Source organism: Haliotis rubra, unplaced genomic scaffold, assembly GCF_003918875.1.
Source record: "Haliotis rubra isolate DU_JTF1 unplaced genomic scaffold, ASM391887v1 Scf578, whole genome shotgun sequence".
Lineage (NCBI taxonomy): Eukaryota > Metazoa > Mollusca > Gastropoda > Lepetellida > Haliotidae > Haliotis > Haliotis rubra.
The window spans coordinates 129,745-201,833 of record NW_025767277.1 but is presented as its reverse complement, the minus strand read 5'-3'; the positions used below and the strand labels follow the sequence as shown (position 1 = coordinate 201,833).

At 41.4% G+C, this 72,089-nt stretch overlaps 5 protein-coding genes and 2 long non-coding RNA genes across 11 annotated transcripts in view; 5 read left to right on the top strand and 2 right to left on the bottom strand.

The window, feature by feature from the left end:
* Nucleotides 1-7,576, bottom strand: part of LOC124254627 — a 14,554-nt gene extending 6,978 nt beyond the window's left edge. The window contains exons 1-4 of one of the 4 annotated variants that reach the window (XR_006892501.1): nucleotides 7,374-7,576; nucleotides 6,975-7,121; nucleotides 2,470-2,545; nucleotides 1,682-1,759 (exon numbers count right to left, since the gene is read on the bottom strand). Coding sequence is in view for 3 of the 4 variants with exons in the window: in XM_046688466.1 (XP_046544422.1) it covers nucleotides 1,682-1,759; nucleotides 2,470-2,545 (154 nt within the window). In the remaining variant the exon portion in view is untranslated. The other 3 variants (XM_046688466.1, XM_046688468.1, XM_046688467.1) reach the window with 3 other exon arrangements.
* Nucleotides 7,577-7,773: 197 nt separating this feature from the next.
* On the top strand, nucleotides 7,774-8,642 carry LOC124254629. The gene is made up of 3 exons (XR_006892503.1): nucleotides 7,774-7,877; nucleotides 8,130-8,201; nucleotides 8,583-8,642. It is a non-coding gene; the product is annotated as an uncharacterized LOC124254629 (long non-coding RNA).
* Nucleotides 8,643-12,089: 3,447 nt separating this feature from the next.
* On the top strand, nucleotides 12,090-22,116 carry LOC124254630. The gene is made up of 3 exons (XR_006892504.1): nucleotides 12,090-12,239; nucleotides 21,100-21,106; nucleotides 22,106-22,116. It is a non-coding gene; the product is annotated as an uncharacterized LOC124254630 (long non-coding RNA).
* A 3,604-nt stretch (nucleotides 22,117-25,720) lies between these two features.
* On the top strand, nucleotides 25,721-31,271 carry LOC124254625 (immunoglobulin superfamily member 22-like). Its single transcript, XM_046688461.1, has 5 exons — nucleotides 25,721-25,833; nucleotides 27,381-27,645; nucleotides 27,946-28,008; nucleotides 29,083-29,335; nucleotides 30,793-31,271. Exons 2-4 carry the CDS (start codon nucleotides 27,393-27,395, stop codon nucleotides 29,268-29,270), a joined length of 504 nt encoding a protein of 167 aa, XP_046544417.1. The 5' UTR covers nucleotides 25,721-25,833; nucleotides 27,381-27,392; the 3' UTR covers nucleotides 29,271-29,335; nucleotides 30,793-31,271.
* Nucleotides 31,272-36,451: 5,180 nt separating this feature from the next.
* LOC124254623 (heat shock factor 2-binding protein-like) lies at nucleotides 36,452-46,744 on the top strand. Its single transcript, XM_046688459.1, has 10 exons — nucleotides 36,452-36,574; nucleotides 36,869-36,955; nucleotides 38,176-38,317; nucleotides 39,515-39,618; nucleotides 40,887-41,036; nucleotides 41,654-41,786; nucleotides 42,659-42,782; nucleotides 43,703-43,806; nucleotides 44,414-44,514; nucleotides 45,337-46,744. Exons 1-10 carry the CDS (start codon nucleotides 36,503-36,505, stop codon nucleotides 45,442-45,444), a joined length of 1,125 nt encoding a protein of 374 aa, XP_046544415.1. The 5' UTR covers nucleotides 36,452-36,502; the 3' UTR covers nucleotides 45,445-46,744.
* Nucleotides 46,745-50,909: 4,165 nt separating this feature from the next.
* On the top strand, nucleotides 50,910-53,671 carry LOC124254621. 2 transcript variants are annotated; one of them, XM_046688458.1, is made up of 2 exons: nucleotides 50,910-53,018; nucleotides 53,082-53,671. In XM_046688458.1, the coding sequence occupies exons 1-2, from the start codon at nucleotides 52,428-52,430 to the stop codon at nucleotides 53,667-53,669; spliced, it is 1,179 nt and encodes a 392-aa protein (XP_046544414.1). In that variant the 5' UTR covers nucleotides 50,910-52,427; the 3' UTR covers nucleotides 53,670-53,671. The 2 variants fall into 2 exon arrangements, with proteins under 2 accessions (XP_046544414.1, XP_046544413.1); XM_046688457.1 differs by having other exon boundaries at nucleotides 50,910-53,144; nucleotides 53,187-53,671.
* Nucleotides 53,672-54,024: 353 nt separating this feature from the next.
* LOC124254618 (beta-1,3-galactosyl-O-glycosyl-glycoprotein beta-1,6-N-acetylglucosaminyltransferase 3-like) lies at nucleotides 54,025-71,585 on the bottom strand. The gene is made up of 4 exons (XM_046688453.1): nucleotides 71,297-71,585; nucleotides 61,506-62,235; nucleotides 54,948-55,180; nucleotides 54,025-54,376 (listed from the first exon to the last, which is right to left on the bottom strand). The coding sequence occupies exons 2-4, from the start codon at nucleotides 62,222-62,224 to the stop codon at nucleotides 54,027-54,029; spliced, it is 1,302 nt and encodes a 433-aa protein (XP_046544409.1). The 5' UTR covers nucleotides 62,225-62,235; nucleotides 71,297-71,585; the 3' UTR covers nucleotides 54,025-54,026.
* Between the last annotated feature and the right edge of the window lie 504 nt (nucleotides 71,586-72,089).

Genomic DNA, 72,089 nt, shown 5'->3' with positions numbered 1-72,089 from the left:
ACCAAAACTAATCCCCCTTTAGAAATTCCAATTAAGAGTTTAGTCTCACTCTGTTACACAATCTAGTTTGGAGCTGTCTGAGATCAAACCGTTATGGTGACTTACCTGACAACATGGTGCATTCCGCCAAGGCGTGTTGAGGGGATCAATGGAAGGATGGAGCCTTCATCATCTGGATAATAGAAAGCAACGTATCTACAACATCTGCACCTTCACACAGGTTGTCACGGTTCTTGCCGTCACTTTCCAGGTTCTCTTTTCACTGACCATTGCCTAAAATGAACTCAGTGATTGCGATCCCTACTGGCATGACGAGTTTACACCAAGACTTCCTCTGATTGGGATTTGTGAATAATTACTCAATTTATGAGACGTCTTTGATTAAAACCAATCAATGGAGCTATAAAAAAGACTGGCAGCTTCTTTTAACATGACAAAATGGCAAACGTCAATGTTCAGATAGAGTTCTTTCCAACATCTAATGGTGGTCGAATATTATACGTGTTTGTTTTCAATATACCAAAAAGAACAGTTACAAAGATACTATTGGCGATGTAAGGAGCATACACAGGGTTGTCCAGCAACATAAAGCACTCATAAATTTGACTTACTCAAACTAATGTGGCCATAACATTTCCATCCAGCTCCTGTCAATCTATATACTGTATACCCTCATATGTACATACAATTATGTTTAATACATTGATGATATTAACTGCCAACACATATCACTTTTCTGCCTGTACGGGCAACTTCAAATGGAATACAAAAGATTTAAAAATCCAAAACTAATCCCCCTTTAGAAATTCCAATTATGAGTTTAGTCTCACTCTGTTACACAATCTAGTTTGGAGCTGTCTGAGATCAAACCGTTATGGTGACTTACCTGACAACATGAAGTAATGACATTCGGGTGCCATGGAGAGTAGAGGGAGATGATTGGAATGATACTCGATGCATTCATCATCTGGATAATAGAAAGCAACGTATCTACAACATCTGCACCTTCACACAGGTTGTCACGGTTCTTGCCGTCACTTTCCAGGTTCTCTTTTCACTCATCATTGCCTAAAATTAACTCAGTGATTGCGATCCCTACTGGCATGACGAGTTTACACCAAGACTTCCTCTGATTAGGATTTGTGAATAATTACTCAATTTATGAGACGTCTTTGATAAAAACCAATCAATGGAGCTATAAAAAAGACTGGCAGCTTCTTTTAACATGACAAAATGGCAAACGTCAATGTTCAGATAGAGTTCTTTCCAACATCTAATGGTGGTCGAATATTATACATGTTTGTTTTCAATATACCAAAAAGAACAGTTACAAAGATACTATTGGTGATCTAAGCAGCATACACAGGGTTGTCCAGCAACATAAAGCACTCATATATTTGACTTACTCAAACTACTGTGGCCATAACATTTTCATCCAGCTCCTGTCAATCTACATACTGTATACCCTCATATGTATATACAATTATGTTTAATACATTGATGATATTAACTGCCAACACATGTCACTTTTCTGCCTGTACGGGCAACTTCAAATGGAATACAAAAGATTTACAAAACCAAAACAAATTCCCCTTTAGAAATTCCAATTATGAGTTTAGTCCCACTCTGTTTTACAATTCAGTTTTGAGCTGGCTGAGATCAAACCATTATGGTGACTTACCTGAGTACACGGTGCCATGCATGGATTCCAAGGCGTGTTGAGGGGGATCAATGGAAGGATGCTCGCTGCATTCATCATCTGGATAATAGAAAGCAACGTATCTACAACATCTGCACCTTCACACAGGTTGTCACGGTTCTTGCTGTCACTTTCCAGGTTCTATTTTCACTGATCATTGCCTAAAATTAACTCAGTGATTGCAATCCCTACTGGCATGACGAGTTTACACCAAGACTTCCTCTGATTGGGATTTGTGAATAATTACTCAATTTATGAGACGTCTTTGATTAAAACCAATCAATGGAGCTATAAAAAGACTGGCAGCTTCTTTTAACATGACAAAATGGCAAACGTCAATGTTCAGATAGAGTTCTTTCCAACATCTAATGGTGGTCGAATATTATACATGTTTGTTTTCAATATACCAAAAGAACAGTTACAATGATACTATTGGCGATGTAAGCAGCATACACAGGGTTGTCCAGCAACATAAAGCACTCATAAATTTGACTTACTCAAACTAATGTGCCCATAACATTTCCATCCAGCTCCTGTCAATCTATATACTGTATACCCTCATATGTATATACAATTATGTTTAATACATTGATGATATTAACTGCCAACACATGTCACTTTTCTGCCTGTACGGGCAACTTCAAATTGAATACAAAAGATTTAAAAACCAAAACTAATCCCCTTTAGAAATTCCAATTATGAGTTTAGTCCGACTCTGTTACACAATCTAGTTTGGAGCTGTCTGAGATCAAACCATTATGGTGACTTACCCGAGTACACGGTGCCATTCACGGATTCCAAGGAAACGAGGGGGATCAATGGAATGATGCTCGATGCATTCATCATCTGGATAATAGAAAGCAACGTATCTACAACATCTGCACCTTCACACAGGTTGTCACGGTTCTTGCCGTCACTTTCCAGGTTCTCTTTTCACTGATCATTGCCTAAAATTAACTCAGTGATTGCAATCCCTACTGGCATGACTAGTTTACACCAAGACTTCCTCTGATTGGGATTTGTGAATAATTACTCAATTTATGAGACGTCTTGGATTAAAACCAATCAATGGAGCTATAAAAGACTGGCAGCTTCTTTTAACATGACAGAATGGCAAACGTCAATGTTCAGATAGAGTTCTTTCCAACATCTAATGGTGGTCGAATATTATACATGTTTGTTTTCAATATACCAAAAGAACAGTTACAAAGATACTATTGGTGATCTAAGCAGCATACACAGGGTTGTCCAGCAACATAAAGCACTCATATATTTGACTTACTCAAACTACTGTGGTCATAACATTTTCATCCAGCTCCTGTCAATCTACATACTGTATACCCTCATATGTATATACAATTATGTTTAATACATTGATGATATTAACTGCCAACACATGTCACTTTTCTGCCTGTACGGGCAACTTCAAATGGAATACAAAAGATTTACAAAACCAAAACAAATTCCCCTTTAGAAATTCCAATTAAGAGTTTAGTCCGACTATAAATCTTAAAATATGTTTTCCCAAGTTTGTTACTGTAAAGTGTAGAATTAACTGAGATGAATTGGTTACCTAAAGAAATTACTGTTTTATCGGAAGCAAACATATAACATAAATATGCACGAATTCTAAGAATGACTCATATATACTCGGCATTAATGATCGGTCAAGCGATTGGTAACACTATTTCTTAAAAGTTGTAAAATCTTCGTTTTTGTTTGAAATATACTGAACATCATTGAAAACGCACCAGTCTAAAATTGTCCATATTGTCATCAAAATGGATTTCAGCATGACAATCATCATTGAATATAACTAGCATGAAGTCGAAGGGCATGTCCAGTTGAAAAAATGCTTTACAAACAAATTCCTGTCCACAGTATGACTCTCCATTCTAAAATGCATCAACATGCAGCCACGCCATGAAAAAGCGCGAATTTCATTCTGAAATCATACTGACCGTGACATTAAAAGCAGGTGTATGAGAACAGATTCTCATTGCTTCACTAACGATTGTGACACGAGGACAGAGATGCCGAGGTTAACACCTCACGAAGGAAGGAAAACGTGCACTAGGCATGATTCAGGTACAATTGGCACCAGCAGCAGGGATATTGCTCGACAACTTGGACTTGGCCACTCCACCATCGTTAGGCTTCATAGACGACATCAATAGACAGGCAGCACCCGTGACCTTCAATGACCTTGGCAACAACGTGTTACGACGCTCCATCAGGATCGCCATATTGACCTTGTCCATATCAGTGATTGAACATTGCCGACTGCCAGAACTGCTGCACCGGTTCAAGGTTGACGTGGGGGTCATCAGCGCTGACTCTATGCGACGCCGTCTACACGCTACAGGGCTCCATGCTCGACGTCCTTACGTTGGACCAATTCTGACTGACAGACACCGTAATGAGCGTATACAATGGGCTAGCAGGCATTTTCAGTAAAGGTTACAACAATGGCATGGTGTGGTGGTCACTGACGAGTCACGTCTTCATCTACGTAATGCTGACGGCCGATTACGTCTTTGGCGTAGACGTGGTGAACGTTATGCTGATGAGTGTGTGGTTCAGACAGACCTTTGGGTGGTGGGAGTGTCATGGTCTGGGGTGGAATATATTACAATCACAGGACTGCCTTCATGTCTGTCAAGGGAGAGTTAATGCCCTTTATTACCGTGAGCAGATTCTTCAGAATCACATCGCATCTGTCTTCAATCACCACCCAGATGTCCATAGTTTTCAACAGAACAACGCACGGGCACACAAAACAAGACTTTCCATGCAGTATCTGGCCCAGCAACACATCCAGGTTATTCATTGGCCAGCACAGTCGCCAGATGTATCCCCATGAAGCACTTGTTGGACGAAATTGGTCATGGTCTTTCGCGGCGACAACAGATGAGAAACTTGAGGCTGCCTACTGCAGAAGTGGAACTCAAGAACTCTACGTGCTTATCGAATCAATGAGGAGACGTTGAACCTTTAATGCAAATGGCGGTGCGTTTTTGATCAATGATTATCCACTTCAGTAATATATTTATAAGTGGTGCGTTTTCAATGATGTTCAGTATATATACAACTGAATGTTTTACAAACTTTCTTAACAGTATGAAAAAATCACATCAGGCTGCTGAAGTACGCTCTTTAACGTCCGATACATTCTGTTACAACTGGCACACTTTTTATTCAAATGGTCAATATGGAAATCCACCTGCCACTCAATGTCAATGATTTGCACGTGCAAGTCGCTATATCCATGGAAAGTGAGGACAATATACATGCATTGATGCTTTTTCACTTTCGTTCACTGTTCAGGTACCTGTTTGAAATCGCAGCTTAAAATAAGACGTTTTTGACACTTGCTGAAAGGAGTCAGGCTATAGGCCTCTTTTAATCTGGTCAAACTCAGCTGCAGATTGCTGTCCGCTTTAATGTGAGTCAGAATGCTATTGGTAAACTGTGGCAGAGATTTCAAGCCAATGGGTCCGTGGAATATTCACGTGGACCAGGTCGACCCAGAGTCACAACAGTCCGAGATGATAGGCATATGATCTTCAGACAGGACACTTCAATGTTAAGGATATCCACGGGCACCGTTCGTCATCGTTTAAGGGCAGCCAATCTACGCTGTAGGCGACATGCAGTTCGTCCACCACTAACACCACGTCACAGGCGCGTTTGAGATGGAGTAGACATCATGGCTGCTGGAATAAACGTCAATGGTCTCGTGTGCTCTTCGCAGATGAAAGCAGATTCAATTTGACCTTCCATGATGGTCAGCAGAGAATTTATCTTCGCAATGGAGAGCGATTCACAGATGCAACTGTGGCCACGCTTAACTGATGGTCGGTCATGGTTTGGACAGGGAAACTGCCTACTGGACGTACTCCACTGCACGAGGTCGACGGTAATCTTACTGGACAGAGTTATCGGGACGAGCTTCTGACTCCTATAGCAGTACCATTCCTGCAAGTTATGCATGGCTTTCGTGGTCGACCTTCTTTACTGCAAGACGACAACGCTAGGCCCCATAGAGCCAGGATTGTTATGGAATGCCATAGACAGATTGAGTGGCCAGCATACTTATGCTCGCCAGACCTGAACCCAATTGAGCACGCCTGGGATGAACTCGGTCGACTTGTGTACAGACGTCACCCAGCACCAATGGACTTCCCAGGACTCCGCAGAGCTCTAGTAGAGGAATGGAATGCGATTCCGCAAGCTTTCTTTATGAACTTGATAAGGAGCATGAGAACAAGGTGCTCCTGTGTCTTGGGCGCATTCAATTGTGTTTTGATGTTTCTCCAAATACTTATGAAATAAATATTTTACTAGAACAGATGTGATGTCACACCTTCTAGACTATTCTTTACCAGCGCAATGAGGTCAATTTGGTCCAAAAGTAATGAGGTCAATTTGGACCCAAAGGCCCGTCGCGTGCTTAAATTAGGTCACACACCTGCAAATTGAGATCACACGCCTCCGACAAAAGGTAGGTCAATGTGGACCCAAAGTAACCCATGTACTACTGCCGTTCGTATGATGGTAAAACGTAATACAAGACAAATCTTATGGATAACAACTTCTTGGTATATTTTTCACAACGTTTCTTGGCAAGTTCTTGTCCCTTCTTCAGGTGAGTAATGGTGATAGTGAACAGTACAGTATATATATATAGATGTACAGGAAGCCGGATGTGTAAATCGAGTATATACAAGGGAAAAGGAGATGTACAAACAATGCAGTGAGATCAAAGGGCAGAATACAATGATAGGGTATGATTTGACAATAAGGGCAAGGGTGTGTTTACATAGCCGAGTGGTTAAAGCAGATTGAGTTTGAGAGTCTATGTTTTCTGGGTGATGAACCAGGCGCTGGGTAGGTAAATTCCTTGATCTCTGTTGATCTCATGCACTAATCTTCTTTTGTTGATTGACTCACAAAGTTTTCTTTTGCACCAATTGCTGATGTTGGAAGCCAGGATTTCGGTATGTTGCCAGTTGATAGAGTGGTTGGGATTGTTAACGATGTGTTCTGAGAGGGCAGATTTGTGATCAGACTTTCCAACTGAAGTTTTATGTTCTTTTCTCTTATGTTGAAGGGCCAACATGTTTCTCCAATATAGCTGCTCCCACAATCACAACTAATTTTGTAGATACATCCATAGTAAAACATGTTTCCCGTTGTGTTAGAAATATAGCTTGGAGAGATTATGTTATGTGGCTATTCAGAAGACATCATACAACATATAGTTAGTACTTACAAACAGTTCTCTTCCAACGTCTGTTTAACAGAAACACGACGACAACGACGATGATGATGATGACAACTACAGGCACACATACAGCTATGGCTATGACGTATTTCATGTCAATGTTTCCGGGTTTTTTTCCAGTGCAGGAGTCAACCTCTGCAAAGATTAAAAACAATATGCAGTCAATACTGTAGATACTGTTCAATACTCATACTCTACACCATATGAAACAATCAACCACTAAGCAATGTCAACCTCTACAGTTTACGCTCACTGACAGGTCCTTCTATAACGTAAACATTTTTACTGGGAAAAGTAAAAGAGTAAACATATAAAGAGCAAAACACAACCAGTGTCTTCTGTCAGATATACACAAAGCACCTGTATCACAATCGGTATGAGACTGACCTGGTTTTCTGGTCTGGCGAAATCTAAACATAGGCGGATCCACGGGTGGGATGCAGGGGTCAGTGAGTCAGAACTTAACAGGAGCAGGGTTAAACGTCTGCCATGAAAGACAAATAATTACTACATCATGTTCAGGAGACCAGTCCACATCTTGAGCATCGAACCATGGGATACGATGATGTAGTTTCTATATACATTTGTTTTGCCCTTGTTTTCACGTTGTAATCTTCTGCAGTTTCCGGAAGTTGTCGGAAACATGAATTTCAAATCACAAACAAATACAAAATTTTCGTAATTATAAATCTTTCTAATCTATTTATCATTAGAAATTATATGTTCCATTAACGTTAATCAAACTTTTAGGTGTTTGATGTAAAAAGATATAAAATCTTTTCCCATAGTGCAGTTCGCTGTTGTTCCATTTCGCGCCATCACCTCTCAGATGTAGCGCAGTTTTCAAGCAGACAGTCAATCATTTCTTCTGCTAGTCGCAACAGTTTCAATGTGAGTACATGCTCTTGGCTCGTAGTGTTTTGCTTGTATGTTCACAATCATGTTCATGTTCATGATCGCAAAGAGTTACCTGCCTTCCCTCTTTGTGCAGTGTTTTGTTTACAAATGTTTCTGATTCCCTCTCCTCAATTATATTCATAAACTATGCCATTTCTATGCACAGTTGTTGGAATTATATTGTATTTTACAGCATAATAACGTTTATTATTATTGTACTAAGTATAATTATTGTTTTGATATTAGGACTAGTTGGTCCGTGCCCTGGGTCATGTGACCACTGACCGCTGCTGAAAGGAGTGTTCTTGTCTCCTGGGGGTGAGTTAAAGGGGCAGTTCTGTACATCATCATTTTCATAATTATTAACATTAATTGCATTTTGTAATTCTCAGCCGTAAGCGTAACACGTCTCATAGGATATTTTGTATTGTAATAAGATTCATGTGTAGAGATGGGTTTGAATGTTACTGATATTTTCAGCCATGTTAATTAATCAACATCTGTCCATGTACATTTCATCTATTGTTCTTAAAGTCAAGAGTGATGTTATATTATTGATTGATCATATGTAATACTTTTGCTTGTCAACATCAATAAGTAGTAATTATCATGTCCATTGTATTTGAATTATAGTATGATTTGTTGATAAGATTATGTATCTCCGCATGTCCTGACAGACTGCCTTGTCCTTTGTTGTAGGTTTTTCATGGATTCACCCAATCCACAATGAACAATAAAGTCTATCAATAGAATATCCAACTCTTTGTATTCCTTCCCCGCTTACAGTTATAAACTTTGCACATAGCTAGGTATTCGGCCTCGATTGTCAGCTTTGTGGTATGCTATATAAGTGACCGACAGTGCTCCAAACCAGCCGATCCTGCTGCACGCACCCTATGACAATGAAAAAGAATTGTAACCCGGATCTTCACCGGGACTAACAATGTATGATAATCAGCAGGTCGAAAACTTCTTTTCCATAAGGACACAGAACCGGAAGAGTTTTTGTTGGTTTTTTTTTGGTTGGTTTTTGTTTTATTGTTCCCTTTGTGATGAGTACAAAAACATGATGAGTACAAGCAATGGAGGAATATGTGCACATAGCAGCTAGTGGGCTCAATAGCGATATAGTACACTAAGTACATTGAATATCAATGTTAGTGATATGTTTTTTGTTAAATAGTCATTCAGGGTTAAATTCAGGGATGAGAGCAAACCATTTGACTAAAAAGCTTTCAACATTATTATTTCTTCTGGAGATGAATGATTCAGTGGTAAATATGTCTTTCAATATCCTTAAGTAATTATCAACTTTTGGAATTGTTTTTGTCAAAGAGCAAGTGTAAATATAGTTGCAGGCAACGACGAGGTCTCCTTGGCTTTACTTTCTATCTATTGTATCTGAGGGCTAGATATCACCGTCCAAAACGGAGCCAGAACACGTGTTTTGACAGGTGAGCGGATCTTCCAAATACAGCCGGGGTCACGGGGGTGATGTACCTTTTAGGTAGTTCCGGAGAAGAAATAGTTCCCTCTTTAAAAGGCTGTATCTCAGTTGTTCTTGGGTCTACGTTCAAAACAATTAGTGTTCTGGAATCACTAGGACATCATCTACCATTTGCACATTTTTGGAGCAAACTACTAAGAAAAGTGCTGAAAAACATGGCCAAAAACTGAAAACAAAAATAACTGCCAAACGGTACGGTTTAGCGACTTGACCCGTCCGGGCAAAATTGTTGGGAATTCGATTGTGCATCTGTACAAGAAATTTGGAAGTGTTGGAACAATTAGTTCTTGAGATATTTGCTGTCCAACGTTGAAATTTTGTTGAAAATTTGAATTATCTCCCCTTTTACTTATGGGCCAAGAGCCTAGAGATGTTTAAGGGGAATATCTACACCTCGATGCGCATCTGATCGATTTTTTGTAAGTGATTCGGAGCATTGGTTTAGGAGTTATGTTTGGTACAAAAATCGGCGGAATAATAAATAATAATAATAATCCGAACGATTACAATAGGTCTCCTGCCTAGAGGCAAGGAGCTCTAAATATATCTCTTAGCAGATAAGATTATGTGGTTCAATAATGGGTTCTTACCTAAAAAGTCAAACCAAATCAAAGATTTTGTCAAATTAAGTGTTTGGATGCGTTTCGTAAACCACTGTTCAAGTTGCTTCCAGAAAGTATTGGTTTCATCATATTCCCAATATACATGGCATAAGGTTTCAACAGAATCATTACACAAAGAACATATTGTATTGTCCACCAGATTCATTCTAAAAAGTTCTTTTTTGGTATAAACAATTCCGTGCAGAAATTTATATTGAAAATCACATCTCTTAAATTCTTCCAACAAGTATGAAAAATCAAATGCCAATCAAAATCAATACAGTCAAATAATGTTTCCCATTTTTGGCACATGTGAGGTTTAACATTTTCAGATAACAATTTATCATAGAATAATCTTGAACCTTTTTTGGGGGATATGAAATCCCTTTGGAGTGATTTTATTGTGAGGTCATTAATGTTTATATATCTATATTCCTTTAAAGTCTTTTTCCAAGGTTCAGGTAAAATATATATAACATATCCAAATTGCAAGATCTAAATGAGTACCTTTTATATCAAATTTAAGCTTCAATTGATCAACCCATGTTCATCACAAAGATCTTTGATCGTCAAGATTCCACTTTTAGCCCAGTGACTAATGATGTGATATGAGTTTTTGAAATTGTTATTCAACCATAAAGGTTGGGCTAAGATTTCATTAATGTTCTTTGCATCTATGGTATTTCTTATGCAATATAATTTCCATGCTTTTAATACGTCTTTCCAAAAAGGATTATCAACTACAACTATATTCTGAAAATTTGCTCCATATTTTAGCATATCCTTAAAAGGAAAATTGCATGGGTTACCAGGATTTGGTTTTTTAAAGTATAGTTTGAGTGTAGATAATTTCATGGCATTAACAAAGGTTTTAATATCAATCATCCGTAGGCCCCCATTTTGTAATCTTTCTTTAAAGTGCTCCGTTTGATTTTGTCATTTTTGTCATTCCAGATGAATTTAAAAAATACTCTCTCAAGCGTGGTGAGAAAATCATCTGGAGGGTTAGGTAAAGTGTTAAAAATATGAACTAATTTTGAAAGAGCCAATGTCTTAATAACAGTAATTTTCCCTATCAGCGTCAAATGTCTTTTTCTCCAAGTTGCCAGTAATCTATTAATTTCTTCTAGTCTTTTCTTTGTGTTAATAACCCATAAATCATTCAAATCTGGAGTAAATTTAACTCCTTATACTTCAAATTGTTTTTTTTGCCATTTTATATTCAAATCTTGACATAGTATATCCCTGCTACCAGCTTTTGAGCCAATCCAGATTGCTTTAGTCTTATCTATGTTTATCTTTAGTCCTGACATGTTGTAAAATGTATTAAGTGTGTCTATAGAAGAATACAAGTTTTCATCTGAGCCATCCAAAAATAATTCAGTGTCATCTGCATATTGACCTAATTTGTATTCTTGATCATCAATTACAATACCCTTTATAGTTTGATGTTGCCTTATCATACATCCTAGGATTTCAGCAACAAAAAGAAATAGATATGGAGATATGGGATCCCCTTGCCTACAACCCCGTTGATTTTGGAAGAATAACACATGAAGTTGTGTCATATGTAAAGACGTTAATCCAACACCAAATTTTATTAGGACAGAATTGATAAAATCCTTAGAGACTGTGTCAAATGCTTTTTCGAAATCGATCAAAATTAATAAACCTGTCATGTCTCTTTTCTTAGTTTCAAACATAATATCATATAATAGTCTTGTGTTTTCACTTAATGTTCTGCCAGGTATAAATCCAGTCTGGTTGTTATGTATCAGGGAATCAAGGGTAGTTTTTAACGGATTTGAGATACATGCGCTTATTAATTTATACAGAGTAATAAAGTAATTGGTCTCCAGTTCTTCAATAAGTTCCAATTTCTATAAGCTTTAGGTATTCATGGTAAGAGACATCATATTTCGTTTTGATACATCTTTGATAAATCTGAAAATCCAGACCTTTAGTTCTTTCCAGAAGAATTTAAAGAAATCAATTGGAAATCCATCTATACCTGGGCTTTTGTTATTTTTCATACTTTTTATTGCCAATGATATTTAATTTATGTCTAATTCTTTTTCCAATTTGTTGGCAGAATAAGCTGCCATCTATCTTAAGTTTGATATCTGAGTCATTCACATTCTCAACATAAGAGTCAATATCTGAGTATTCTTTGGTCGTCTCCTTTAAGATTGATCTGACTAAATCAGCATTATCGGGATTTAAGAGTAAAGAAGTAATGAATTTCCAGTAACACCCTCCTCTTTTTTTGATTAATAGTGTTTGAGAAAGTAAAACTAATAGCTGAATGGTCTGTTTTATAGCCAGGTATGATGTCAGCATCAAGTGACTGATTAAACATGTCCTGCGAAATTAAAAACAAGTCCAATCTTGCTTGCTGTCTAGGTTTTTTTTTCCAACATGTATATTTTCTTAAATCGGGATTTAGTTCCCGCCAGATATCAATAAGATCTAAGGATTCAATTTTGTCTAAAACTATATCTCTGGCCTTGGGGTTGTTAATATTTTTGTAATTTTCCAAATCATTGGAAGGATCCAGAACCAGATTCCAGTCAGAAAACAATAGCCACGGATTCATTATCAAAATTACAGATGTTTTCAAATAATTTTAAATATAAATTGGGATCATCAATATAAGGTCCATATAAATTGGTAAGGGTAAATCGTTTATCATCTACGGTTACATCTGCAATAATATAATTACCGTTTTCATCCTCTAGTGTTCTATTTATAGTGAGATCGATGTCATTATTGAAGAGTATAGCTACTCCTCTAGAGTTAAATCTAAATGGTGCAATTATACTTTGCAATCCCCATTCATTTTTCACTCTGTTAATATCTTCTTTAGTGACATGGATGTCTTGTAAACAGATTACAGAATAAGCTTTTTTCTTAAATAAATTCATCACTTCCTTTCTTTTGCTTTTGTCAGCTCAGCCTCTACATTTAGCTGAAATCATTTTGATTTTCTTTGTCTTATCCACAGTGCTACAAGTGAAGGCGAGATTTGTACTGGAATGTTGGGAACAAAGTTTTTTTTAATAAGAAAAATAGCGAGGTGAGAGAAAGATACAATGCAATGAAAAAATTGGAATATTGTTACAGAAGAATGCAAAATTTGTACCGTATTGGAAACAAAAATTGTATGCATAGGAAAATAAAGAAGAAAGGGAGAGATAAAAACAATGAAAAGGACGACATAGATGCTTGTGTGTAGGAACAAAGTAAAAATAATTTTTTAAAAAAATGAAAAAAAGAAAAGAAATTTGAGTTAGAAACCAAGAAAAAGGGTGGACTTCTCCACCTCTCTTCCAAACCCAGCTATTATTCGTAATCATTGACATGCACATATATTGTTCATCATTCAATAAGGAAAAGAAGTTAGCGTAATGATAGGATAAAAATGTACCGGCTATGATAACCTCGTTCGTGCGGTATAAAAGCATAACAAATGGGATAATGTATAGATTACGGACAAAATTATTCAACTTAAATTAGATTCAGATGTAAATAGTAACTAACGTGAAGAGTCCTATCGACTGCAACATCCGGTATTGTGAGCGGATATGCGCACTGAACGTCAGCTAAAGATAGCAAAGCACGTGTATTTTGTGCATAGACATAACAATAGCTTTCACAAATCAGGGAAACAGATGGGAAGTTTCATAGATACAACACTCATTAACTCATAACAGTAAATAACTGTAGTAACTCACTTGGAGAGCCCTACCAACTACAGCACAGAGACTACGTAAACATCCGGCATTTTAGGCGGATATGCGCACGAGTATGTCAGCTAAAAATAGCAAAACACGTGTATCTTGTGTGTAAACATTGCCATAGATTTCGCCGAACTGGGAAGCAGACTGAGTTCAGTGTCATAGTTACAACCCGCATTAGCTGCTGATAACTATACATTTATACTCTCAAACGCCCGATAAGAGTTGGGGCAGTCCAATCCTCAAAGTAAACAAAAGTCAAACTCTCAAAGAATGTAGTAACACACGTGAAGAGCCCTACCGACTACAGCACAGAGACTACGTAAACATCCGGCATTGTGAGCGGATATGCGCACTGGATGTCCGCTAAAAAAACAACAACATCAAAGCATGTATCCAGGGTAGAATATCAGAAGCCCAGTGGCCCCCTCTCATTAAGCAAATTAAGAAATTGAACACTATCACTGGTCAGTGAGATGCCATTGTCTCTGGGCAATACTCATAATAGTGACAGCGGGAAGGAGGTCACTAAGAGATGAGCAGCCGTCCCACGCTAATCAGGCACACATGCTGTCCCCTAAATATAGTACTGGACAAGGGATCAAACAATAGCCCCTGATCAGCAGTACACTGGACAAAGGACACTTTGGCCAAGTCATCCCACATATAAACTAACACATCGAGCAAAGTGCATTTTGGCTAGTAATTTCCATGTCCAGATATAATGCCAAAGACTGTACCCGTCTCTGGGTGCCCAGATTTAAAAAGGAAATGATTATGCTCCCACCATCCACCACCACCCCCGCCCCGCGCATTCACCACTGCCAAACACCGTCTCCTCATCGACTGCCTGATGCTTGTGAACACGTGGTTGGGGATTCTGCACCATTGCTCTTGCAAGGCAGCGCCAAGTTCCTGCAAATTCTGAGGTTGGTTCCTAAGACCACGAAGCCCTTCTCCCAAGTGCATATCAAACGTGCTCTATTGGTTTAAGGTCAGGGTACCTCGATGGCCAGTCCATGACATTGATTCCAGCGTTTTGAAGGAAATTTCGTGTCAACATCGCGGTATGCAGCCGAGCATTATCATGCTGGAACTGTAGACCTGGGCCTTGAGCGGCCATGAAAGGAACGAGTTCAGGGGTGAGCACCTGGTCACGGTAAGCAGCAGCTGTGAGGTTTCCACGGATGACCAGAAGTCGAGAACGGTTGTTCTCACAGAAAGCACCTCACACCATGCAACTTCCGCCCCGGAATCTCTCGACTTCTTGTACACAACATTGGGCTTACCGTTCACGACGTCGTCTCCAGACTCTATGCCTGCCGTCCGCGAATCTGAGGGTAAACCTGGATTCATCGCTAAAGACGACTCGATTCCAGTCTCTCTGGGTCCATCTGAGGTGACGTTGGGCCCACAGCAGACGTTGACGTTGATGAAACGGCGTCAATATTGGCCCACGATATGGATGTCGAGAATGGAGATTGGCAGCCCGCAACCGATTTCGAATGGTCTGTGAGGACAGTCGACCTGTAAACATCTCAGCCCTGGTTCGTGTAGCCGGCAGAAATCTGTCACGTAGGTGACGTAGGACGATTTGATGGTCTTCTGCTCGTGACGTCACACGTCGACGACCCGACCTTGGGCGATCAGAGGTGGTGCCAGTTTATTGTAGACGACGTCGCAAGTCATACACAGTACGACGGCTGCATCCCATTGCTCTTGCGACGTCAGTAACTGATCTTCCCGCTTGCAACATGCCAACGGCACGTTCACGTTGCACATTTGACAATCGTGGCATTTCAAGTACCGTTAGAAATGGCCAATGCAAACACGTGCATATAAAGAAAACTTCGATGCGAAGATTACGTGATCGACTGCACGTGCAAAACCTGATTTGGCACTAATGTCATTTGCACGACGAATGGATGGGTTTGAGTGGGTTTTGCTAACGTTTTTCTAGAGTCGAAAGATAGGGATTCCATTTCAGACACATAGATGTATCATCAGAGAAAAATTATTCATTATTTTTCAAATTACATTTTGTGAAGTTTCTTTTTGACTCAGTATACATCATTGAATTCCGCAAACACTTTACACACCATCATATTTCTGTTAGGTCCCATTATATCTAAGTGGAATGTAATTGTAGCTGTAACACAGCTATACAGTGAAAATCTGTTACGAGGGTCAAGCTACTATGGGGATGGTCCCGTATACAGGAAACAGCGTGATTATTCGGACAGTCACGATCTAGGACGTCTAGGACGTTTAAAAAAGGTCGTACGAAAAATGGCAGAAGTTGTAGAAGCACTTTTTAACCATATAGCAGTACAATTAGGAAAGCTACCGGAAACCATAATGGCCGGTATAGGGCCACTGTCAGCAATGGTAGAATCACAAATGGGACAACTGGCACAGGCGATAACTTCGCAGGGTTTATCGCAATATGTCCAGCCATTTGAAGGAGATCCTAAGAAATTTAAAGAGTGGATAAAGTCCCTTGATAAGTATGTGAGCTTGGCGGGCATCCCAGTGGATAGGATAAGATTAGTGGCTTTTCAGAGTAGTTGGGGACCAGTAAGCGATTTCTTACAGAGATATATACAGGATAACCCAGGCTGTACATGGGCAGTGGTTAAGAAAGAACTAACGTCACGTTTCGCCGAGGTGACAGACCCTCAGTATGCATTTGCGCTATTACAAAAACTAAGGCAACGCCAAGATGAAACTGTTCAGGTGTTCGCCGAAAGGCTATTAGCCATAGCGGAAGAGGCTTATGTGGAACAAGGGCAAGCGAGTAATAGTGCAGTTGAACGCCAACTGATAGGATTTTTTGTTGAAGGCTTGAGACACGATTATTTAAAGATTAAAATTATGAGGGATAACCCGAATAGTTTTGCTGAGGCAGTTACTACTCGAATGAAAGAGCAGAATTTAAGGAAACGATTCGACTTAAGGCTAGGAAAAAGACATATTTTGATACCACCACTTTGTATGAAATTAAAGGAAATGGGGAAGACTATATCAATTCTGAGCCAGGTTTAATGCTAGGGAATTCTGTCGGCAAACTGAATAAGAAAGGAGAAATCCCGGTAATGATAGTAAATAACACAAATAAAACCTTTCGGCTAAACAAGAGATGTATCATGGGGAAAATGGAAGCACATGCAGGAAATTTGAGATTAGCTAAAATAGATCATTGGGAAATTCCACAATCAGGAAACACTAGGGCCCGTCGAAAAGCAACTTTGGTAGTATCCCCAGAAAGCAGTGAAACCGACAGTGGTGATGACAGTGACACACCTCTAGATAAGATAGCTAGGAGATACAGTAAAGAAAGAGATGACTCTTCCGACGGAGACGATATTCCCCTCATGGAATTATCTAGACGTATGAGGAGTCCGTTGCAACAAGCACATTCTGAAAGTAATGCTGAAATAACAAACAAAAGGGTAAGAATTGCTGGACCCACAAAACATGACCCTATTCTTAGCAATGATGAGTATAGTGATGAACTAGATGACGCAGACCCTGAATTGATGGAGATCAATGTTATTGAAGGTAATAGGCAACGCACAGAAACAGACGGTCACAAAGAACACAACGCAAAGACTAACGATTACTGGAGGCAATTGTAGGCCTTTTGTAATCTTGAATCATCCTGGGAATGGGATGTAGGAAACGAAAAGGAATGATAGGTTATTTTGTTGTTATCTCTGTTCACAGGAACATGACAGCAACAGTAATCTCCTTTCTCCTAGGGTTAACCATGGTTAATTCATTGCTAATCCGTGAAAATGTAGTATTCCAGAAAGTAAAGGACATTTCTATTATGAGGTCAAATTGGCTGGTGACGTTTGTCATAGACTTAGAACCCTATAAACAGCTTATTGACAAGCTAGAAACAGATATAGAGGGTGTTGAAAGAGTTACAAGTAGTATAATAACTCGCAGCTATAATCCCAAGAAGAAGGATATTTTTGTATTATTCAGTGGTTTAAGCAGTGATATTTCATCACTAAAAGCTACACAAGTAAAGCTGAAGGAAATGTTCCAGGACATTCAGACTTTAAGTAGAGGTAGATCTAAGCGATCCGTATTGCCATTTGTGGGGAAAGCATTGAGTTTTCTGTTCGGCACAGTCTCGAAAGAAGACCTGGAAGCAATACACAAAAATGTGGAAATTTTATTTAAGAATCACAAAGCTTTAACTGATGTTGTCGAAGAAAGTCTATCCATATTGAACACTTCTAGGGTTGAGATTTCAGAAAATAGGCATATGATCAATGAACTGGCAGTTGACCTACACCAAGTAGATATGAAGTTCCTTAATATCACGAGAACTTTGGAAGACAAAATGCTAAAGTTTGAGCATTACGTGATAGTGTATCTGGGATGTTCTCTGGTCGTGGGAGAAATTCGGGAAATTATTGAGAAAACGATTTTTTATCTACAACATCTTCAGTTACAGTTAAACATCCTGGCACTAGGAAGATTGACACCTAGTACTATCACCCCTTCTAATCTGAAGAAATTACTTCTTGACATGAGTACCCACGGTACAATTGCCAGGAGATCCGAGTAAAGAGTTATGGAGTTTTTATAGGACCCTACAAAGTTCTGAGCATAAAATCTTAGTGATCTTGAAAATTCCCTTATTAGATGTTAATGGGAAATATGAAATTTATAAGGTACATAATCTACCAGTACCGAGGTTTATAGAGAAACTACAGACTAACGAATTAGGTGACATGGTTGCACAATACCAGCTCGAAGCCGAGTCGCTTGCGGTAAATGTTGAGCAAACCAAATTCGTATTACCAACCTCAGAAGTATTAGAAATATGCACTAAGCCGGTAACTAGTTACTGTTCTATTAAAAGTCCTGTTTATCCTATAAACCTAAGTAAGCTGTGTATAACTACTTATTCGTGAACAGAAAAGTTTACTTTGAAAACAAATGCAAAGCCATTATCAGGTTAAATTCTGTCTTGCCTTTAGCAGAATATCTGTCAGATGGCGTATGGGTGGTAACAACAATGACAAAACTAACCTTCTCAGTAATTTGCCATGATAATGCAGCGGTAGCCTCGACGGTCATTGTTGAACCGCCATTGGGCATAGTCAGGCTTAATATGGGTTGTTACACCTCGAATGATCACATAACCTGAAGTGCCTTTGGGGAGTGATACGGGACAGGCGTCCTAACGTGTATATAAATTGGGGGTCTACCACAGTGCAATCAGTGAATGGCATGGATTCCCCAGTTGCACAGAGGAATATCGGCTGATATTCCCCCTTAAAGAAGTGGAGTGGGTCCACTGAAGTTAAAGAACTCTTGTTGACCTTTTAATCCTTGGAGAGAAAATGGTGTACATAATGGTCAAACATGGGTACATAAATCGGTGTGGTGAGCGGGACTGCTGATAAACCCCGTGGACCAACATAATCTCGATACAATAGATGCGAGGACACTGACTGTTGTGTACATATATTGTACAATCACTAGATCTATGGTTGTATTAATGATATGAATTGTTGTTAATAGATCTGTGATTGTATTGGTAACATAAATATGAATTTGTACTGATAATAGATCCATGATGGTATTTCATAATGTAGATGTGTTGATGCCTATATTATGCATATAAACAAACTGTGATTGGCTCGGAAGTGGTTATCAGCTCTGAAATTGGCTCAGATGGAACTTTCGGTTCTGAAGAAATCTCCTCCGGATATTTCTTATTAGGAGGGGGCGAGTGTAACACAGCTATGCAGTGAAAAACTGTTACGAGGGTCAAGCTACCATGGGGACGTATACAGGAAACAGCGTGATTATTCGGACAGTTACGATCTATGACCCTCAGTTAAGAGAGATTTGTAAAATGACAAATACGGGTCCACATTATATCCTAACTTCCATTTATGTACATGTTTATAATGACACTAATTGATTTTATCTACCATGTCCATCATTTAAATTCACTGCGTAACTGGACTATATCATAACTTCCATGTATGTCCATTTTATAACACCACTATTTCATTGTTTTCCCATTATGTCCATCACTTCATAAAACTAAATGTGATAGATAATGGCACCAAATTTACGCTTGTAACTCACATGTCAATACTGTACTCCACTGACATTGTAATCTCCATTCATACGTAACATAATTGTACCTCAGGGTTGGTCACGGTCATTGGTCGCATTCTCCACGTAAGGACGTGAGGTCACGTCATTACGATACGACGGGGAAGTATATCCAGGGTAGAATATCAGAAGCCCAGTGGCCCCCTCTCATTAAGCAAATTAAGAAATTGAACACTATCACTGGTCAGTGAGATGCCATTGTCTCTGGGCAATACTCATAATAGTGACAGCGGGAAGGAGGTCACTAAGAGATGAGCAGCCGTCCCACGCTAATCAGGCAGACATGCTGTCCCCTAAATATAGTACTGGACAAGGGATCAAACAATAGCCCCTGATCAGCAGTACACTGGACAAAGGACACTTTGGCCAAGTCATCCCACATATCAAATAACACATCGAGCAAAGTGCATTTTGGCCAGTAATTTCCATGTCCAGATATAATGATTAAAGGCCTAATTGGGATTAAGGGCAAATGGGGAGAGCGAAGACTCATCACTGACCAGATGCGAAGGGGGGCCAAAGACAAAGGACCAAGAATGACCAACCCTGGGTATATAACGGTACAGGCACCAGGGCTAGGGAGAGAGGCTGCAGAGAAGGTCGTGACTACGCCTGAAAGTGTAGCACTGAATAAAGAGTTGTGGACCCGCAGACAGACTTGTGTTGTTCATGCAAGGACATCCACTAGAGAGAAACAGCACGCTCATCTCTAAGTGCGATACATGTGTACCTTGTGTATACATTACGATAGGTTTCACCGATGTGGGAAACAGGTTAACTTCAATTTCCTAGTTACAACACTGAGATCATTATCATAGTTACAAAAGTAATTAGCTGCTGATAACTATACATTTATACTCACAAACGCCCGATATGAGTTGGGACAGTCAAATCCTCAAAGTTAACAAAAGTCAAACTCTCAAAGAAAGTAGTAACACACGTGAAGAGCCCTAGTGACAACAGCACAGAGACTACGTAAACATCCGGCTTTGTGAGCGGATATGCGCACTAGTATGTCAGCTACAAATAGCAAAACACGTGTATCTTGTGTATAAATATTGCCACAGATCGAAGCGGGGAACAGGCTGAGTTCAGTTTCATAGTTACAACACTCATTAGCTGCTGATAGCAGTACATTTTACACTCATAAACACCCGATAAGAGTTGGAACAGTCCAATTCTCGAGTTAACAAAAGTCAAACTCTGAAATAAAGTAGTAACTCAGTTGAAAACCGATACATCTTACCAACAGTAGAATGAGCTGATATTCTGAATGTGTCGATACATCGATAATATGTCCACCTGTCCCAACTCTATGGCATAACATTCTCAATGAGTTGAGCTCCGTTTTTTCCTATATATGGGTGGTTATGTACACAAGCCTGGCTGTACATGATTGTGCTACAGAATATTTCTGAGACCATACATGTGACTGTTTATCAAATATTGTATATTACAGTGAGTGATTTTTATATTTGAGTCTGGATAGGACAATCCAGTGACGAACAGCATGAGCATCGATCTACGCAATTGAGTCAGCGAAAGGGTTAGTGAGACCTGATCACCCGATTACATTAGTTGCCTCTAGCTTGTGAGATAGGTGTTTATAAGACAGGTGCTTGTACAAGCATGGGTTGATGAGACTGCTGTAGATCAAATCTAATCAGGTTTTTCACAGGTTGTAAATACAAATCAAACAGTATATAGTATTAGTTTAATACTTTTCGTCGGTTTCATGCAGCCTCTGTGACAGTGTTCGCGGTGCACGGTACACATTGCCAGTGGTTAATGCTTTGTATCGTTTTGTTATCACGGTGCCTAATATAATAACTAGTGACAGCTCTCATCGGGTCTGACTGGAATAATGATATGATTTAATCAGTTGAAACCAGGAACTGGCATGAAAACATACACATGACAATAACAAAATTATTTATCCAATTTCATGCTTTGTTTGTTTTGAACTTATTATCATTACAGTTAGTAAAGGTAGTAGGATTAAGCTGCATCTACAGGGTTACACTGACATAGCAGGAAGCCATCACAGAAATGTACGTTTTGTATCAAATCATATCTTTTAAAGATAAAACATACATGTATTCATTTTGGTTTACAGATTTGATCTTAGAATATTCAGTACACACTTAATTTGACAGGTTTTGCTGGGGTCCCGCCTCCCTCATGAGGTAACTGGGAAATGTGGGTGTGAATGAACCGAAATAGTTACCTAACGCATTGACGTTAGTAGAGTGGACAGTCTATGAACATTATGTCAAGAATTTCTAAAATTTAAGAAACGCTCATCACGTATATAATATTATTGTTTCCACTGACAGGTGACCAATATGTATATATTTAATGCTGATGGTCATGTGTGTGTTATCATTCCTATAGAAGCGGTACTCGGGTTAGAAATGTGTGATGATCTCGGTGTGTTTATCCCGTCAAAAACAGAAGGTAAGGATAATGACAATATAAGGTCATGATGACACAGGACGACAATATGACCACTTAACGACTTATGAAGACCACACGACGGCACAGAGAGACCAAATGACCACATAACGTCACATGAGAACCACACGACGAGGCAGGCCGACCATGTGACCACTTAACGACACATGAGGACCACATCAAGAGACCACACGACGAGACAGGCCGACCATGTGACCACTTAACGACACATGAGGACCACATCAAGAGACCACACGACGAGACAGGTCGACCATGTGACTACTTAACGACACATGAGGACCACATCAAGAGACCACACGACGAGACAGGCCGGCCATGTGACCACTTAACGACACATGAGGACCACATCAAGAGACCACACGACGAGACAGGACGACCATGTGACTACTTAACGGCACATGAGGACCACATCAAGAGACCACACGACGAGACAGGCCGACCATGTGACCACCTAACGACACATGAGGACCACATCAAGAGACCACACGACGAGACAGGACGACTACGTGACTACTTAACGACACATGAGGACCACATCAAGAGACCACACGACGAGACAGGCCGACCATGTGACCACCTAACGACACATGAGGACCACATCAAGAGACCACACGACGAGACAGGCCGACCATGTGACCACTTAACGATACATAAGAACCACATGAAGAGACCACACGAGGAGACAGGCCGACCAGAAAATAAGTATAAATTGGCTCATTTGAAAATGCACATTCTTGGATATCCGCCTCACACACATATTCGTCTTTGAAGTACTCATTCAATGGACTAAACTCTGACATAACTCATATTAGGGGCGGATCACCATGTCCCTAATGCCCTGAATCTGCATATAAACCCGATGGTCGAGATCCATTCCTGCATGAGAAAACATTTGCACTTTCAAATTGATCTTTGACGAATAATGACAATTATTATGGATATACAATTTATATTTGTTCTGAGGAGGCGACGTTTTGACATAGGTTCTTATGTCGTTGTCAATCAAGTGATGACATTAGAACCTATGTCGAAACGTCGCCTTCACAGAATAAAAGAATTTGTATATCCATAATAATTGTCATTAATCTTCATCAACTCAACTTCTAAAATGCCCATCATAGATGATCTTTGACGTTGAATTCAGCACTCATCTGAATTTAAATGTTGTGGTTAATATAGAGTGAGGAAAAGGTCCTACTTTCAAAAAGTAAAACCTTAAAATAGGTCCTACTTACAAAAAGTAAAACCTGTGAGCAAATTAAAACCACAATGTGGTTATTCCGGGAAAAGAAGCCATGTCTAATATATAGTGAGAAGCACCCTTCAGGTTTATGTTGCAAAAGTGTAATCCGTAGTATAACATGTGTTCCATGCTTATTGACTCTGCTCTTGGGTGGATTTGTTGTGAACAGTGGTACCTGTGCTAAGTAACTTGGTCCCCATGTCGCGCTGTTATACTCCGAATACCTGCAGTGCAACAGTGGTACCTGTGCTAAGTAACTTGGTCCCCATATCGCGCTGTTATACTCCCAATACCTGCAGTGCAACAGTGGTACCTGTGCTAAGTAACTTGGTCCCCATGTCGCGCTGTTATACTTCGAATACCTGCAGTGCAACAACTCATTGTGGTATAGCCGTCGCGTTGGTGTCTCCAAGCCGTTGTGTTGCATGCACACTCCGCCCCACTCGCTTGGGAATGGCGAGCAATATGATGTAAACAGGAAAAACAGTATAAAGGAGCAGTAGCAATATTGCAAGATTTACTAAATAGAAATATAGGAGTTTTTTCACAGAAATAATGACAAACATGATCCCATCTCATCAGGCCTTCTTCGGTAAATTCGTCGCAATGAAATAAGATTTTGACTACTGGCTAGCTGAGTAGCTACCCACCACCACACTCCACACCCCCTCCCCCACCCAGAATATATTTCCTGTTAAGTATTATAATCTCAGCGGGATATGATTCAAGTACTCAGGGGTGTTTGCGAGACATGTGCTTGTGAGATAAATGATGGCGAGGCAGGTGCTTGTGAGGCTTGGGGCTGTGAGATAAGCGTTGCTGTGATAGGTGTTCGTGAGATAGGTATTGTGAGGTAGACGTTGATGAGACATGTGCTTGTGAGATAGGTGTTGCTGGTATAAATGAATGAATGAATGAATGGATGGATGAATGAATACTCTTTATTTCCCCCAATGATTTGGAGAGTACATTAGATTATATTACTTGTCAGTCGCACTGGCAATAGAGACAATGCATATGACAATTCAACAGGGTTTTCACAACGAAGACAAATATGGAGAGCCGTATTTACATGGTGTGTGACATAATTTCACAGATATAACACACACCTTAAGTTCCATGAGCTGACATTTTTAGCCACGATGCTCATGAATGTTGCCCAGCTGTCAAGTGTCATATCATGGACCACATCCGTAATGGCAACGAGGTATGTCATGACCTTAGCTTCATCACTAGCAGTGTCCTCGAGTCTGAGATAGGTGTCAAGGTTGAGGTTATCAAACAACGTCTCGCTTAGCACATTTCTTTGTTCAATGAGTCTTTCACAGTAAAGCAATTGATGCTTAACAATGTCCTCACTTTCGCAGTCACAGAGCAGACATTGTCCCGATGTTACAGGTAATATGCCGAGCTTAACCAGGGCATAAACAGGAGGAGATACCATACCATACACACAGATTCCAGAGACGATGTGGAGCAAGCTGGGTGTGAATATCACTAAACATATCATGACGTTGTTGCAAAGTGTTTCTCCATTTCATATTTTCAAATCTACACAAGGTTCGTTCGACTGTGCTTTCCCATATACTTTTACATGGGAATTCTCCGGTTTTGATAAATTTGTCTAGTACGCCTGATAATCCATATTTCTTGGCTACGTTTAATAGATCATGTGTTATGGATCTGGTACTATGTGTGGTAGTGGTGGCATACTGGCACAGCCTCAGATAGAAGATCGGCTTCACAATGGTTGTGCCGGCTGCTCTACAGAGTCGTCCTAGGAAGAGAAGCTTCATCTTGTCTATTGTGCCCAGCATTGTCCATAATCCAAGGACCTGGATTGTAGCACCTGTAGACGACCTCTTGTGGAGATTCTGGACTCGCCGTGCAAAGTACCGTTGCAAAGTTTCCATTTCGATGATTTCACAATTGCTGATATTTGGCAAGATTATTAGCTTATTCACCTTGTTTCCAGAAAAACATTTAGGCAACCAAGTTGTCTACTACGTACAACAAGCATGGGTGAAAGGTATACTCCATTGTTATAACAAGGACAGCTGTATAACGGGGACATTGAGGAGCAACAGTCCCGCCTGCCTGATAGCCATAAATACAGCGTGGTCGAGGAATCTCGGTAACCTAGTTTAGTGAGACAACATTAACCGCCATCTCTCGTGTGTACCACTTAACAGTAGGGTTGGGAGACATAGGATATCCCAGCAATTTGTGGTAGGTGTGTTTTACTTGTCATCTTGTGACGTTTGTCTTTATTTACAACCCTGGAGTATTCCACCAGTATATCTGAGAGTCAAGTTCCTGGAACCACGTGGTGTCAGCCGACATTACAACCCGTTGTGAGAACATGTCGGCGCGACATAGGTAACAGCACTGCGCTACGACAACACCATTCCAAGTAATCACCTATAAATGTACCTAAACACGTGCTTGTATTGATTAATTCAGTAATTCAGGATAGTGATAGCGGCTGAGGATTGTTTCTCAGCTGTGAAAGATGGGGTTTACCCGTTGACGTCATACATTAACAGGAGATTCACAGTTAATATTAGCGGACCCGTGATGGAATTGGAATCCCAATGACTAATGCATGTAAATGTTCTCAGAACATTAGGGAGGGTTATTTATGAAAACCAACGATACACCAACAGTATAACGATCTGATGTGCTGAATGTGTCAGTGCATCGATATAGTGTCTGCCTTTTACCTCGGGTTTTTTCCAATATTTGGGTGGTTATGTACACAGGTCTGGCTGTAAATGATTTATCAGTCTGTTGTGACTGCTGAGGTTATGCGATTGTGCGGTTTCTTACACCATTTCAAGTATTAAATTTCAATGTATATTGGTAATACCATTATGTGCTATAGAACATTGCTGGAAACAGCACATGTGACCGTTTACCAAATATCGTATATTACAAATCAAGAAGTATATAGTGTTAGTTTAATGCTTCGTAGGTTTCATGTTGCCTGTCACGGGGTTCACGGTGCACGGTACAAAGTACAAGTAGTTATTTTATAATGCTTTGCATCGTTTCGTTAACACGATCCCTAACCACAATATGTAACAACTGACAGCTCACAGGTCTGACTGGAATAATATTATGAAATTTTCAGTTGAAACCAGGAACTGTCATGAAAACATTGACATGACAATAACAAAATTATTGATCAAATGTCATGCTTTTGAAACTGTTTTGACTTGAACTTGTTATCAATACAATTAGCAAAGTGAGGGAGTGAGTGAGTTTAGTTTTACGCCGCTTTTAGCAATATTCCATCAATATCACGCCGGGGGACATCAGAAATGATTTTCACACATTGTACCCTAATGGGGAATCGAACCCAGGTTTTCGGCGTGACGGGCGAATGCTTTATAACCACTAGGCTACCCCCTCGCCCTTAGCAAAGGAACATGGCAGTGGTATCAAGCTGCATCTACAGGGGTAAACTTACATAGCAGGAAGCCATCACTGTAATGTATGTGGTATATCAAATCATATATTTTATAAAAGATATTCATTTTGGTTTACAGACTTGATCTTATTCAGTACACACTTAATTTCACAGGTTTTCCACAATTGTGTCTTGGGTTCCGTCTCCCTCATGGAGTAAGTGTGGGTGTGAATGAGCCCTTCAATAGTTACCTAACTGACGTTAGTGGAGGCTACTGACCACACAACTGACAACGGTGAATCTGAATGATGTAGGGGACATATGCTTTCATTATGTGGAAAAGACTGTGTATACTGTTTTACATCTAGAAACCATCAGTCATGGAGACCGGTCTAGAGGACGCCATGGTCATGTTGGGTCAGTCAACTACCTTCAGTGTCACCCTCCACACTGAGCCGTCGGAGGAGGGACAGTGGACTTGGGATGACGTCACCTTGTCTCACTCCGACAAGTACCTCATCTCCGTGGACGGTAGACGTCGCCAGCTGGTGGTCACTGACACACAGCTCTGGGACGGTGGAAAGTATAGCTATACATTTAGAGACGAAAAGACAACTGCTAATTTATATTTAGGTAAGATCTAACATTCATAAAACTGAATTTCATACAACTATTATAGCTGCGGAAAATTCCGTAACAACCATTGAATATGAGGTCTTTTATATTACAAAGGTTAACATGGCATGTGCAACATCCGCGAAAACATTGAACATGTGACGAACCCTAAAAGATTCCTCGTACAGAAATTATGTCAAGAATTTCTAAAATTTAAGAAACGCTCATCACGTATATAATATTATTGTTTCCACTGACAGGTGACCAATATGTATATATTTAATGCTGATGGTCATGTGTGTGTTATCATTCCTATAGAAGCGGTACTCGGGTTAGAAGTGTGTGATGATCTCGGTGTGTTTATCCCGTCAAAAACAGAAGGTAAGGATAATGACAATATAAGGTCATGATGACACAGGACGACAATATGACCACTTAACGACTTATGAAGACCACACGACGGCACAGAGAGACCAAATGACCACATAACGTCACATGAGAACCACACGACGAGGCAGGCCGACTATGTGACCACTTAACGACACATGAGGACCACATCAAGAGACCACACGACGAGACAGGCCGACCATGTGACTACTTAACGACACATGAGGACCACATCAAGAGACCACACGACGAGACAGGTCCGACCATGTGACCACTTAACGACACATGAGGACCACATCAAGAGACCACACGACGAGACAGGCCGACCATGTGACCACTTAACGACACATGAGGACCACATCAAGAGACCACACGACGAGACAGGCCGACCATGTGACTACTTAACGACACATGAGGACCACATCAAGAGACCACACGACGAGACAGGCCGACCATGTGACCACTTAACGACACATGAGGACCACATCAAGAGACCACACGACGAGACAGGCCGACCATGTGACCACTTAACGACACATGAGGACCACATCAAGAGACCACACGACGAGACAGGCCGACCATGTGACCACTTAACGACACATGAGGACCACATCAAGAGACCACACGACGAGACAGGCCGACCATGTGACCACTTAACGACACATGAGGACCACATCAAGAGACCACACGACGAGACAGGCCGACCATGTGACCACTTAACGACACATGAGGACCACACGACGACACACAGAGATCAAATGACCACATACCGTCACATGAGAACCACACGACGAAGCAGGACGACCATGTGACCACTTAACGACACATGAGGACCACATCAAGAGACCACACGACGACCATGTGACTTGAGGCTAAGAGCACTTATTTCGTCACTGTCATATTTACATATAGCACGGTGTTCTGTATACATCACACAGAGCGAAGTAGCTGCTCGGCAAAGTGACGTTAAACCAAACTCCCCCTTTGAAATGCTACTTTCATTTTATCTCAGTCTTTAGAAAACAAAGATAAAAACAAATTACTTTTGTTTCAATAACACACAACCAGGTATAGAGCTTGGTCTGGAGAACCAGGAAGTGATGCTGGGAGGCTCGGCCACATTCAGGCTGAGGTTACGTGATGACACTGTGGAGGCCGGCGAGTGGACGAGTGATGACGTCACGCTGCGGGAAAACCCAGATCTGTGTCAGTGGCAGGGACCGTCACGTGACTGTCACAGATGTCCAGCGTCATGACGAGGGGGAATATACATACAGAGTTAGTGAGGAAATTACATCAGCCCAACTGTCAATCAATGAAGGTAGGAAAGTTGTTAACAAACTATCATTAAAATTTTGACACAGTTCACTATGTAGCGAGGAGTGCAGAGAAAGGGACAGCAATGTGTTCGGAGAGCACGTGCACAAGTGCCGACAAAGTTATTGATTTATTAACCTGTGCAGTGCCGTCTCCACCCTTTCTCGCACACCTCGCTGTCCCTTTCTTTGCACTCCTCCTTCGTAACAAATAGTGAACAGAGACCATATAATAGATGCAATCGATTAAAACTTTATGTGAACATAATCATGGATGATTGGCCTATCTAGCAACACTCTGACACCTACCACCTCTTTATTGTTATTTCTGCAAGTCGATTGAAAACCGATTTTGACTCTCAACTAAACGATCTTGACACAAATGGATGACGATATGTCCGCACACAACAGGGGTGTGGTCGAAGCAAGTCCTCTGATTGGCCAACGCTTGCAAATCTGCACATTCTTTATAAATTCGCGGGAATTTTTACTTTCATCGACTGCTTGACCACACCCTCGTTTTGTGCCAACGAATACTTGCAAGTAAATCTTGAGATTAGCCATGTGATGATACGTTTAGCGAGCATCGGGGATATTGGCAACTGTAATGTTAAAACTGCCTTTACCTGACTGGGTTAGTTTGATTTTTGTATTTTGGTTTATATTCTCTGTCCTGTCGTAGTCTGTATCGAGGGTCCAAGTCGGAATCATCCCAGTGAATGAATTAAGTCGTCCATGGCCATGCCGAATGTTGAAACAAATATTCCAGGCTTATGACGACACGCATTTCGCGAATGATACATATTCTGCGATGTTGTCAGTTGACATGTGCAAATGAGAGATAAGATAAAAATTAAGATTATTGTAATCAGTTTATTGGTCCATGTAATGTTTAACTGTCAAACGCAGCCGGTGAAATCCCGCTAAGGGAATTAACTCTCGGCCCGGATATTACGCAATATTGTTTACGTGGTTACCAGAGTGCTCATTTGCGAAATGCCTGCGCATCTGTTGCGCATGTGTACTGGTAGAGGGAAGTTAGCAGCAGGGTGTCGATGTGTATCAGTTACATTCCAGGCCGTAGCGCTGATGGTTAGTGATAAACTGTTCGGGAGGGCCGTCCCTCTATTATATGGTCTCTGCAAATAGTGAACAATGGCAAAATTTTAATGATAGTTTGTTAAACAACTTTTTTTGTTTTTAGGACATAAATTCTGCAAATAAATCACAGAGTTAGTCTGATGTTTTGATTATGATCAGTGTTTCATTGCGTATAATATGTTTATTAGTTTTCGAGTTAGATTGCAATTCATCGGTCCGTGTTTGAGCCAAACAGACTATAACCAGTAGGGTCGTCTGAAACCTTAAAGAATGAGCAGTGGAAAGATTAAGGAAATATGTATGAAGTGTCTCTGAGTTCCAGCTCTTCCAACAGAATCATACGACCTATATCCCATTTCAGCGTATTGCTTCGGCTCTGTTCAACACCCTCCCCCTCCACGGATCGTACCAGTTTGACGTCCAGGATAACAACAACCTGGTTGGAGCGCAGCTGGATGTCACTCGGGTGAGGTTGTGGAACCCACTCGGTAACACGAAATATCAAAATCCGTCAGTTGTTAAATGAGTGCACTACTGGTCAGTGCTAGGACAACAGCCAAGATTGTCTGCTGCATGTTAACGCTGAGCCGGCAAACTCGTCTACCACCCAATATATCACGTAATGAGTTACACGACTTCTTATATAAATTACTTTTATGATTTTAATGGGGAAAGGAAATCAATACTGCATTTCCAGTTTGTGTATCTTTTGGACTTTTCTGAGAGGATAAAATGTGTTTGTTCGATTTGTAGGTGGAGTCAGGCGCTGAGGACTGAGGAATCATGTGTCCTAGTCAGCAATATTTTGAATGAGCCGGATTAAAGCTAAATCTAAATGGACGCTATATTATTTTTGTGTTTTTAACATCTGTCCAACGTTTGTTTAAGGTCACAAAACTGAATACACACAAACACCTATGCGTTGACAAATAAGTGAATCATCACCTACAGCGGGATGGTGAACCCCATGTGACGTCAGGTGTTAGCTGCTTGGGTTAACGCTACTACTTTGTACACTGTACTTACCAGAGCCTCTGTTCCTCAAAGCGATCGTAGCGCTACGACTGTCGTAAGTCTATGTTAAAGTATGGGAGTTACGATCATCTTAGCTCTACGATCGCTTTGAGGAACGGGGCCCAGAGCGTCAGATTGCTCCCTGGGAATACACAAAGGAGAGCAGTAGGTTCACCAACACAGGTATATGCCAAGTGTCATACTCAAGTGTCTTTCTGGGATTCGAACCCCGATCCACGGCTTCAAGTACTGCTGAAGTATTTCCACTGCGGTGTTTACACGCAATGTTCACTATAAAGAGGGGCGGTGGAGTGGCCTAGTGGTTAAAACATTCGCTCGACACACCGAAGACCCGGGTTTGATTCCACAGATGGGCACAATGTGTCAAACCAATTTCTGGTGTCCCCCGCTGTGATATTGCTCGAATATTGCTAAAAGCGGCGTAAAACCACACTCACTCACTCACTCACAAAGGAGAACAGTAGGTTCACCAGCACACGTATAAGCCAAGCGTCATAATCAGGTGACTATCGAGGATTCGAACCCCGATCCCCGGCTTCCTACGGCTAAAGTGTGACCACTGCAGTGTTTACACGCAATGTTCACTGTAGAGAGTGTTGTCACGCACAAGGTGACTGCCAATGTGCCCAATAACATCCAAGGGACCCATATCACAGCTCGCCCTGCTGGACTGAATGGTCCTATTGATGGACAGAATGAACCAATTGATAACGTGAATGAACCTATTGATGGACTGAATGAACCAACTGATGGACTGAATGCGTGAATGAACCTATTGCTGGACTGATGAACCTATTGCTGGCGTGAATGAACCTATTGATGGACTGAACCAATTGATGGACTGAATGAACCTATTGCTGGACTGAATGCGTGAATGAACCTATTGCTGGACTGAATGAACCTATTGATGGACTGATGAACCTATTGCTGGAGTGAATGAACCTATTGCTGGACTGATGAACCTATTGATGGACTGAATGCGTGAATGAACCTATTGATTGACTGAATGAACCTATTGCTGGACTGAATGAACCCATTGCTGGACTGAATGAACCTATTGCTGGACTGAATGAACCTATTGCTGGACTGATGAACCTATTGCTGGACTGAATGAACCTATTGATGGACTGATGAACCTATTGATGGACTGATGAACCTATTGATGGACTGATGAACCTATTGCTGGACTGAATATGAACCTATTGCTGGACTGAATGCGTGAATGAACCTATTGCTGGACTGAATGAACCAATTGATGGACTGATGAACCTATTGCTGGAGTGAATGAACCTACTGATGGACTGAATGAACCTATTGCTGGACTGAATGCGTGAATGAACCTATTGCTGGACTGAATGAACCTATTGCTGGACTGATGAACCTATTGATGGACTGATGAACCTATTTCTGGACTGAATGAACCTATTGCTGGACTGAATGAACCTATTGCTGGACTGAATGCGTGAATGAACCTATTGTTGGACTGAATGAACCTATTGCTGGACTGATGAACCTATTGATGGACTGATGAACCTATTGCTGGACTGAATGAACCTATTGCTGGACTGAATGAACCTATTGCTGGACTGAATGCGTGAATGAACCTATTGCTGGACTGAATGAACCAATTGATGGACGGAAGGAACCTATTGCTGGACTGATGAACCTATTGCTTGACTGAATGAACCTATTGATGGACTGATGAACCTATTGATGGACTGATGAACCTATTGCTGGACTGAATGAACCTATTGATGGACTGATGAACCTATTGATGGACTGATGAACCTATTGATGGACTGAATGAACCTATTGATGGACTGAATGAACCAATTGATGGACTGAATGAACCAATTGATGGACTGAATGAACCTATTGATGGACTGATGAACCTATTGTTGGACTGAATGAACCAATTGATGGACTGAATGAACCCAATTGATGGACTGAATGAACCTATTGATGGACTGATGAACCTATTGCTGGAGTGAAATGAACTAATTGATGGACTGAATGAACCTATTGCTGGACTGAATGCGTGAATGAACCTATTGCTGGACTAGAATGAACCAATTGATGGACTGATGAACCTATTGCTGGACTGAATGAACCTATTGCTGGACTGAATGAACCAATTGCTGGACTGAATGAACCTATTGCTGGACTGAATGAAGCTATTGCTGGACTGATGAACCTATTGATTGACTGATGAACCCATTAGCTGGACTGAATAGACCAATTGATGGACTGAATGAACCTATTGCTGGACTGAATGCGAATGAAGACCTATTGCTGGACTGAATAGAACCAATTGCTGGAGTGAATGAACCTATTGCTGGAGTGAATGAACCTATTGATGGACTGAATGAACCTATTGCTGGAGTGAATGAACCAATTGATGGACTGAATGAACCCATTGCTGGAGTGAATGAACCTATTGATGGACTGAATGAACCTATTGCTGGAGTGAAGGAACCAATTGATGGACTGAGTTATCCTATTGATGGACTGAATGAACCTATTGATGGACTGAATGCGTGAATAGAACCTATTGCTGGACTGATGAACCTATTGCTGGACTGAATGAACCTATTGCTGGACTGAATAGAACCTATTGATGGACTGAATGAACCTATTGCTGGACTGAATGAACCTACTGATGGACTGAATGCGTGAATGAACCTATTGATGGACTGATGAACCTATTGCTGGACTGAATGAACCAATTGATGGACTGAATTATCCTATTGCTGGACTGAATGAACCTATTGATGGACTGAATGCGTGAATGAACCTATTGATGGACTGAATGAACCTATCGATGGACTGCTATTGCTGGAGTGAATGAACCAATTGATGGAGTGAATGAACCTATTGATGGACTGAATGAACCAACTGATGGACTGAATGCGTGAATGAACCTATTGCTGGACTGATGAACCTATTGCTGGACTGAATGAACCAATTGATGGACTGAATTATCATATTGATGGACTGATGAACCATTTGATGGACTGAATGCGTGAATGAACCTATTGATGGACGGAAGGAACCTACTGATGGACTGAAAGAACCTATTGATGGACTGAATGAATCTATTGATGGACTGAATGAACCTATTGATGGACCGAAGGAACATATTGATGGACTGAAGGAACATATTGATGGGTTTCATCAACCTGTTGCTTTACGACAGGTCCTTGCTCTAAGTCTCAATGTAACGATGGCATGAATACACACAAAGTTGAGATCAATATCTGGAGTGATGTATTGAAAATTGAAGGTCAATATACACATTAAAGAAACTACATCCAATGAAATGCCGTATATTATCACAAACGCAGTAGGCAAACGGACATGAATATGTATAAATGAAAACGCTAAAAAAATACGAATGACCCCCAAAATGTCCGACTAAAATACCCCAAGTTCAGTGAAACTGTACACGCAATGTTTGGGATCAAAATCGGGTAGTTATGTATGAATATTTTGTCTTGACAACTCCTAGTTGTTCGTGATTACATTGCTTAAAAATATTTGTAATCTCTTGCTACATGTCAACATGGTTATAAAAATGAAATACACGTGGAAATACCATATACTAGTAGATCGTCGGACCGTATGCGCATCGTAGCGGGAAGCGCACGTAAAATCTCCAAAACAATCCTCTGAAAACATTTACTCGGCATCATGGTCGTTTTGTAAATAAACGCATGTGCGTAATTAAACCTCTCGCTGTTCATGAGCCGGTCCTTATTAAAACTTCAAATCAGCCAACACAATTCTGTCAAAATGACGACATATACTTTTCAGGATTTGTTAAACAATCACATAAAGCTAGAACAGTTTTAAGTAAACAGGATTTTTTATCAAAATACCTCATACCTCAAGCTCATTCTGATTGGTTTGGCGTATCTTCGTAAAAAAACATTACCTATCATTTATGTCTTCTTGGAGGTTACTTAAAGGGGCGAGTTGCGAATGTAATGCAATGTACAAAGATACGACAAACTACTCAGAAGTTGCATATGGATTGAGGTACATAGATAAACTTACTCCCGAAAACATAAATTGGTCCTGGCATTATGTGATTATCTTTCTGCAGACGGTCCCCCACAGGTGTCTGACAGGGACAACCATGTTAAACTGCTGACTGTATGTTTCTCTCGTGGCCTGCTCCATGAAACCGACAGAAGTCTTCACACGTACCAAAACATACGCACACGCACGCACACACACACACACACACACACACACACACACGCAAACAGATTATCTCATTTCTCTTCCAGTATGATGCATGTACATTATGGGGTTTATTTTTTCAAACTTGAACTCCCACCAAACTTCGTCAAAGTGTTGAGCAAATGAACTGTATCAACGTTTGTAAGATCAAGTTTTCGGTATTTCACAACCAATACATAATGGTTGAAAACATCTGAAAAGCGTCTAAATGGAGAATCGTAATCAGTAAACCAGAGGGTGTGGTGGACTCGGCTATCACTTTTCCACAGGATACTAAAACATGTCTTAACTAGATTTAACATGTAAATTGAATTAAATATTACCAAAGTGAATATCATAAATACACAATGTTAAGATCATTCTTAAGGCTATAAACATTCCTCCTGTATTATTTGTAATACACACTACCTGACTAAACACGGGTTTACATTTCACCTATTTCATACAATCATATAATAACCACGAGCACCTTAAAAAATCGAATCATCTAATATATAGGATGTGTAGGATTTTGAAATGGTGACAAACGAAATCATACATAGTTATGATGTCATTTGATAAGGTGCTTATCGTATTGTTGCAAATAGAACCTAATCAACTTACAAACAAAAAGTATGAAACTTATCATTAAGATATAAATTAATACACAGTTAACGGTGATGCGAAAAAGCGCAAAACGCTTTTATTTAGCGACCATCAACGGAACAGAGTTGCCTCCCTGTACGAAGGGAGATAATTCTAGAGAGCAGACGTTTTTCGTGAAATCTTCAGAAACGCCTTCCTTGTTCACAATGACTGACTGCTTGGCACTAACTCAATCTACTGGCACCGTTGAAGAGCAGGATTTGGTCTTGAGGGAAATGGTAATATAACAAGATTTCTTGACAAATGCGTATTAAATATTGCAGGGATTGGGAAAGGCAGGGGCCATGGGCCATTTTGCACATTAAAATAAAAAATGGCCCATTGAAATTTTACTATTGAAGTTTACTATTGATACAAGGGCAGTGAACATTTCTAAATTCAGAAAATGGCTAATAATCCTGAAAATGGCCCATTGTCCAAGTTCTCTATCCCATTCCCTGTATTATTGTTTCGGTAACCGTTGTTTCATATTTAGTTTCGTGGATAGTGACATGCCTGTGTCTTGTATACAGAAGAGCCGTCTGGAGGACGTGACACACAACTACCACACTCTACTCGGGGAGTGGCATAAACTACAGGAAGAACTCAAGGCGGATCAGGTATATCTAAGTGACAGTTAAACAATACTACAGTAATATTTGACTGTTGGGAGCTTTGGGTTAGACTCGAAAAGTCAGTGCATTTAGCTGTGTATGGAATAAGGCCCGTCCGACAGCCCGAGACGGTCTAGATTTCTGACGGAAGGTCTAAATTTACAGCTAGCCAGCCCGATGGTCTAGTGAAAATTTTAGATGTTCCATACATCTGGTCTGGATAAATCCATTTTGGGCTGGTAACATTTTGAAGTTACCGGCCCTGATGTCTGGCTGGACTTTTGGCTTATTTCATACACTGCATTTAGGTTTATGTTCTAGTCGTAAATGTTCTCATGCGCATGAGAAACATTGGTTGTTTTCTCATTCTCTCAACCACAACTATATTCCATCTCACTAACATATAACACATAACTTATTCTAAGTGCAAACCGAAAGTTCACAATGCCGACACACCACACCTCGTTATCGTTACATAGTGCTGCCCGAAAACGTATGATGTCCGAAAACATACACACACACGATACTTCTTCGATTGGCTACCGATCCCAAAATATGTTTAAACCCAATCAATATTGTCCTTGATCTCCTTCCCTTCAACACATAAAAATGAAAACCCAAAACAATTCCACAGATCGCATGACAAAATGCGTTTATCATATGATACTCCGCGTGTAGCGGTGTTATTGACACTGTTGTGTGACGCTATATTTTATAATATATATTCGGATGATGACTTGTACTTTAAGATACAGTCGTATTTTACAAGTGAATCATATGTTTCACAGCTTTTCATGTGATTAGGGAGATCACAGGTTGATGTTCTAAGGGGGAGGGTCACCAATTTTGTTCTGGAGAGGTATAGGGGTCATCAAATTCTGTACACAAAGTGGGGAAGGATCAGTTTTGATAATAAAGGCATTAAATTTTATTTTAAAATGATGCTTAAACGTCATGGGAAGAGGTGAGTGATGGGTGTCATTAATCATACACGCCCACCCCCAACCCCCCAAACTTTCACCTTTTTAGAAATCTCGTTGATACCAATTTAGTTTGGATCAACACTCAACTACTTATAACTTATGTAGAATAGTGTAGATTCTCAACCTTCAACACAAACAGTTATATTTTGATGATGTTACAGAAATTTTAGTTTTCTACTGAATGTACCTTAGACATCACTTGTACCAATAAATAATATGAAGACATTAGCCTTTCCTCTCAAGGTACCAAAGGACTATGTGCTGGTTCACAAGAACGACCTAGCTCAGCTGGCCACAGAAACCTCCCAGCTGAAACTCAACCTGCCCAAGGTGATAAACAGTGGTCTATCTACAGCCACAACTAGAGTTGACTCACTACAGGAGGGTGTGTATAACTACCCTGTGTCTAGTAGTACTGTCTAGTCCTTTATATATCTGTAGTATTACTATGGAGTGTTTTCTTGTCTGTTATATACATGTGTCCCCCATACTACAAGTCCCACTGTCTATACAGTACTGTCTAGTCCTTTATATATCTGTAATATTACTATGTAGTGTTTTCTTGTCTGTTATATACACGTGTCCCCCATACTACAAGTCCACTGTCTATATAGTACTGTCTAGTCCTTTCTATATCTGTAGTATTACTATGTAGTGTTTTCTTGTCTTTTATATACATGTGTCCCCCATACTACAAGTCCCACTGTCTATACTGTACTGTCTAGTCCATTATATGGCTTTAGCATTTACCCGTGAAGGTCCTGGTTAGAATGAACCTCAGTTTGGGGCGCGGTGGGCGAGCTGCCTAAGGCGCCAGGCTAGTGATCCAGCGAGGCTGAGGTGTCGGGATGAGCCCACCTGTGACCAGGTGTAAAAACCTTTGAGTCAACTTTGTGTGCAGACTCTTTCAGTGTTGTCTCAACCCCTAGTGTACAGTACACAGCCCCGTGTACTTAAAAGAACCCACGAATCCGTTGGTATATGACCACATGGTGGCCACATTAATATGTGCAATCACCTAGTTGCGGGTACAGCAACGTGCAGTAAACTTGGATGGACAAAGTACTGTCACGGCGTAAATCGAAACTCACACACTCACTCTTCAGCACTTAGTATACCTGAATCACTGTCAAATAATAATCTTGAATGCTTTCAAACTTGTTTCTTTGTTGTTTAACACTGCACTGGAAATTATGTGAATAGTTTAATCTATTTTGACATGATAAAAGTTTGACGCAATCAAATGATTTCAGAATATTTTCTCCTTCAGAAAGCAAGGGATCTTTTCAGCACAATTCAAAATTTCTGAGATTTGGGCAAGAATTGGGTTAAGCTCATCATCACTAAATCCATCTGCGATAACAGATATGTAATTTCAGACAGCAAAATCAATGGTCGTAGATCGGTAGTTTGATTTGTGTCCGTTGGTGGGCAAATGATAAAATTTAAATAATTAGTAGAAAATCAGAGACATGTATCAGCTGATTATATACCTCTGGTTGACTATAATTAACCAATCACAATCACGTATTTTCACGGTAGAATTTTTTCTATTGTTGCTATTTTGCTGTTTGTTTGACAGAGGTGGATCGACTGAGACAGCAGAATACCGTGGCTGAGGCAGACATAGGGCAGTGGAAGTCCAGGTTCGAGGCTGCAGTTGCTGAATGTCAGAAGGAGAAGGAGGTATTGTCATGCTGTTGTTGACCTTAAAGATGATCTAGGGCGGTACTGCTGGAGATGTGAGTGTGCCTATCTCGCGCCATTTCAACCCTCCTTTTTGTTGAATATCAGAAGATTCTAGTTTGTCTTCCGGTGTCTTTTAAGCACCCCTTCGATGTGCAAATATAGTTGGAAGTTTCGTGAATGACTTGAGATGAAATAACACTGCAAATGAATACTTGTGTAGTTTATGAGGGTGTTTATAGCTCAACCAGGACAGGTAGCACCTATTCCTTGGCAATACTAATTGGAGTCAGTCTTTCATACTGCAGCAGTTGTCTACACATCCACTACAGGTGTCCTATCTCAATATATATATGTGTCGAATTTCGACATAGAGATGTGAGTGTGCCTATCTCGCGCCATTTCAACCCTCCTTTTTGTTGAGGGGCGGTGGGGTAGCCTAATGGTTAAAGCGTTGGCTCGTCACGCCGAAGACCCGGGTTCGAATCCCCACATGGGCACAATGTGTGAAGCCCATTTCTGGTGTCCCCCGCCGTGATGTTGCTGAAATATTGCTAAAAGCGGCGTAAAACCAAACTCAGTCAGTCAGTCCTTTTTGTTGAATATTAAACGAAGGACAGAAGATTCTAGTTTGTCTTCCGGTGTCTTTTAAGCACCCCTTAGATGTGCAAATATAGTTGGAAGATGACTTGAGATGAAATAACACTGCAAATGAATACTTGTGTAGTTTTTGAGGGTGTTTATAGCTCAACCAGGACAGGTAGCTCCTATTCCTGGGCAATACTAATTGGAGTCAGTCTTTCATACTGCAGCAGTTGTCTACACATCCACTACAGGTGTCCTATCTCAATATATATATAAGTGTCGAATTTCGACATAGTGTGTTGTGTTGCAATGGCAAGTTCGCATCCTACAAGGACGGCATATAACTACAGGTCAGGGTTGCATCTCAACACAGGTCACATTCAAATGGAGGTATCCATGCAAGTGCCACGTCTCAATGGAGGTGTCGCATCTCAATGCATGTGTCAAACCTCAATAGAGTAATTTCATACCAATGCAGGTGTCATACCTTAATGGAGATGTCACATCTCAATAGAGGTGTCACATCTCAATAGAGGTGTCACATCTCAATGTAGGCGTCACATTTCAATGGATGTGCATATTAATGCAGGTGTCATATCAATGGAGTTGTAACATCTTAATGCAGGTGTCATATTTCAATGGAGGCATTGCGTCTGATGCTGGTGCCGCTGTGTTTGTTTCAGAGTAACCTACAGCTCCGGTGTGAGTTGCAGGAGCTGACAGAGCAGCTCAGCCAGCAGTCGGACTACAGCTCCAGCCTGGGATCGTCCTGCTGTACATTACTGTGGAGGGTGTCACGGTCGCAGGACACTGTACAGACACTGCTCAGCGGGGTAACGTCACAACGAACACCTTGTTCCATTGCTAGAGTGAATCGGGGTTCTGGAAATGTGAAAAATATTGTCATGTATTCTGCTAAAATGTGTAAGTCTGGTGTTGTTCTTGGGGTCGTTGTAGACATAGTGTGTTTCGGATAGTGCGTTGCGTGTTGTTCCCATGTGTCTGGAATCCGTTTTTAAACTAGACTAGATCTGAAAAGAGTTCTAATGATTTTACCGAAGTTCTAGCTATATCTTGCTGGGGCCACTGAGGCATTGACTTCACAATCTGTACTCATATGGAAACATATAGAACCTGTTTACATGACCGATCAGTAACTGTTATTTTGTAGTGAAGGAATTTGTTCATTTGCACAGACCATTTGCTCAACCAACGGTAAGAATGATAATAATGCCATTGTGTACAGAGTTGTGTTTATAACTGTACCAGAATTTGAGGATCGGGTGCATTCCTTGCTTGACCGGGTGTCCTGTTTTGCCAAAACGTTGACTGAAATTGGATGGTAAAGCTCCAAGACACTCCTCCATAATAAGGTGGTTAGTCCTACATAGTCCTGTTAAATAAGGCTCACAGCTTTTGATATGTTCTGGAAATTCAAAATTTGTTTCAGACAAAGATCGACGACTTCATAAATTTGGTGACCTCTACCGTGGAGAGCTACGTGTCTGCATACAAAGATGACTGGCCCCAAGACCAATCAGACGAGTCGGGTTTCATCCTGGCTCTTGTCGGTATTATCACCAGTAAGTTGGAGAACCATAATACCTAAGATCCGTTGTGAATCTGGGATGCCACTAAAAGGTCTGTACACACGGAACGTTCTCTCAATCTCAGCCACTGACATGACTCCGTGGTGTTCGGTGGGTAAATACACGTTATACCCTCTCAAGGTTAACTATTTCTATATGAGCCACTACATCAGATTACTGAACCATCCAACGGTAATTTAAACCACAGGTTTCCAAGTCAAACGTTGAGGATACTGCACATATAATGTAGCAACTGATGCATGTATTCACTTTGTGAATACGATGTTCAACACAGTTGTGGTGTTATTTTGTGGTATGAATGTCTCATTGATGTTGTTCATTACCGAGATCACATGGGTACAATGTATGAAGCCCATTTCTGGTGTTCGGATATTAACCGATGGTTTGGATCCGTCAGTCATGTAGCTTGAGGGGCGGTGAGGTAGCCTAATGGTTAAGCCTTCACTCGGAAGACCCCGTTTCGATTCCCCACATGTGTACAATGTGTGAAGCCCATATCTGGTGTGCCCCGCCGTGATATTGTTGGAATATTACTAAAATCAGATTCTCTGCACTCACTCACTCATGTAGCTTGAATATTGCTAAGTACGACTTTAAACAAGAGTCCCTTAGTGAGGTGTTCTCACTTCATTGTTGTACCAGTTATATATCATAACATGTCTTTGTGTAGCAGGTCAAAGTAGACACAGTTGACGGAGTAGAATGTTCGAGTGTTCGAACAGACCCGCAGAATTTAGATGAGACTTTCAGATAGAGTTTAGATTTATGGTTTGAGGTGTTTTACTACTATAATTTAACGATTACCTTCAATTGTGATTGGTATTCCCATATATGATGAATGACAGATGTTGCCGCCTCAGCATACGGACGAGACTTCCTCATCTCGCGAGACAGCGGACGCCACTTGGTCGGCACATTCACGAACTTCCTCGCCGACGCCCCGTTGAAAAAGAGTGCCCGGCTCAAAAAGTAAGAACATTTTGTTTAGATGTTTCCCAATCATACTGTATGTTATAAAACTTTAACAACCCGTTCTTTAAATACTGTTTGGTCTGGACGTTGGCGGCACGGGATGGTTCTACGAGTTGCAGAGTTATGTCCCTTAACGGCCAGTAACATGTGCCGGTTGTAAGATGCACCGTATATGATGGATCGGGCGTTCAAAGACCATGATGGTAGCATGCTCACAAGTAATATATCACTGGATTGTCTAGTCCAGACTCGATATACAGAACGCCATCACCTATGTTAAATATTGTTTATCATATAGACAACAAACACCATATTTCCCTATAACTTGCAGAGTATACTGCAAACTTTAACACGCTAATTTCCTATACCTTTGAATTGATGTGAGCACCAGAAAGTTTGAATATACTTCTTTGCAGGGCTTTTCAGACTGGACGCTTCATTTTCAGCATGTGGGAGTAATAATATTACCAATATCGTTTAAAGCCGAACCAATTGGTAATCAACAATTTTTGGCCGGATTTTAAAGTGTCTGATTCTCGAGCTAAACACTTGTCATTTTATGGAAACAAAACGTATACAAGCAGTGATCTGTAGATTTGTGTATCGTCACTGCAGTGGCGCTGTAGGGTAATCTTATGGTTAAATAGTTCGTTGGTCGCACCAAAACCCTGGTTCGATTCCCTACAATGGGTACAATGCCTAAACCCTACGTAGATGCGCGCGCACGCTCACACACACACACACACACACACACACACACACACACATCCATGCACATACACACATTCTTGGACGCGCACGCACACACATGTACACACTCCTGAACACACACATATATAAACACAGACCATGCTGGGTATTACTGTATTACTCCAAGGACAGCGTGACTCCAACTAACATAACACATCTTGTTGCAGTCTGCTGCTGATGGCTCTATACAACCTGAGTATCAACCAGAGGGCGCTCAAGTACATCTGCTCCAAGCCAGGCATCATGGGGCTCCTCGCCTGGCACCTACAAGGTGATCTTAACTCCCACCTCACTCACCCCCTCCCTGGGCCTCGTAACAACGTTTATCTTTTACAAGTACTGCAAATAATGAACTGTAATTTTAGGGCATTTTCATTTCAGTGGTGGCGTTAAAAGGTCTGCAAATTGTTCACTAGACTACATCTGATTTTCCTAGTTTTACAATTTCAGCCAAAAAAACCCCAGTTCCATTAAACAGCTCGCATTTGCACTCAGAAAACATACCGCAAGTACACCATAGTTAAATTTGAGATGAGAAGTGAAGAATATATACCAATGCGTAATAAGCAATTTGCAAGTATTGTTTGGGATGGAATGGGAATTATGTTTTAGAAAGCAGTATTTGTTCGTAATCATTAATTGACAGGAGCGGTGGGGTAACCACTTAGTTGGAAAATTGCTAAGTGAGGCTTTAAACAACAAGTTAGTGATTTTTTTGCAATACGAGTTCAACAGATAAAGTGAAACACCAAAGTATTGCGTCAAAACTAGAACAGGTTGTCAGAACCAGCGAGTTGTTTCCGGAAAGGGATTTTAACAACATAAAAAATCAACTCAACTGAAGCGAGCATAGGCCCCCTCTCACTTTATATTTTCAGAGGAGCCTGACTGTGACAACCGCCTAAACACGCTGCGTGTGGTTCACTCTCTGGTGTCAGACGAACACAACAACGCCATCTTGCACGAGCTGGCAGAGGCTGTGAGTAGAAAGACTCTCAGAATTGCCTGACCGGTTTCATTGTTAAATGAATGAATCATCTTCCCATACAAACCGAGACAGCTTGAGAAGACTCCATATATACTGAGATATGTATACATCCATGCGAAACGAAATAGATGGATTCAGGTTTTTTTTGAAGATTTACACTGGTAAAAAGTGGTTAAGTTGAGTGACCGATGTCATATTGTTCCCCATGTTGGTGAGATCATAATTTATGGCCGGCGTGCGCGCGTGTGCGTGTGCGTGTGTGTGTGTGTGCGCGTGTGTGTGTGCGCCCGCGCGCGCGTGTGTGTGTGTGTGTGCGTGCGTGCGTGCGTGTGCGTGTGTGATGCTTAAAAGAAAAGGAGGGGGAGGGGTCGTTGATATTGTACATGACATGCGGAGGAGTGGGGAGAAGGGTAGCTAACATTGTACATTCTTGTTTTTCTTTTTTTCTTTTTTGGGGGAGGGGGGGGGCATTCATATTGTGTATGCTTCTCCATAAAATCATCACCTCCACCCCTCCCCCTCATCTAGCCATAAATTATGAACGGTCCCTATAGTTTACGTTGTACTTATATTGTACTTGTGTGCATGCGTGCGTTCGATATGGAGGTTATGGTGCTAGCCTGTCTTCTTGGTATGAAGCCAGCGGCCTCCAGGAAGTTACTCTGTACACAAGACCATGGCCACTGGATCCCGATGAAAGATGATACACAATTTGTTGTTTTTGTTCACAAGGTATGATGATTATTATTATATTGTACAGGCCATGCATATATGGAGGAATATGCAAAATAAGGTGTCCATTTCTACCCACAGCTGCCAGAGCACTTCCTGCAGCAACTGACGGCAGACAAGAACCAGGACGTGCAGGACCTCGCTCTCGACCTCATCATGGACCTCAGACAAACCAAGCACGAGCAGTAGGGAGGTCATCCACTTGTACAACACTGACGTCCTCGACGTCCAACAGCATATCGACGTGGTTCATGGAGACATTGTTCTCGTTGTGAGGAGGTTTCACATCAACATATTTTTAAATCGTACTTTATACGACCTGCACAATGCGTCTTTGTAACTCTCATTGTCCCCTACACACAACAGAAACAGTCTTCCTACTGTATGTACGATACATATGAATATAGATGTTGATAATCTGTCATAAAATTGAACTGTTTACAAGAATTCTCTCGCCCTTACCTTTGATGACAGAATGTACATATTTAACATAAGAATTAGATTTTGAAGGATCGGTGAAGTGTATTTGCACTCTGTTTATATAAGATCTTGTGTGAAGCCCATTTATGGTGTCTCCCGCCGTGATATTGCTGGAATATTGCTAAAAGTAACCTCACCCACTCACTCACTCACTTATATAGAATCTATTGATCACGCTGGTCACCGTTCAACACGACATTAATAATATATCATGTATGATAAAGTAATTATGTAGCATATCGTTTGTTTGTGAAAGCATAATTGTTACTCATGATAAATTGTTGATTTTCAAATGGCCTTTATCTCGACTCTGTTACGAAGACACATGTTACATTACTCGCATATAGAGCATCATTCTATCTAAACCATCCACCTCCGTGCTCTGATGCACAGGGGGTCCTTAGCGCTACGCCAGTCGTAAGTATGTGTTATGGTATGGGAGTTACGATCACCTTAGCCCTAAGATCGCTTTGGACAACGGCACACTGAGCTGCTACCATCATGAGTTAATGCTGGGGCGTAACAAAACACTTGTAGAAAAAAAAAACGCGCACACACATACAACGTTTCATGTTCGTTGCCATATGAGTGTAATAATTTAACGCCAGAGTTAAATCCTCACTGAGCAAAATGTCGTGCAGTACACCCAACATCCCATTATAACACGCGACAGTGGAGATGATCATTGTTCCACCGTTTCATGTAAACAACACACACACACACACACACACACACACACACACACACACACAGTTGTTAACACAACAGTAGGTTGGATATATATTGACACATACTTAGGTTCAGTCCATCTCTGAATACACAATTAGTTGAGCAGGACTGTCTCGTCACAAAAGGTAAAGAAGAGCGACCTAGGTTCGACTCGATCGACTGACTGTAAAACCCTCTAAACTATAAGACCATATTTTACTATAGAGTGAAGCCGACCAGGGATTGGGATAGATTACTTTGACAATGGGTCGTTTTCATTATTGTGTTCTAGTGACTAATTCAGGACACCCATCGTCCAAATATTCAAAAAGTCCAAAACTATGTTGTCAAGACATGTGAGACTTTATTGTAATATATATATGACGCTAACCTGTATTCTTAATCACGACTGTAATCCTTATCACTACCGCATTGTAAGTTGACTTGTCAGCCCTTTAATTATTGTATAAGACATTTATAACCTTCATTGGTAATCCCCCTTGGCCGTGTCTGCCATCACATCAATTGGTCAAGGAAGTGCTATTGTTTTTCTGTCTGTCCATTGATGAGTCGTTGCCTGTCCATTGTTGTCATAAACAGTAAATATACTTAGTATGCTCACATCTAGACAGTAAAGGAGTACGAGTCTGGTATTCCGACTCTGTGTAGGGACGTCCACGAGCGGGATAATGCGGCACGTAGGAAACGCCCGGGGGTTGAGCAGGTACTCCGCTCACCCCCTGTATTTCTTGTGTATTTGTTTGTCATGTAACTAAAGAAAGAAGTTTGAGCTCAACGTATATTCCTTCGTCTTGTCAACGTATAGTAACCTTCATCTTAAACATGAGCTAATTCCCCAGTCGACGCATATACCACGCGTTGACAATTGTTAGCAATTTTCTGAATTTAGAATGGTCCACTACCCTTATCAATAGTAAACTTCAAACTTTTATTGGGCCATTTTTTATTCTAATGTGCAAAATGGCCAATGGCCCCTGCCTTTCACAATCCCTGGCCGACTAGTATGTCAAGTGACCTCAGACACTGAGACTTGTATGCATGGTAAAATTCATATCACATAATGAACTCAAGTTTATGTCGTGATCTGGAGAGCTGGTGACGGTGGATCCCATCATTCCATATTCTCTGCATCGTTTTCATCGAACGGCATCCACAACTTCGTAGCTATTCAGTCAGGGTTTTCTAGGTTTTCTTTACCTTGCAACGGCCCAAATAAGACAGAAGACACGGCTATCGTATCTATATAAAGTATACTAATTACTAATGGTATACTAATGATGCTAAACGCATTCCTGCTCCAAAGCATGTTCGTGCAATGACTAGAAACAGGCGATAAGCATCGCCCAGTTCAGGTTCCCGCACTCTGTTGTAACCATGACTTGCCAGCCTCTAGATCTGTGCTGTGACAATCTAGTACCAGCAAACATCATCCTACTCAACTGTAGCTGAATATATTTACTAAGCGACCGCCAACTTAAGCAGTAGGGATGATAGCATCTGTATCTTGTTGCCTTCGTTTACTTTGTGTGGTAGGGTCTATTGACGAAGAGAGCTTTTCTTTTATGAAATATGAGATGGCCAAGTGAAGTAGTGTTTTCCTGGCACGCCGGGTTCAATTCTTTTTATCCGTTCTATGTAAGAGAATGGACCTGGCTGTCCCAGAGTTAACACGGGATGGTTGGAAGCCGTCGATGACCAGATTTCGACAGGTTTCACACTTCAAGTAGTACATCCACGACAGGGTATCATGGCCGCTGTAGACGTACAGCCAATGTGTCGGCTGTCACGTCATGTGTGAAATGTGCGGGAGTCGACCGAAGCTAAGTACAAAGCATGTGGCGGACGAAGAACAAAGTTTTGGTAAATAACAAGTTTGATCAAAACAACCGGTTTGCTCAATCTCTTTGCACGCGGAGAGTGCGTCGAATGAACTCATATCACATATCAAAATGTAGCTGTTCATGACGGCGAACGAAGGACGTTTGGCTGAACATCCACGCAAATATCGCCGCCACCTGTTCCATTCAGTTCCAAAAGCACAAAGTAAATGCCAGAGTAATATATTATATATTTACACTGGATGAAGAGTGAGTGAGTTTAGTTTTACACCGCACTCAGCAATATTCCGGCTATATGGCGGCAGTCAGTACATAATCGAGTCTGGACAAATTGAAATCCTATATCTCAAGAGTTCCGTTTACAAAGAAAATGGTTTGAACAATTTCCAACTTCCAAATTTTCATGTACCAGTAGTCCCGCAACACTGTTACCTTCCATGTGATATCCTGGTTTTAGTATATATGATGATGTAGTTGCTGATGTAGTTACGGTTTCTGTTCATTTTTACTTCTGGGTGTTGGTGGTGTTTATTTTCCTGTGTGTGCTAGTCGGCTTTACACTATAGAAAAATATGGCCTTATACTTTAGAGGGCATTTACAGTGAGATTTGTTTTGTTTTTTCTATTTTATTTTTACTCTGTGTGTGTGTGTGTGTGTGTGTGTGTGTGTGTGTGTGTGTGTGTGTGTGTGTGTGTGTGTGTGTGTGTGTGTGTGTGTTTTGAGGGTGGGTGGGGTGTTGTTGTTGTTACATGTGTTTACATGAAACAGTCGATTCGTTAAATAAAATCGCTTTGGGAAAACATTTTGTGTTCAGTGGAAGTGATTTTGTGTCAGTTTAATTGGCTTCAGATGAATGTCTTTTGTATAATATATTTTTACCGATCGTTAATGTACACACAGAAGCGGATGTAGGCTTTTCAGATGGTATATTGTGTGACTGTTTTTAGGGTCTGAATGTGGAGAAAACTCGACGATACGTTATAGTGTGGCGGTTATATTTCCGTGCCGTTTTATATCATTTCTCTGTTCCTAAATACATTTCCTAACTTTCTTTCTGTGTCTCTTTCTGATGTATGTTCGCCCAGGATGTAATGTTGGATTATTTTGGGACGGATATTGATTAAAAGATTGAAACTATTTGTTGATTACAGACCACACCGACCTTTGAGCAAAACAGGAAAGTGCCTATGACGTAAATTACACGCTGTTTATTTATCGTTTTGTTATCATTCAGATTGGTTTGTTCGCACTCAGCAATATTCCAGCTATATGGTGGCGGTCTGTAAATAATCGTTTCTGGACCAGACAATTTAGTGATCAAGAGCATGAGCATCAATCTAATTGGAATACGATGACATGTGTCAACCAAGTCACCCGATTCAGTTAGTCGCTTTTAACGACAAGCATGGGTTACTGAAGACACGGGTTGTCATCATTAAGAAGTCCATCCACTTAAATTCGAGCGAGACCCAAACGACGCCCCTCCCTCAGCGCTTGCCGATTATGTATTTGTGTTCCGTGATACACCGGATTTCATATTCGTCACACATGTCTGGTATAGTATTGCTATAGTGGACGACAGTCTGAACACCAGGCCATGCACACGATACACAACTACATGAGACAAGCCTGGTAACTGCTTTATCCTAGTGGATGACAGTATGAGCATCAGACCACGTTAAAACCCAACCGGACCTGTCACATCTCAAACAACTCACAAATAATACAAAACAAGGTGAACTAAATCTGTATATATATTAGAAATCAACTGTACATAAGAATAGGCATCTCGGAAACAATATCTAAACATTCAACTTCAAGTGGTTATTACTGACTTATGAAAGACATTTATAAAAAAATCTATTGCCAAGAAATAAGATACATACATATGACATCTGTATCCAGACAATACTCGACATATATTATCTTAGCCCATCTGTATCAACAGACAGATACCAGACCTATTTCTCTTATAACATCTGTATCCAGACAATACTCGACATATATTAACTTATCCCATCTGTATCAACAGACAGATACCAGACCTATTTCTCTTATAACATCTGTATCCAGAAAATACCGGACATATATTAACTTATTCCATCTGTAGCCAACAGATACGGGACATATATTATCTTATACCATCTGCATCTAGTTATTCGATTCGTGTCATTTTTTATTTGGTGAATTTCTGCACACTGGTGAACCTAGCCTCTGAACACAAAATGATCTATTGTAGATCCAGTACAACCCAAGTTAATTACATGAAAGTAGAACAGTTAAATAACAGTCATCAAGGGTTTTGGTAGATAGTTCACTTAATCGTTTATCACATCTCACCATAACTATGCTAGAAACGGGTTCACCTCTAAGATAACCCACAGAGGAAAGTGGGATCCCCTTCAACTTGTATCCATGAGCTGAAGTACGCGTGGATCTCTTGGAACTGAAAAATATTTAAATGATAGCAAGATCGGCAAGAAATGACGTGTTACAGCTACAATATTGAATAATGGCGTAACAGAAATAAGAGGGACACTTTCGCTGCAATTTTACTGACCGTTGTGTAAAAAATAAACTCTTCGTCTTGGTATAATTGAATAAGAAACAACAAAACTACAACACTTTTGTTTTCTCAACTCTTTCTTAACTGGCCGCTGCGCAAGGACAGCTTTTAACCAGTCATTAACAAAACAAAAAAACCCCGACACTTTCCTTTTAAACGGCTTCATGGGCGACGGAAACAAGTGCTTGGTAGACATGCTGTGTGCTGCCCCTACAGACAGTGTAACACCTACAGTAAGAAGGTACTTCATTCTCAGTCTATTATGTATATTTAAGTATTATAGTAACATTCGAGGTGTTGATGGCTCGTTAATCAGAGCATTGTGCAAGTAGCCTTGCTTATCAGAATCAACATAGCAAATCTGTCAAAAAACATATTGAGCCATATACAGCCTATCAAACTTCAGAATCCTGGTCACACTAAGTCTCACGGTCTGGCCTCCACCGTTGTCAAGGAAACCGTTTACAATCACAACACGTTGCAACACATGCAGTCAACAAAGGTAAAGATAATACTACATTTCACTTGCACGCTGTTTACATATTGATAACACTATACAAAGTTTTCCTGAAATACATACCGCCGTGTTTATTGAAATCAGACGACACTGAATGCAGGCCTTGTAGATATGAATCATCCAGCTAAAAACATCTCACTGGGTTTCTTCCTTGTGTTATGTGAGCTAGTGTCACAGCAATACCACAGCTGAGAAAATCTGAATTTCGTTGAATAAAAAATTCAGAACACGTGATGAAACAATTATATTTCAAGGATGGCGTATCACTAGAAGGCTGACCCAAAGTGGGATTGCTCTTAACCTCTTTTTGCTTGGTCACATGATCATATGACCATTATGTACCTGTCACGTGATCAGTATTCGCTTTGTCTGCTGGAAAACAACATGGCGTCTGCATGTCGCAACAGAAGGTTCGACGATATTTTTTCTTTCAAACAGATAAAATTCAACACTAATTACTGAATGTCTGTGTAACAAAATAACGTGTGACTCTTGGCAAAGCAATCATGGGAAAACAAGAGCCGACCTCGTGTGTTAATAAGACACACTCAGAAATAAATATACCCAATACAAGCAATGCAAGTCTCTGAGCTTCATTTCATTATAGATATTATTAAGAAAACTTAGGATTTTTTCCTTTTTGTGTAAAGTAAGTTGATTTCAGAGACTAGATGTGTTAGTCTAGAGCCGACCTTTCAGTGGCCTGACCGGTATATCACATTCAGCATAATTCTTGTTGCGGTAAACAGACATTAACCCCAGGTGTCATTCCCATGCTTTTCACAATCTCAAACTAACTGCCTCCATATGCTTTTCATTACATTTGACTGGTTGGTAACTATTGATGACAGGAATGGCGAGTTATTTGCGATCGAAAGAACCACGGTTGTGAATCCTGGGTTAGTGCAGTAACACTGGAACAGCTCAGTTTCAACATGCTACAACAAAGGTTCCGGTTAGATCACTGAAGGTGTCGGGTCCGTGGGTCATTGCTTTCACATACTGGCCAAGGCTGTCCCTGGAGACATAGAGGGTGAGGAGATGAGTACTTGCTGGGACTTATTCAGGCACTGTCACACAGATGGACAGATGGGTCACACAGGTGGACAGGAGGGTCACGCAGGTGGACAAGAGGGTCACACAGGTGGACAGATGGTCACACAGGTGGACAGATGGTCACACAGGTGGACAGATGGTCACACAGGTGGACAGGAGGGTCACACAGGTGGACAGATGGTCACACAGGTGGACAGATGGTCACACAGGTGGACAGATGGTCACACAGGTGGACAGATGGTCACACAGGTGGACAGGAGGGTCACGCAGGTGGACAGATGGTCACACAGGTGGACAGATGGTCACACAGGTGGACAGGAGGGTCACGCAGGTGGACAGATGGTCACACAGGTGGACAGATGGTCACACAGGTGGACAGATGGTCACACAGGTGGACAGGAGGGTCACACAGGTGGACAGATGGTCACACAGGTGGACAGGAGGGTCACACAGGTGGACAGATGGTCACACAGGTGGACAGATGGTTACAGAGGTGAACAGATGGTCACACAGGTGGACAGGAGGGTCACGCAGGTGGACAAGAGGGTCACACAGGTGGAGAGAGTGGTCACACAGGTGGACAGAAGGGTCACACAGGTGGACAGAAGGGTCACACAGGTGAACAGGAGGGTCACACAGGTGGACAGGAGGGTCACACAGATGGACAAGAGGGTCACACAGGTGGAGAGAGTGGTCACACAGGTGGACAGAAGGGTCACACAGATGGACAAGAGGGTCACACAGGTGGAGAGAGTGGTCACACAGGTGGACAGAAGGTTCACACTATTGGACAGAGTGGTCACACGGGTGGACAGAAGGGTCACAAGTGGACAGGAGGGTCACACAGGTGAACAGAACGGTCACACAGGTGGACAGGAGGGTCACACAGGTGGACAGAAGGGTCACACAGATGGACAGAGGGGTCACGCAGTTAGACAGAGGGGTCACACAGTTGAACAGAGGGGTCACACAGATGGACAGGAGGGTCAAACAGATGGACAGAAGGGTCACACAGGTGGACAGAAGGGTCACACAGATGGACAGATGGTCACACAGATGGACAGAGGGGTCACGCAGTTAGACAGAGGGGTCACACAGTTGAACAGAGGGGTCACACAGATGGACAGGAGGGTCAAACAGATGGACAGAAGGGTCACACAGGTGGACAGAAGGGTCACACAGATGGACAGATGGTCACACAGATGGACAGAGGGGTCACGCAGTTAGACAGAGGGGTCACACAGTTGAACAGAGGGGTCACACAGATGGACAGGAGGGTCAAACAGGTGAACAGAAGGGTCACACAGGTGGACAGAGGGGTCACGCAGTTAGACAGAGGGGTCACACAGTTGAACAGAGGGGTCACACAGATGGACAGAGGGTCACACAAATGGGTGTTCAAGAGTAGACCCAAGAAAACAGGGATAACTGGCCTGAGGTACAGTAGACTGAGTGTATTGACTCTATGGTTAAAAAGTTAAAGCTCATAACAATATTCCAGTTCAATGTATGCTATGCTCAAATACTTTTGAAACAAGTATTCATCAACCTATGGTACAGAAGTGGATGACAACGCTTCAACACCTACAGCAAGGCTCTGTAGCTAGTCGGAGACAAGGGCACCTGGTTCTTAACAAACCCTAGGTTTCTATAGTAACGATCATCAAAGTCCAGCTTCCCGAGGTGCTCGTCGTGCGTCATGTTGAAGTACCATTCCTCCATGCAATCCAGCACTAAAGGCTCAAAGTCCAGCTGGAACTTATTGGCGAACAGGTGCTTCCTCTGGACTAAGCGATGCAAGTCCCCCACGCCGAAGATGCAGATGTGGCGGACGTACTTGCCTTGACAGTCATCTAGGAAGAAGAACAGCCCCTTGTCCCACACCTTGTACCGCGCCAAGAACGGTTTCGTGATTGGGTCAGTTTCCGGCTCGCCTGCAAGGGAAGTAATTCGTATGCAATTAATATAGTAGTCCAACCCATGAAACAACAACATTGCGATTGTATCAAATTTACTATTTTCTCATGTTAGATTACGTTACAGACGCAGGTACCTAGCAGTTAATTTCCAAGTATATACTCCGACATACATCACAGGAAGAAGAGTCGTCAAAGAAACAATTATTTGTTGAGTTGCGTCCCTTAGCCCTGTGCAGAGTTGCGTCTCTTAGTCGAATCCCAATGTCATACTCGTACTCATGGGCTGTACCAAGGTCTGTTGATGTTTTCGTCTAAAGCTGCATTCAGCAAGTTATTCCAGTTTTATGACGGCGGCCTGAAAATAATCGAGTCTGGTCCATACAACCACGGATTGATATCATGGACGCTGATCCAAGCATCAAGCATGTCAGCGAGCTGGACCACACGAGTCTGTTAGTCAACCGGCCTCTCAGAAACGTTTCACGTGCCTGCACCAATTTGGTAATCATCTAAGATATGTGAAGTCACGATAAGGTGAAAGCAGGTTATCATTGGTCAAGTATCTGTCGAGTACAACTCTGCTTACCTTGATATGACCCAGGTATCCGGAGCTGTGGGTTGTGGTTGAGGGTGGCGAAAAACGTCTCGTCGGGGACCTTGGTCTTCTTGACCCACTGCAGCAGGTCATGAGCCACGGGGTGGTGCACGGCGTAGTCGACGAAGTGGCGGTTGGCGATGATGTGCACGGCCCCTTTGACTGGCCGGATGTCCGCGGGAGGGGGACCAGCCAGCCACCAGCGATAGGCGTTCTCAAATATCCTGGAAAGAAGCACGCTCTAGTCAACAATATCTGAATAGCATAGACATGGACAATACGTGTAAGAACAGGAATACATGGTCATCAATGTCCCCATCCCCCGCCACAATGGTCTGTTCCTATTTGGTTCCTCTTTTTGTTTTACTCCACCACGACATTCATGTCCTGAAAACATATACCAAATTTGGTATCTCTGTCTATAACGGTTACTGAGAAAATCTGTTCTCATATTGGATAACGTCAAGTCAAGAAACGCATGACAAGGGCAATAACTCAGTAAAGAATTGTAACACCGTTTCGGTTTTCGAAATCCATTTGGTTTCTATATCTACAACTGTTTTAGGGAAAATCTGTTCCCATTGGGGATACCGTGCAATAAGTCAAGAAACACATGACAAGGGCCATAACTCTGTAACAAATCTGTCTCTCAAGGGCTGAAACCTATATTCCCCTAATGATTGATGTGGACGTCGACATTGGTTTTGTTGTCCATGCATGTACATATTTAGCTCTCTGCCTCATATCTTTCATTCACCTGAAGGAGTAAGGGTACACTCCGAAACATTGTTTTTCATGATAAAGAAGTTGACAGCCACATAATTCGCATCCTTATGTGTATGACTTCTAATTGACATTGAAAGACCTGACGATGATGATGATGATGATGAAGATGATGATGATGATGATGATGATTTTGATGAGGCGTAAGGGTATACTCCGAAACGCTGTTTTTCATAATAAAGAAGTTGACAGCCATACAATTCGCTTCCTTATGTGTATGACTTCTAATTGCCATTGAAAGACCTGACGATGATGAAGATAATGACGACGATTACGATGATGATGAAAAATATTTGTCAGGGGGGTTCTATTTTCCTGCACTTGAGTGATGGGTATAAAAGGTTATGACTGAATGCATTATAAGGTACAAGGCCGCCACCTTCACCAGCTGGTCACCGATTGTGGTAACAAAACATCGGGTCGAATCGAACAGTGTGACATACACATTCCCAGACGCTCCGCTGAATATTCCCGGTTTAAAATTTCAGCAATCCTTTGTAACGTGGTTAGTGTAGCAAGTCTCACCGCGTGTCACATGAGAGTACACGTTATACTGTATATGGTTTCACTGACCAGGGTTAATCATAAATAGATTCTAGTACAAGGTTCTTCATAAGGGTCAATTCATTCACATGAGTTTTGTTTGAAACTTTAACATGAAAGCTCTAGTAAAACCCTTTACTATTAAACTATATGTGTTAGTCTATTCGTCTACACAGAATTACGTCAAACTGAGACGAACTGCGAGAATGTGTCAGGTGTTGTGAACAATGTTATTCCTTGAGGTCAGAAAGTCCAACTGGACTGAGATGATATTCATGGAACCTTCATGAAGTGTGGGGCGGTGGGGTAGTCTAGTGGTTAAAGCGTTGGCTCGTCACGTCGAAGACCCGGGTTCGAATCCCCACATGGGTGCAACGTGTGAAGCCCATTTCTGGTGTTCCCCGCCGTGATGTTGCTGGAATATTGCTAAAAGCGGCGTAAAGCCAAACTCAATCAGTCAGTCAGTCATGAAGTTGATCAGACAGTAGAAGCACTATAATATGTAAATGGAATTCGGGGAGACCATATATCGGCAGGATAATTTGGGGGTGACTTTTGTGGTGAGTTTAGCTTTAGGCCATCTTTAGAAATATTCCAGCAATATCAGGCGGGGGACACCAGAAATGGGCTTCTGGAATCAAACCCGGGTCTTCGTCGTTACGAGCGAACGCTTTAACCACAAGGCTACCCCACCGCCCTCGGGTGGATTTTGTAACACAGAAAACGGCGGAGACCGTCAGTACTCTGTACCCGTGTACTGTGTTTACAGTGCGTGATGTCTGGCCACACTGATGTTGCTTACACCGCCAGCCGTTGTTTGTACTCTTTCTGTTGGCTCCATTATTTACAGTTCCCCGGGATTGATGAAATATAGAGGGCTGCAGCTAAACGATTTCATGCAGTCACTTCTCTGTGCAATCGCTGTGTTCTTTATTGTGTTGTTAGACAATCCGCTAAGTAAGTTAACAGCTAAAATGAGGACAGTTATCAAATTGAATGGTGGCCATCAAACCGGTTAATACAGAAGTCACACAGTACAGGGTCGTTGAGAGTGGTTTCAAGGAGGAGAGTGAATGTGGAGTGCATTGCTGTCAGTCTCTCCCGACATTTTCCTTCACCTTGAAGACAACCAACCCATTCTGTACTCGAAACAGGTCGACCTGTACAGGTTTTCAATTAAATATTAAAACGATCCATCCTAGCATTATAAGTACAATCGGGTGTCAAGGTGGCCTTGAAAGAGGCGGGGCTTGTTGGGTTCATTTACCATGTCATCACATGGTAAACGATCGTTCGTTTGTATTCTACCTGACACCGCAGCAGTTAGGTCAATGCAAGTTTTTAGCAGGTATCTTAGCAGGATACAAACATTGTTCATGCAAGCTATCTTACCATTTGATAAAGGGGTGGCTTGAAAAACATATGTTGGAACGACAAAAGCCTGCCAAAAGCAATACACACATCCAATGCGTTTACATTTGCCTGAATCATCAATGTTTTTTTCCTGACACAAACCCCGCACCTCGTTATACCGGGGACATGAACATCAGAGAAGCTTGAAGCAGTGTATATAGGCAGGTGAAGGAAACGCATGCATCTGTATTGCATATATCTGGTTGTAATTACGGTTGTAATAGGCATGGAAAAATACAGGTATGACAGGGTACCAGTTTGGAGGGACATGTTGGCAGATGATGGTCCAGTCGTCGGGATGTATGTACGGTACTTTTCGGTCTTCTGTATGTATGTACAGATCTGTACACGATAGCTGGATCGTCTACATATCTCTGCGATATGGTTCAGTTGTTTGCAGGTATGAGCGATATTAATCAGTGTCCTGCATCTTACTCCTTCCTGTACCACTGTGAGTGAGGGAGATAGGTCATCAAAGGCCATAACAACCAGTAATCTACCACCACAAATGAAACTGTTTGTAAAATACATCAAATTAGGATGATTAACGACTTGACACGTCACACAGTCCATGCAGTAGACATCTCTCCTGAGAACATTCTGAGGAGTCAACTGACCATGACAAGTTAATTACATCTCATTAGAAAGTACGTCTTTTTTAGCTGACTCAGCCAACTTTGTTGTTCGATTTGTTACCATGGATAATAACTTCTTGTTTATTGTATAGAGCGACGCTGTAATGAAGATTCTTACACCGTTACCAAGCAAGTGACTACATCCAAATAGCATCGATGATGGCATATGAAGGATTAATCAAGCTATAGGCTTTATCATGGCACCCTACCAGCCTGTATTTTACTACTGAATCCCCCCTTGTTTTTTGTTGTTGTTTTTTTAGCATCATTTATTAGATATACAATTCCACGAGTTTACATCTCCTGTACAGTGTCACGCGGATGGACATACCAGGGTGTTGGGGTTAAAACATTATTAGTCATAATTAGATATACTCTTGTCATAAGTGTTAAACACTATGCACCTCAAGATTTCACTTTCTCACTTACATTTTTTCTGTTATGTTTCAATATTTTATAATGTAATTTTAGATCTTTTATGAAAGTGTCAAAATTACAATCACTTCCATTGACTTTGCAGTGATACACTATAAATTTAGCAAACATCAATACATAATTTAATAATTTACAGTCTTCAGAGTCTCCGTTAAGGCCATATAATACAGTAACAACATACTAGTGGTGGACGACCATCAATAAAGTCAAGCGTTCATGACAAATATTACGCCACTGAAGGTGTTCCAGGACAACGCTCTTGTACCCTGTTGGATGTGTGGACCTAAACGGGACTATGTTGAAACAGTATTAACCATGCACTCCAGCTTTGTTAGACTTAGATCTGTAGTAGGACTGACTGCCGCTTTAAGCAATATTCCAGCAACATCACGGCGGGGGACACCAGAAATGGGCTTCACACATTGTACCCATGTGAGGATTCGAACCCGGGTCTTCGGCGTGACGAGCCAACGCTTTAACCACTGGGCTTCCCCCCCGCCCCCTGTAGTAGGAAACGTAGTATGTGTAAAGTGGATAATTGTCTTCGTTGCTTTCGTATTTGTTTTGCTTCCAGTGCCACTACGACTAAATAATTGAAACTTGGAACTGAATACGTTTTATGGCCTGCCTATAACAATCTGATACGGACAGTTTTTTTCAAAGTATGCTCATTTTCTCCAACCCAATACATTAAAAAAATGTCAACTTGAAAATTCGATTTGAATATACTCAGAATAACGTAATCAAAACGTTACACGGTTGCCGAAACACTTCTACGTCAAGGTCCAAAAAATTACCATGACACACGTATTGAGTACAATACCACAGAATAACCAGTTGTTGCTTGTAGTATTTTTAGCTACCATTAGACATGGGTGTAGACATTCACAATTTGTGAAAAACATTGAGGTAACAGAGTACAAGTGTTGGGTTTAGGTCGCGATACTCCAGCAGTAGCATGGCGGAAACACCCGGACTGGGGCAGATGACATAGTGAATTAAATATAGTGCCGCAATGATGTTCCTGGCCCAGCCTAGTGCGCAATGATGTTCCTGACCCAGCCTAGGGCGCAATGATGTTCCTGATCCAGGCTAGGGCGCAATGATATTCCTGGCCAAGCCTAGGGCGTAATGATGTTCCTGACCCAGGCTAGGACGTATTCGTGTTCCTGACCCGGTGTAGGACGTATTCGTGTTCCTGACCCAGGTTAGGACGTATTCGTGTTCCTGACCCAGGTTAGGACGTATTCGTGTTCCTGACCCAGGCTAGGACGTATTCGTGTCCCTGGCCCAGGCTAGGACGTATTCGTGTTCCTGGCCCAGATTGGGACGTATTCGTGTTTCTGACCCAGGCTAGGACGTATTCATGTTCCTGACCCAGGCTAGGACGTATTCATGTTCCTAACCCAGGCAAGGACGTATTCACGTTAATGGCCCAGGCTAGGGCGTATTCATATTCCTGACCCAGGCTAGGACGTATTCGTGTTCCTGACCAAGGCTAGGACGTATTCACGTTCCTGACCCAGGCTAAGACGTATTCATGTTCCTAAGCCAGGCAAGGACGTATTCACGTTCCTGGTCTAGGCTAGGACGTGTTCATATTCCTGACCCAGGCTAGGACGTATTCGTGTTCCTGACCCAGGTTAGGACGTATTCATGTTCCTGACCCACGCGAGAACACATTGATATTACTGAGCCAGGTTTGAACACACTGTGGGTCCTTGAAGACGTGACCTAAAACATATTCTATCTTAAACAATATCCCAGCTCTCGGATCACCCCCAAAATACTAGATGCTAGGTGCCCTTACCCACGATGTCCGCCAATATTTCTAGGTCCGCATCTCAATAAAACACCCGTCAGATCTGTGTATCCATTAACTAGCAGTCTATAAGCATGGTCATTTCAATGCACGAGGCTAAATTCGTGTTGAATCATTATGGGAGGACACATCTCCCGTAACTGAGTACCAAACTCGATTCCCTGTCAGGTTCATGGATTGATCATGACTGTGACCGTCTCCACATACGTGATGTCTATACCGTGGGTCCACTTACATGATAGAAAACATCCACGGCTCGTTCTGACGTCGTGACACGTGACACCTTCATCAGAAACGCTTTGACACGTATGAACACCTCCATCAGAAGGACATGACTCTGTGAGTGAGTGAGGTTTTACGCCGTACTCAGCAATATGGCGGTGGTCTGTAAATAGTCGAGTCTAGCCAAGACAATCCAGTGACCAACAGCATGAGCATCAATCGATGCAATTGGGATACGATGACATGAGTCAACCAAGTCAGCGAGTCTGACCACCCGATCCCGTTAGTCGCCTCTTACGGCAAGCATGGGTTACTGAAGACCAATTCTAACCTGGATACTTACGGGTCTGAGACTCTGTGATACCATCTTAACGGTAACCTGCACACGTCTTCAAGATCAGATTTGTCAATTATACCATCTAATCCCATGAAGCACTTCATCGAACAAATATTTTTACGTCTTTTATCAACTCAAACGTGCAAAACGTGTCATAAACAAGTATTACACAACTGTTTGCGCCTCATAAAAACTTGATAATGGAACTTGCCTTTCGTTACATATATATGTATATTTGAGAATGGTTCATGCTTCGGTAGATCCTGAAGCATTAATAACATACCGCCACCTGCTAGATTAAGCTACAGTATCTCGTCCTCACTCATTCTTTCATTCACTCATTTTACCACGTGACCTACCTAGAGACTGTGGCGCTAACATCATTCGCTCCACTGTATGCCCTGAGTATCTTAACCAGTTGGTAGTTCGTCTTCAAGGGAAACTCCTGACCGGTGAGGTTGATGAAATATTTCCACTTCCGGTTGTGTTTCAGCAGGTCCCGGATGCACACCAGTTCCGGTTCCAGCACGGAGAATTCTCCCCATCTCACGTCTACCGAGCTCGACGACAGAAATATGTTCGGAAAACAGTTGACGATGTTGCTAACTGCATCCCTTATTACCCCGGAGGTTTTGCTGTCGACGTGGACACAGTAGTAGTTGTGAGGTCTGTATACAGCTCGCAACAGACGCTCAAACTGTTCCACATTCCGGTACATCAACACACTGAAGGCTATAGGGAACTCTTCTTCTTCACGAGTTACGTTTAGTATATAATTTCGGTGTCGTTTGAACTCCGTACAGTTCTGTGTCATGACGGAGTAAGCGCCATGATCAATACTTGGTCCAACCCGGACGTCTTTAAGCATCCGTACCCTGGCCCGTTCAATCTCCAGGTCATTATTACGGAAAAGATATTTACACTTGAGCGGCAAATCGTCAAACGAAAACTCCATGGGAATTGTCCGCATTTCGTCCTTGGCCTTTCGTAGCACGTTTCGGAGGATGTCGTCGAAAACGATGAGTGCGACGGTACCAAGGCTGATGATGATGGCGAACGCCACATGATTTGACTTCATTCTGCATTATCCTGAAACAGTTAGAAGAAGACGTTAGAACACAGGTACAGAAGCTCACCTTTTCAAAACGATATGTCAGAACTTTGTTAACAGTTAGTGTTGTTTTATTTCCCCATAAAGCGGTACTGGGAAGTGATGACATCTGTTTGATAATATCTCACTATTTTGTAAAATAAAAATGTATTTTTCTACATTCTACATCACTATCTACCAGATTTGACGGGAAACAACATCCCTTGATCCAAGGGAATCACCGATTCGCCTGTGCGGCGTCAGGCTGTAGATATTCAACTTTTTAGGGAAACTGTGCGAGTGGCGGATGTGAATATCGCATTTCACCAACTCCTGGGGGCATCACTAATTTTCTAATCTTCGACTACTTACATACCTGTTATCAAATTTTCGTGAAATCGTGTAGGCACCTCCAATTGTGCCGATCTGTTTCTTTATGCACGTAAAACGAAATTTGTTTATGGGAGTATTGACAAAACGTGTAACTTAGACTTCAGGTGTAAATGTGATCTGACATCGTTCGATGAAAGGTTTCAATACCGACGCATCAATGCTGAAACTGATACACTTCCCTATCTGTGATCTGCACCATATGCGTCCGCGTATGTCCGTAATGCCAATGCATTGTGACCGTGGTGTCATCACAGTATGTCCATCATGTCACCACAGTAGGTCCGTAGTGTCATCAGAGTATATCCGTAGTGTCATCACAGTATGTCCATAGTGTCATCACAGCATGTTCGTAGTGCCATCTGAGTATATCCGTAGTGTCATCACAGCATTTCCGTAGTGTCATCACAGTATGACGGTAGTGTCAATGCATTACAGTTACAATCGCAGTACCATCACAGTATATCCGTAGTGTCATCACAGCATGTCCGTAGTGTGATCACAGTATGTCGGTAGTGTGATCACAGTATGACGGTAGTGTAATCACAGTATGTCCGTAGTACCATCACGGCATGTCCGTAGTGTCATCACAGTATGTCCGTAGTGTCATTACATATGTCCATAGTGATACCTCTACATGTCATCCAAATAGTGTGTGCCTAATGTTATAATACTCTCTTCAAAGGTGGTTGAAGAAGAGTAAAACTATTGCCTTCCTGTGACGGTGCGTAAGTCCCATAACATTCGAAGTAAATTTATATCTACCAGATTTTTAATCATAAGATATTTGTGTTTTTAAGCGATGGCTAAATTTGAGTCCAATCACCAACATCTGAAGCGACGATGTAAATCTAGCTAGGGTCCATGCAGATAGTAAACGGACTGTAAGTCCCCATGGTCCCGAGTATGGTGATCTACCTACAGTTGCTGGCAACTATAACCTGTTTTAAGATTGTGTATTGTCCGTATAGTAGTATAATTTTAACATTAAATCTAACAGTGATACTCCAGTTGCTTTACTGTCCTTGGCGACAGGTTGTATATTATACATTTATTTCTTATCAATACAGTCAATCAATGTCACGATACGGCTGAAATATTGGCAATGTGAGGATAAATATTCACTAACTCACTCACACACTCACTCACTCACTCACTCACAATACTCTACCGATCACGCCCTCTGGATCCGCCTATGCAGATAATGTCATCATACTGTGTCTACAACGTTATATTTTCCGTATTGTCATCATGCTGTGTCTATAATGTCATACCGCCGTGACATTGCTGGAATATTGCTAAACGCGGCGTAAAACTCACACACTATAACGTCATAATGTGTACGTAATGTCATCATGTCCTGTCCGTAATGTCATAATATCGCGTTCAGAACAACACAAAAACACGTCTGTGAAGCGATCATGTCTTATCAGAAACGTGGGTCGCGCCTGAACGACATTGGCCGTCCCCATCGTAACCTCGTCAAGCTGGTTCTCAGTGTCCCATTACGCTTTTGTCAGTACACCTCAACCCAGACATTACACAAACCATACATCCATTGTTGCTCATTGAAAACACATAGATAGGTAGTGAATAGCGGGTCCGTCTCCTACATAGGTATTCAGCACAATGATGGATGCTGGTACACACTGCGGGCGACGTATTGTTGATAACCTAGCGTTAAATTGAGGGGTTTGTGAATGAAACCCCTCATGTAGACTAGCATCTAGTCTCTGAAATGAACATATTTTACAGAAACAACAGTTCCTAAATTATAATCATAAAATATAATGAAATGGATCCCATGGCTTTCGTCATTTTCAGAAACTGTTGTGATCTAGACTTGACACATATTCTAAACTTGCATGGGCTTTCTTGGTATAATTGTTTGAGGGTCTGTATGACAGACTGCCCCACAGGTGTCTATGCTAGTTATCAGTGGTTACGTTTCATCTGAAAATGGCGAGTGAGTTACATTTTACGCCGCATAGAGCAATACCTCTGCAACATCACAGGAGCACAATAAACATGCATTGCACCCATGTGGCGAATCGAACACAGGCGTAGTGCGTGACGAGCGAAAAGTTGTAATCGGGTTCGGATCCCTGACAGATCGGGGCTGGATCGATAGTACCTAACCAATGGGGCATTACAAGGGACACTGTCAATAGGCGCCCACTCAATAGGGACACTGGTTAACACTTAATAAGAAAGGCATGTATGTAGATGGTATGTATTCAGCTATTCGTAAAATATATATTCCATCTTACCTAAATGTGCATAGCATCCTGAGTACCAAAAATGTCAAAATTATTAAACATGTAGCCATATTTTTAGAAATGTATTTAATTTACATCTAACGTCACTGTCACGTGATATTTAATGTATTTAATTAACTTTATTTTACTCTAGGCCATGAGGCCCTAATACTGAATAAATTCTGTTCTGTTCTGTTCGGTATGTAGAGGGCATGTAGAGTCCCGAAATGACAAGCCTACATCCACCAGGGAAAACTCAATATCCTGCATTATAAATGTGACAACACCTTGAGCGTTTCTCTCTGTACCTTATACCCAGACATGTACATACATTATAAACCTTCAGTGACGTCACTCTATTGTCTCGCCAGGTTCTCCCTACATGGAGTAAACCTCTGCAAGCAGTTTCGCCTGCATTTGCAAAGAAATCGGGGATTTTGTACGGGGATTTTCTGAAGAATAGCCCTTGACTTTGAATTATGTTACTTGTACAATTGTAAAAGATCATATTAAAACTTCTGCAACCCTACGCTTACTAGCTTGGCGGTTTTATCCATTATAGGCTACGGAGGATCGCTGTGAAGAATGTGATTGTCAGTATAAACCATGTGTTCCTCACAAGACGGACACGTGTAGCGCGTGCAAGGTATTGGTAGCAGTCGCATCCCAGTTGATTTCAACAGTAAATACCAAATAATTAAAATTATATCTAAAGTATATTTTCGGTTGATTCATAAGTTGGATCAAAACGGTAATTCAGGACCCTAGCTGCTGTATACATGGCCCATCCCGTCACCCTCATCACCACGTAATGTAGTTAGATTCATCACAATAACAGCCTTTTAATGATACTGCTGCTGGAGAGTGAGTGAGTGAGTATGGTTTTACGCCGCTTTTAGCATTTTGCAAAATATTCCAGCAATATGACGGCGGGAGCACCAGATAAGCATCACATTGGACCCATGTGGGGAACCAACGAGCGAATGCTTTACCCACTTGGCTACCCCGCCTCTCTGCACATATAAAACTTGATCATCATGATCTGGATAGTTTTACAAGGTGTAGTGAGATGGTGAGTGAGGGAGTTGGACTTGGGTTGGACTTGGCGTGCAGGGTTATCCTACTAACAGATCAAGGAACATGCACGTACGAGATGTGTGAGATCTGAACTTAGACAAGTTAGCTACCTCACTGAGATACCATGTCGCAGTTTATCATGAATACCCTACTCGTGATAATCGGGGTTCTTATCCACTACAAGTCGAGCGCCAAACACCTCAACTCTCGGGATGGGCGCTCTACCCAACAGACCATGAGACGGTTTGTAATAGAACAAATCATGATCATTTGGTATGCACAGTTTAACATTCTTGACATTTCATGATAATAATATTTCTCTTCTCCCACAGAAAACGTTCGCTCCTGACACAGGAATACTTCTTGTCATATGTAATTGAACAGCTATATCGTGGTTACAGTACACACACTCAGTAAATGTGCCGGTGACAAGCCCAATGTCCATTGTGAATACTTCATCTGAAAACTCATACATAACTAGCCATCCCTTTGGTGTCCACCGAACCGTCAGCTACCTACCATAATTAAGTTGACCAGTCAGTCCTCTGTAAATATCACCCCGAGTTCCCATCTCAACCTAGTTCACTTTCTCACGCACGCCGTCCATTGACAACACAAATGCTCACATTTTTACTTCATCAGAGCGCACTAGTCTGTGGATCTCCTTTATGTTTTGAACACCAACCTTCAGCAAGCAAAACCAATCTTAACCAAGTTTTCTGATGAATCAGCGTGTACTTTAGGCATCCTTGACAGGCGCAACAGAGCGTGGAGTGGACAAATGAGTGATTTCATGTCGTTGATGTTAGGCAGAACGATCTGTTTCGGGGTGGGTAATTTTCGGCAGATTCTTGAACAATGGCAACACAAAACTATTTCACCACGACACAACCCTTCTTCTCAATAGACCCTCGTATTTTACCGGGGCCGTTGGTGTTCATATGTAATGTTAAACCATGTTGAAAGACATAGCCATGACTGCCCCGATTCCCATCTTTCACATTTACGTACATCGTTTATTTACCAGGGGTTCGCGTCATTTGGATCCGATATATCAAGGCCAGTGTCACCAAGTGCTTCGTAAAATCATGTCCCATCTTTAACTCTTACATGTATACTACATTCAAAAGAGGATAGGTATGTTTAACAAATATGACGTAATTTTACACAGGTGTATGTTTAAGTTTTAAAAAAATAATAATAATAATAATAATAACATGTGTTAGCTTTTTCTTTTATTTATCTATGCCAATATATCTCTTATTAGCTTTGTGATTACTGTTCCTGGGCTACATCGTGTTATCGCCAACGTGAGGAATGTCCTGATGTCTGTGGCGCATCGTGGGGGACGTCACTAGAGGCCTGTCCTCCAGAAACAACTTGAGTCAAAGAAAGCTACAAGAGACATCAGGAGATACCATCCAGTAGGACTGGGACGGATCCAAATTTTCTACCCGGGTACTGCAGCCCCTACTACCCTACCCTATCCGTTATGTTAATTCCTGACATCGAATTTGTAAGAAATGGCAACATATGCTTCTGTTCGGAGCCTAAAATTTCGAGTTTTTCAATACCGTAACCATGTATATTCAAAAGAAATGACTGTAATTATGTCTAAATCTCCAAAGACAATACAACCTATTAATCATGAAAGAGTATCATATAACATTCTTTAATCTATTAGTCACATGATCGCAACGGGTCTGGGTATTGAGACGGGTACCCGGGTCCAACTCTGTACCCACCCGTCCCGGGTATCCGGGTAAGCCAGCCCTACCATCCGGCCATCAACTATGACCAGGGGACATGTCTGTCTGGGACTTGCAAATTACCTATTTGTCCATTACCGGATTAGTGCTTGTTTACCCTAACTGCTGTCTTCACATATTAACACTACATATACATGGAGTTGCCCCTGGCAACTGTTTGTCCTGTGCCATTATCAATCAGCGCCACTTAACAACTACGTGTGCACCTTTGTCATCTTATCATCTTATCACGTTTGTTGTTTCACATATAAATACAAAGCTATCAGCTTCCTAACTTTTATTCACCTGGTAAAGGAGTAAGAATATGCCCTGAAAAGTCGTGTTCCTAACATTACAAAAATTGACATTCATAATTCTGGAAACTAATACTCAGTATCCGAACTGCAACATTATATCTGAGACATTTCATATCCGATATATCATATCTCCGTGACGTCATTATTCGTGTTTGTCACGCTCAGAACTACGGGACGTTGCTGTGAGCATTTGTCATGCACATACGTGACTGGCGAGTCTCACAACAGATACTACAAGTTGCTCTCTAGGAACACCTCTGACCTTGGGTATGTGACATGCAAGGGAGATGAGGAAGAGGAACACTCGCGGGAAGATGGGGTATGGAACTACAGCAGCTCGACATGTCAACCCCTGGTCCCACAGTCACCATAGCCTTACAATGGTGTATATGTCAATGTGTGTGCGTGCGTGCGTGTATGTGTGTGTGTGCGTGCGTGCGTGCACACTTGTGTGTGTGCGCGCGTGTTTTTGTGTGTTTTGTTTGTTGTTGTTTGTGTGTGTGTGTGCGCGCGCGCGCGCGCGTGTGTGTGTGTGTTTTGTGTGTGTGCGCGGTTTTTTTGTGTTTTGCTTGTTGTTTGTGTGTGTGTGTGTGCGTGCGTGCGTGCGCGCGCGTGTGTGTGTGTTTTGTGTGTGTGCCCGGTTTTTTGTGTGTGTTTTGCTTGTTGTTGTTTGTGTGTGTGCGTGTGCGTGCGCGCGCGCGCGCGTGCATTTGAATAGTGCAACAGAATGAGTGAAGTGCGAGGGAAACTGTAATATTGCTGGTATATTTGGACATGAAGCATTTTAGAAATTGGGCAAACTTTATATTGTTTTTTATCAAAATTCTAAAGGAATTCAAACTCAGTAAAGTGCGAGGGAATCTGTAATATTGCTGGCATATTTGGACATCCTATTCGGGATTCAAACCCGCACTCTCCGGCTGAAGTACCTTATCGCGGCAATATCAGCGGCGGAGTGGGTTAGATCTCTGACGTCGTATGCTGACGATTGGGTGCTCCGAGATCTAGTGTGTGGGTTCGAATCCCGGATGGATCGCAGACCAACCTGGAAACCTTCAACTGGGTAGGGATTGGAACCCACTAACAGAAGCTCCTGGCACTGCTGTGGGGAACAGATTGACGTAGGGAAATCTTGACTTGCTTCAGCTGGGACTTTTGTATAGCAGAGGGGGTTGGGCGGAAGGGGGATGATGTGGGAGACAGTGTATCCGTGATCTTGAACTACGCTATACATTAGCACAATAATGAAAACAGTGACGAAATGCAAAGTCACATATTGACGTTACCTGAGGTAAATCTCAGTTATACACGATCTGGGCGCATCATGCAGAACCTGTTACTACTGTGTGTGGGGGCCGCGCCTGGTACTCGGTATATATGAACAGTATCTCACCAAGACAAGCAGTCGGAATAACAGACATAAGTTAGTGTCCAGCCAGAAGAATATTGTCATATACAAAAGTAATCACAAAATACATGTGTGTGTCTTTAGATTATTCATATAGCCTGTAAACAAGATAAAAGTCATACATACAAGCATATACCTATTGTGTCAAAAGAAGGTGCATATATCATATATACAAGCATATACCTATTGTGTCAAAAGAAGATGCATATATCATATATACAAGCATATACCTATTGTGTCAAAAGAAGGTGCATTTATCATATATACAAGCATATACCCATTGTGTCAAAAGAAGATGCATTTATCATACATACAAGCATATACCTATTGTGTCAAAAGAAGATGCATTTATCATATATACAAGCATATACCTATTGTGTCAAAAGAAGATGCATTTATCATATATACAAGCATATACCTATTGTGTCAAAAGAAGATGCATTTATCATATATACAAGCATATACCTATTGTGTCAAAAGAAGATGCATATATCATATATACAAGCATATACCTATTGTGTCAAAAGAAGGTGCATATATCATATATACAAGCATATACCTATTGTGTCAAAAGAAGATGCATATATCATATATACAAGCATATACCTATTGTGTCAAAAGAAGATGCATATATCATATATACAAGCATATACCTACTGTGTCAAAAGAAGGTGTATATATCATATATACAAGCATATACCTCTTGTGTCAAAAGAAGGTGCATATATCATATATACAAGCATATACCTATTGTGTCAAAAGAAGGTGCATATATCATATATACAAGCATATACCTCTTGTGTCAAAAGAAGGTGCATATATCATATATACAAGCATATACCTATTGTGTCAAAAGAAGGTGCATATATCATATATACAAGCATATACCTATTGTGTCAAAAGAAGGTGCATATATCATATATACAAGCATATACCTATTGTGTCAAAAGAAGGTGCATATATCATATATACAAGCATATACCCATCGTTTCTTTAAAAAGAAGATACATATACCATATGCATACAAGTATACACTCATTGGGGTTTTTAAAAATCCATGCATCATATATACAAGCATATACCTATCTTGACAAGATACTTTCGAGTTTTCCAGGGATTGACACATCGCAAAATAATCACTAAATAAGGAATTCGCAGGGACCAAGCTTATACTCAAAACTCGAAACAGATCGACACATCAACGTTCGCCAGTGTTTGACTGTATCATACTTAGACTTATTACCTACGATGGCGAACATATCGGGGTTCATATTTTTCATACGATGCCCTAGGGCATCGGCTGGTAGCCAGACTATGTTTGAAAGTAGATTTGGGTTTATTTTTCTCAATTTGACGACTTCGGTAATAAACAGAATATTATGTTCGTGCCCATATGATACTACGTTTGCGACACTCGTGCCTACATCTCGGTATATCCCTCTTGCTCTCGCTCGGGAAATACCAACATTTAGGCACTCGTGTAGTAAAGTATAGTATGACATGGGCACTCATATACTAGTAATATACTCTATATATACATCGGTTTTACAAAGTTGTATACGTATATCATATACATAAGTATATCTGTACGAGACACACTAATGTAAACACAGGGCATTTAAACCGCCCATGTCAACCCGTGACGCTCAGTTAGGAGTAAACCTACATATCTAGAAGCAGCTGTTATTACATACAGCTAAAAATAATCAAGGTGGTTAAAAAGAATAACTACATGTCTAAAAAGTGACAAACAAGCTTCGTGGTTGCTTTTCATGCTAAACATCTTAAATACCTACATGCAGTGATATCTATGTTTCTTCCCAGATTTTGGAAATTGATATTAGCTGTAATGAAATACTTACTACTTATTGAGTGTTGCACAACAGTGAGTTCATCTTCACCTTACCCTGCCTCCCTGACGTTCTGTCCCCTGCAGACTGTCACTCACAGGCATAGATGAGACGGCCGAGTGCCCCGGAAAGATCCCGATACCGCTGATACCCCGTTATAACGCGATGGAGTAGGAACGCCCACGAAGAGAGCATGGCTCCCATGTGTCGTGTGCACGACCGGTGCCTCTGTACGTGTTGTCCCAGTAAGCAAAAACATAACGGGAAGTTTGGGTACATAGACTGGCGGCAAGACTCCATCACTCCCTTTCCCTGGGCTGTGAGGGGGTAACCCAACCTGCTCCATCTACCTCAGTGTTTACTGAATCCCCCGTCGACTTCACGCTTGAATTGAAACACTTTTGAAATGTTTTTTTCACTTCTTCAAAAATATCTTTTCATAAATGTTCCTATCATGTCTAATTATATCATTTCTTAGCATATAGCCTATGTTTACGTTAGATGATCTATGACAACGTTCAGGTCAGTTCTAATTTATCCAGACTTTAGTTTCCAGGGATATCAGCCATATAATCTCTGTGAGGTGAGGTGAGGTGAAATTGGGTTTAACGTCATGCTTGAGAATATTTCGCTCATATGACGACGTGCATGCGTGTATGTGTATGTGCGGCTGCTTGTACTAGCCCAGACTTTAGCTGGTTTTATAGTGCTAGCTCACTGAGATACCATGCCGCAGTGAAGCATGAATACCCCACTCAGACACATTATACTGACTCCGAGCCGACCAGTCCTTGTTGTACCCATT

What these genes read in the sequence shown, in the direction of transcription:
- LOC124254623 (XM_046688459.1), top strand. Translation starts at nt 36,503, where the DNA reads ATGACTGACTGCTTGGCACTAACTCAATCTACTGGCACCGTTGAAGAG. An exon ending in ATTTGGTCTTGAGGGAAATG is followed by an intron (nt 36,575 to 36,868) that starts GTAATATAACAA and finishes TCTTGTATACAG; the next exon opens with AAGAGCCGTCTGGAGGACGT. An exon ending in AAGAACTCAAGGCGGATCAG is followed by an intron (nt 36,956 to 38,175) that starts GTATATCTAAGT and finishes TTTCCTCTCAAG; the next exon opens with GTACCAAAGGACTATGTGCT.
- LOC124254625 (XM_046688461.1), top strand. Translation starts at nt 27,393, where the DNA reads ATGGAGACCGGTCTAGAGGACGCCATGGTCATGTTGGGTCAGTCAACT. An exon ending in AACTGCTAATTTATATTTAG is followed by an intron (nt 27,646 to 27,945) that starts GTAAGATCTAAC and finishes TCATTCCTATAG; the next exon opens with AAGCGGTACTCGGGTTAGAA. An exon ending in TATCCCGTCAAAAACAGAAG is followed by an intron (nt 28,009 to 29,082) that starts GTAAGGATAATG and finishes ACACACAACCAG; the next exon opens with GTATAGAGCTTGGTCTGGAG.
- LOC124254621 (XM_046688457.1), top strand. Translation starts at nt 52,428, where the DNA reads ATGAGTACTTGCTGGGACTTATTCAGGCACTGTCACACAGATGGACAG. An exon ending in TGGAGAGAGTGGTCACACAG is followed by an intron (nt 53,145 to 53,186) that starts GTGGACAGAAGG and finishes AGGGTCACACAG; the next exon opens with GTGGAGAGAGTGGTCACACA.
- LOC124254618 (XM_046688453.1), bottom strand. Translation starts at nt 62,224, where the DNA reads ATGAAGTCAAATCATGTGGCGTTCGCCATCATCATCAGCCTTGGTACC. An exon ending in GTTAGCGCCACAGTCTCTAG is followed by an intron (nt 55,181 to 61,505) that starts GTAGGTCACGTG and finishes GCTTCTTTCCAG; the next exon opens with GATATTTGAGAACGCCTATC. An exon ending in GATACCTGGGTCATATCAAG is followed by an intron (nt 54,377 to 54,947) that starts GTAAGCAGAGTT and finishes CTTCCCTTGCAG; the next exon opens with GCGAGCCGGAAACTGACCCA.